Source organism: Halichoerus grypus, chromosome 4 (genome assembly GCF_964656455.1).
Source record: "Halichoerus grypus chromosome 4, mHalGry1.hap1.1, whole genome shotgun sequence".
Lineage (NCBI taxonomy): Eukaryota > Metazoa > Chordata > Mammalia > Carnivora > Phocidae > Halichoerus > Halichoerus grypus.
Window position 1 is genome coordinate 190,054,593 of NC_135715.1, and position 71,415 is coordinate 190,126,007.

The following is a 71,415-nucleotide window of genomic DNA, read 5'->3' on the forward strand; positions in this document are numbered from 1 at the left end:
GAGACACCATTCAACCCAGTTCTGCAAGTATAGACATAGTTTGGCTCTGTTGAGTGGTGATGCCCTCCACGGAGCTGCACCTTGTTACTCTCCCCAGCAGTATGTGGAAGCACCCGCTGCCCCCCAACCACAAACACAGTGTGTCCTCGGGCTTTGGGGTTTCCGCCAGCCTGGTACGTGGGGGACAGTATCTCAGTGTTCTATTTTTCATAGGGACAAAGTGAGCGTGTTTTCTTGTGTGTCTACTTGTTCATTTTTTGGTCAGTTCAAATCTTTACCCACTTTCCCAAAGGATTGTGATCTTATTCCCTTCATTTTTCGTAGAGAACTCAACTGGGATTTTTCCCTGTCCTTTTCTGTTGTCCGTTTCTATGTGATGTGGCTCTCGTGGCCATTCAGAAGGAATCATTGCTCGCACGCTTTCCTCATCCACAGAGCCCTCTCGGCTGTTATTTCTGTGAAGTGTTTCAAAAACGAGGCAGCTCAGCTTCTGAGACGTCCTGGCTACGTGGCCCTTCCCCAGGGGCATCTACACACTTTCCTTTTCTCAGTTGTCCTTTGCCTGCAAAATATTTTTTCCATTCTCAACAGCCTGCCCGGGAAGAAAACCCTGGGGGATCCATTTTGCGAGTCAGCAGGGTCTAGACGGCTCCAACCCCTTCCGTGTCCAGCAGGGACGCCTGCAGTCAGCCGCTGCTGAGGTGGGCCCCACCCCTCCCGGCTCCACCTGCTGCTCACAAATCATCCTCTGTGCTCGACAGTGAAAACCCAGGGCGACTTTTCACTTTTCCTCTTCTTGGGTCCATCAGAAGCCCCGTTACTTCCTCTGCTTTTTCTTACACAGACACAAAAACACACAAGTCTTCGAACTGTTAATGGATTATCCCCATCTGCCTGTATTTTGAAGTTCTAAGAACACCTTATGACCTAGTTTGATTGTAAATGTTACCCATGGCCCTCTGTTTCTCCATGTAGCTGCTCTGGCTACTCTTATGGGGGAATTCAGAGAGATTGAAAACCTAGAATACAGAGTACAGCCAACGTGGCCATCTCCACCCGTCTTGGTTCAATCCTTAAGAATTCTTCAGACAGGGCGCCTGGGTGGCCCAGTCAGTTAAGCATCTGCCTTCAGCTCAAGTCATGATCTCTGGGTCCTGGGATGGAGCCCTGCATTGGGCTCCCTGCTCAGCGGGAAGTCTCCTTCTCTCTCCCCCTCTGCCTTTGCCCCTGCCCCTCTCATTGTGTGTGCTCTCTCTTTCTCTCAAATAAATAAATAAAATCTTAAAAAAAAAAAAAAAAGAATTCTTCATACATTACGGAAATTGGCCCTGTGTCTCCAACATATATTGCAAAGATCTTCTACCAGGTTGTGTGGTTTTTCTTTTTAAGAATGCATATGGTACTTTTTGGTGTGCATAGGGTTTTTGGTTGTTGTTTTTTTTTTTATTTTTATGAGTTCAACTTTATTCACCTTGTCTTTCATGCCATCTGGATTTAGGGTCATAATGAAAAAGCCTTTCCCCACAGAAAAATTCACTGATGTTGTCTTCTAGAGCTTGTATAATTTCATTTTTTACATGTATATTTCTAATTCATTTGGAGTGTATTGGTATGTATGGTGTGAGGTATGGTTATCTAACTGTCTCCACATCATTTATTAAAAAACCAGTCACTTTTCCAGCATTTGAAATATCACATTTATCATATAACTAAACTTTCATATGCACTTAGGTTATTTCTGGACTTTTATTCTGTTCCATTATCTGTCTGTCCATTTATGTACCAAAGAAATTTTCTTTTTACAACATTTATTATGTAGTATCAAAGACACATAAAAAAACTTGAAGAGTGTTACCATGATTGCCTGTGTCCTTATCACCCAGCTGAAGAAAGAATTGATCACCATCAGTTAGACCAGCAGGAGACAGACTAAGGAAACTACTTAGTTGCAAACAATTTCTACCTTTCCTGAGTAGAGGAAGGATGACAGAGTCAGGCCCCCGGGGCAGAGCCCAGAGACATGGAAAACTGTTCTCAGGGCTTGAGACTGAATCCAGGAACTTTCAACATTTCCCTGGCTGAATTTCAGAATTGCTATGGACTGGGGACTCCCTTATTCCCCTCACTCCCTTCTCCTGAGCAGGGTTATCTATAGCGGTGGTCCTATGCGTGTCCCACCTGTTAGGAGCTATGGGACGGAACGTGTGTCTCTAGTTTAACAGACCTACACACAGAGAGGAACTGTACATAAAGAAGCACACCCAGATCTAATTCAGATGGTAAGACTGAACTTGGAGCTGATGCATTAGCAGCGTGAAGCCTTGGGGGAATCTTGGGAAGAGGGTGAGTGTGTTTTGCTTGGGAGAGGAATGTGACTCTTTGAGAGTCAGAGGGCAGACTGTCACAGGCGGGCTGTACCTACCAGGACCCCCCACAAGCCCCATCTTCAGGTCGTCACGGAGCTCCCATTAAGTGTGGGCTGGGCCTAATGGCTTGTTTCTGAAGAATACAAAACAGCCAAAGTAATAGGATGTCACTTCCAATATCTGGTTACAAAAAGACTGTGGCTTTCCTCCTAGGCGCCGTCTCTTGCTCTCACTCGATGGCCGTGAACGACGCCTGCTGGCCTGCTCTGAGCCGATCTATGCAGAGGCCCGCCTGGCAAGGAGCCGAGGGAGCCTCCAGGCAACAGCCCCAGGACCTGCATCCTGCCAGCCTCCATATGAGACAGTGTGGACGAGGATCCTTCCCACGTCAGCCTCGAGAAGAGCCCACGGCCTCGGTCAACCCCTCTAAGGCGGCCCAGCCCGTGAGACCCTGCGAGAAGCCAGCAGGGCTCACCCAGAGTCCTGCCCCATGAATATTGTAAGATGACGGACGTCTATCATGTTAACCTGCTGAGGTTTAGGATCGCTTGTTATGCAACATAGACAACATGATCATAGACAACACAGAAATGGACCACTAAGTTCTAGAAAGCACAGACCCAAGAAAACTAGAGGAATTCCTTAGGGAGTGGGTGGCTTGAGGGCAGAGGCTGAATCTCTTGCCGGCTGAGCCCCAGCTCCTGGCACAGTGCCCGGCACAGAGTAGGTGCTCAGCAGAACCGTTCCAGGAAGGATAAGAGCTGACGTGAGGGCGGGGGGTCAAGTAGATCTCGGGAATGGGCAGTAGGCAGACAGGATCCAGGTGTGAGGAAATTTGGAATTGAAAGGAGTACCAGGAAGGGTATGGAGTCATAATGTAGCCTTGGAAATTCAGCGGTGACCTGGACCCAAACTTGTTTCCAGGCCGCACCGATCCCCAGGAGTCACGCAGGAGTCTGGACGTAGCTGGAGTGAGCGCTCATTGGTGTGTGGGGTCCCCTCAGTCTCTGTGTGCTGCTGCTGAGAACGGGCCTTGCAGGGAGGCAGCCCAAGTTCATGTCTCTGTTGCTTGCTAGCTGTGTGACTTTGGGACAGTTCCCCAACCTCTCTGAGCCACAGTTCTTCATCTGGTGGTTGTGAAGTTCGCAGGATGGTGCAGATAAGGTAGCTTCACAATCCACTTAAATCCAATTTAAAAATCATCCTCAATTCTATCAGACTCCGTCCCAGACTCCCCAGAACAGCCTTCAGGTCTTCACGCTGGCCCCTCCGCCAGCCTGTCAGCTCCCCAGGACGGGGACGAGCACCCGGGGGCTCCCACTCCGTGAGAAGGCGGGCACCTGAATCCCGCAAGCTGATGGTGACCTTCACCCCGAGCCTCGCACGGTCCAAGGTCCAAGGTCCACTCCCTTGGACCGTGCAGCTCAGGATGAAGCCAAGCCTGAAGAAGCCCCGAAAAATTGAGACAGATATGGGGCACGTGGAAACGTACACCTCAAAAGCACAGTGCCCCTCCTCCTTTTGAGGAGGAGCAATTAACTGCCCTGAGCTGAAAGATAAAAAGCAGATGAAATAAAGCAGGTATCCACGTGCTGAGCCCCAGGCCCGGCTCGGGTCCGCCAGTCCGGCGCGAGGTCAAAGATCCTCCGCGGTGCAACAGCGCCCCCTGGTGGCACATCCTGAGCTCGCACCCACGAGGTCTCCAGAGCCTGCCCTCCTAGCTGGCCCTCCCCCTTCTCCTTCTGAAGGGAGAAAACTGAATTTACTTCCCCAGGACTGCATTCCCTCCAGAAAACTTAAGTGCAATGTTTGCTTCCTACTGTGAAAGGTTAAAACAGATGTGTCTTAAAACCCTGTGCGAATAAGGGTATGGGACGTCCCAACCTAGAGGTGGTCTGGTTGCTCTCATGTGATTAATAATAATCTCCATACAGGAGCCCAGTCACTGGACTAAGACTAAGCTAATTCAATCCTCAAAGCGGCTTTGCAGGCAGCCCAGCTGTTACCTCAGTTTTGCAGGTGCAGAAGTAAACCTGAAGGGGCGGAGGGCCCGAGGCTACGAGGTCAGTGCCAGGAACCTAAGGCTGGGCTCTCAAGCATTCTACTATAAAGGGAGTGGGAAACGCATGATGGTTTCTGCTTCGGTTTCTCCAAAACACACGACGCATTCTGATCGGGTTTTCGAAATTCCTACACTTCTTTCCCCGCCAAAGACTGACTTTCTATTAAGCAACTCCAGATCCCCGTCTATTTCTAGGAAAGTATGAATCACCCCTTTGAGAAAGGTTATTGACCACAGGCTTATTTGCAAGGGAGCTGGGATAGGTGCTGTGGGGGAAGTCAGCCAGCGGGAGGCTCACGTTCTGGGCTGGTGGTTCTCACAGTGCAATGGATGTAGGATCTCCCGGGTGACTGACTGTGACCCCAGGGCAAGGCTGTGGGGAGACAGTGGGTGAAGAGATCAAATAACCCCCACCTCTCATCACCAGGCACGCGCTGTTGCTCTAAGGCCTGGGTTGGGCTTGGGGGTCGCCATGACTCAGACGGGCACAGTTTGCTGGGACCTGTGGAGCCCCGAGCATGCAGAAGGCAGGAGAGAAGAACTGTTTGAGGAGGAATGACAATCTGGATCCCACCTCTGAAAATGCTCAAGATCGGGGCCCTGGTCAAGCACGTGGGACATGGCAATTGCAAGAAACCGGGCACACAGACTGGCGGTGCCCCTCCGTCCTGACACAAGGGTGCCGACAAGTGTCACTGTTCCGTCGGTAGGGCCCGGCTGACGTTCTCAGTCGAGGAGGATTCTGAGACCGTGCCCAGTCTCCACGGGAAAGAAGACTGTGATTGATTAGTCATCTTGGCCATGGTCTCCTCCTGGGGCAGCTGCACCTCCCGTGCCATGAATTCTGCCTCTTTTGATTCCATGAAATCTCTCTAATTGAAAGGGTGCATATGGAGGAGGTGACCTAACGCACGGGGAGAAAATTCGAGAGGATTAGACAGAATCCTGGAGTTCCAACCGAGTGGGGGTGGATTGGGGTTCTGGGCGGCACTACAGTCCTGGAGGTGATAAGAGGACGGAGGCAACCAGCATAAGCAACCAGGAAGTGTTGCAGGTCCGAAGTCAGATGTCATAGGCAGAGGTACTGGGTACTGGTGGGGAGGGTGATTCGGGAGGGTGACCAGCACGGCCCTCCATCCTCGGCTCTCTGAAGACAAGAGCAGTTCCAGCCACATCCCATACTGAAGTCTGGGAGCACACAGTGAGCCAAATCCCTCTCAGTGTGGAGAGGAGAGCAGGACCCTTTTGTCAGAACTGACACTGGTTCTGAAGGCATCAGAGCGCCCCGGAGGGTTGTAGGGGGCAAGGAAATGAAGCAAGGATTGATGGACGAAGGGAAAGAGAAGGCAAGGTCCTGTTCTCGGGGAATGGAGGAAGAAAATGGGTTCATTTAGCCGGTGTTCATTCCAGACATTAACTGAGCACCTGCTAGGTCCGTGCTCACAATACGGGTGTGAGACGCTGCCCCGTGGAACTCACAGCATTAAATAAAACTAGCAATGGAAAGTGTGATGAGCAGCTCTGCATCCCCGCTCCTGTCGTTGTCCAAGAGACACATAAATGAGAAGAGCTTCCACGTGACACTTCTGTAAGCCCGCCCCCATACCCACCCACCACCGCTCTCCCTTCCTCCCTGCTTTATTTATAATCCCTTTGCTTCCCCCACTGACATCCTTCCTTACCGCTTTTCTTTATCCCGCTGAACGTCCCCTAACACGTATCTGCCCTTAGCTCCAGGGCCTTTCTGAAGTTTTGCAAAAATGTTCTCTTCTATTATTCACCTGTGAACATGAGCATCAGGAAAAAGGGGGTGGGGGAAGAAAGATGTGTCCTATTTTTTTTTTTTATTTTGGATTGTTAAAGTTGTGTAAGATTTGGGGCAAAAAATCATCACTAAAATAATTTCACAATATTAAAAGAATTCTTTTTTTTTTTAAGATTTTATTTATTTATTTGACAGAGAGAGATACAACGAGAGAGGGAACACAAGCAGGGGGAGTGGGAGAGGGAGAAGCAGGCTTCCTGCCGAGCAGGGAGCCCGATGCAGGGCTCAATCCCAGGACCCTGGGATCATGACCTGAGCCGAAGGCAGACGCTTAACGACTGAGCCACCCAGGCACCCCTAAAAGAATTCTTAAAAGAAAATATTTCTCACCTATAATCTAGCCCCTTAGTCTTACAAGAGCTTCCAGTTCTACGTCCCTTCCAACATGTCCCCGTAAATCTGGTCTGAAACATAGTAATACAAACTGCATTATTTCCTGTTTTTCCTTAACATTATTTCAGAAAGGCTCCTTTTACATAGACTTTATGAGTTTAATGACTTCAAAACATCCCCTTGCCTGACCATGCCATGGTTGACCTTTCACCTATTAGACACAGAGGTCATTTTAAGGGCTTTGGCTTTTGTATTTTACATTACTGCGCCATTTCTCACCATGATTGATACCCTCTTTTGCAATGTCTTCCTCTGGATAATTTCCGGGGGCCAGACTCTACGTGGAAGGTGAAGACTGTGTCGCAGCTCCCACATGTGTTGCTACCTTGCTTTCCAAAATGGTGGCCCCCCACCAGCAGTGCCATCTGCAGGGGATGACTTTGCCAAGAACTCTATCTGAGATTTTACCAAGCACAGACACAAATGTCCCTGTAAGTCAGTGGTCCAATGACAGTCCATGAGAACCTCCTTTCCCATTCTCGGCCACATCAGGACCCCGAAATCCCAGTTCTTCCAGAGGACCATCCACCAGAATTAATATACTTCCCTACTCTGCTGAGTTTGTTGTCTCAGGAATTAAAAATGCATCCCCTTCCCTCCCTATCTGTTCTTATCCAGCCAACAGAGGCAGCTGGTCCTGCTCTGATGTTAGCTTCTGCCTCAAGTGGGAAGCTCAGGCCCTCCCACGGAGGACGGCTGGCTCCGGGGTGAGTGGCCCATTCCTGCAGCTGCTTCCCTGCAAGTCTAGGCAGAGCTGTCCATAAACTCCAGCCACAGCCCCAGTCCTCCGTGGCCCATCCCCTCGCCCCAGGTCCTGCTACCTCCTGCCAGTTACTGTCTGCCTCTATGGAATAGCCACTTCTGGATATTTCATGTAAATAAAATCATACAATATTTGGTCATTTGCAACTGGTTTATTTCACTCAACACAACGTTTGCAAGATTCATCCATGTTGTAGCAGGTGTCACTACATCATTTGTTTTTATTACTAAATAATATTCTACTATATTGGATATACCGTGTTTTACTATCTATTTGTCTGTTATCTAGACGTTTGGATTATTTCCACTTCTTGGCTATTAAGAATAATGCTGCCATGAACATCATGCACGAGGTTTTATATGGACGTGTTTTCATTTCTCTTGGGTACAGACCTAGGAGTAGAATTGCTGGGTCACATGCTGACTGTTTACACTTCGGAGGAACCGCCAGCCTGTTTTCCAAGGGCAGCCGAAGCATATTGCGTTCCCATCCACGGCGTATAAAGGCTCTAACTTCTCCACATCCTCACCAACACTTAGTATGATCTGTCTTGTTTGTTATAACTACCCTAGCGGATGGGATGTGGGGTTTGATCTGCCTTTCCCTAATAGGTAATGTTCTTGAGCATCTTTTCATGTGCTTTTTGGCCATTTGCATGTCTTCTTGGGAGAATTGACTGAATAAATCCTTTGCCCCTTTTTAAATTGGATTATTTGCCTTTCTATTTTTGAGTTGTAAGAGTTATTTATTGATCATGAGTCCAAGTTTCTTATCAAGTATATGATTTGCAAAATGCTCTCCCATTCTGTGGTTGTCCTTTCACTTTCTTGATGGCGTCCTTTAAAGCACAAAAATGTTTAATTTGATAACGTCCACTTTATCTGTTCTTTCTTTTGTTGCTTGTGCTTTTGGTGTCATATTTATGAAGTCGGCGCCTAACCCTGGGTCAGGAAGACTTACTGTGTTTTCTTCTAACCATTTTAATTCTTACATTGATGTCTTTGACCTAGTCCCAGTTAATTATTATACGTGGTATGAAATGGGGCTCTCAGCATGGGAGCCCACACTTCCTTGGCATGCTGACCCACCCCTTGCCCCACGCTCGGGGAGAAACGCAACCCTTTCCACCCCCGAGTCGGCGTCTCCAGGATGCAGAACTTCTTTCCCATGTCCTCTCCTCTTGCCTACTTCTGCCAAGTCCTGATCTCTTTTCTGAGTTCTACCTCCTGAAATGATTGCCTTTTACACCAGCCTGCCCTCTTTCCTACGCCTCCATTCCCCCTGCCTATTATTGAAAGTTTGGAGGTAAAGACAGGTGCAGCACTCACAGTAACAACCTAAAACTGGATGCCAGCATCACAGCCCTGGAAACCCATCAGCCCTTCACTGCACTCTGAGTTCCCTGTTTCCAGGCCAACATCTCCCCTTGGGCCCCGACTGCTCTTCCCCCTGCCCCACCCCCAGCCCTCTTTCCCTTTCCCAAGACTCTCTTTCTCTCCCAACTCCCAGCTTCCAATACCCAAATGCCTGTACCTGTCTTTAGAGAACAGTTTGGTCCTACAAATGACACCCCAAATTGTACCTGTAACCTGTACTCATATTTCCAAAGGCTCACTGGGATTTTCTGTTCAGCAAAGAACCATCTATTAGATCTTCACCTTTTGGCAGCCGAGAGTACCTGCCAAAGCTTTCAATCACAGTTTTCTTTTTAAATGATCAAATTGTTATGGAACCTGGACTGGATCGCCCGACGGAAGAACCAAGCAGCACCCAGAGATCTTGGAGGATAGGAGGTTTATTTAACACCGGCGGGCTCAGAGGAGAGTGGTCTCCAAAGGTCTGAGCCCTGAGCACAAACAAAGGGGGTAATTTATACACTTCTACTTCTGCATACTTGACACTCTTGGTGCATGTGCGAAGTGGGGCAGGGAGAAGAGCCCGGACTGGTGCTCGCGGGAAGCAGAGCAGGGAGAAGAACCTGGAAGAGCCCCGCTGGGGCAAGGACTGGAACTCTCTTGCTGGCTCGGTCAGCCATCTTAGGACACAGATTTTCCTTATCATTCCCCCCTTTGATGCCCCTTTAAACACCTAGTTTAGAGGGCATCATCTTCATCTTCTAAGGGGCGATAGTGAGTAAGGAGTAACTGGAGTCTGATTTTAGCAATTTGAGTAGTGATAAACCTAGTAAGGGCATTAAGAATACAAGGACCAAATGCTACTATGAGGAGAAGCAATAGGAGGGGGCCGACGAGGGGGGCGAACCAAGGGAACCACTGTGAGAGGGAATCCCACCAAGTTGTCCACTGGAGTGTTTCCTACCGGCGATGTACTCGTTCCTGTTATTGGGTCAGAGTTTCTTGGACCACCCCCGACTCAGTAGCATAGAAACAACAGTCCTTCTATAGGAAGAAGCAGAGCCCCCCTCCCCCGTGCGGCCGTGAGCAGGTCGAGCCCGCTCCTGTTTTGGAGGACCACTGAGGCCAGTGAATCGAGTTGGCGCTGCAGGACCAGGGCCAACTGGGTGAGGGCGGAAAAATCCGCCGTGAGTTGTTGAGTTAACCCCTGGTACTGCACCTGAGACATCCCAACGCCCGTGGTGCCAGGGCAACGCCTGATGCAGCCGGCAGGCTCACAGTAAGAGGGACGGCTGTGGGAGAGCATCGAAGGCAGTTAGGGGGTCTCCATATGAGCGGGGCATCGCCCCCAGGGAGGACTGAAAGATTGGGTAAGAGACTGACAAGCGTGCATGATTGATAGCGCGGGGTGATGCAGATGTATACACCTTGATCACAAGCCAGAAAAGTGTTGTTAGGCGCACAGACCCGACTGTGGCCCGTGATGGGAGAGGAAGAGTTGCCATACAGTGGGACCGGAGTCAGAAAGGGATAATCTGAGGTCCCCGGTGCTGAGGTGGAGGTGACATGGTAGACCGGTTGAGGATGATACCTAGGTATTGGACGGGACCAGGCTTCATACAGATCCAGCAGTCAGACGCTAGGGGTGGATTCAAGTGGTTAAGCATTTAGTGGGAGGAGTTAATCACCCCTAACAGTTGTGTTATAGATGCTTGCTGCGTATGAATGGGGGACCCAGGGATGCGCCAGGGTGAGTTATTTTCTGTCAGACTCTGGGGGTTGACTATAAGGCTTGGAGTGAACATGGACTTAATCATAAATTTAGCCATGGAGTCGGTCCCCATAGGGTGATATTGGCCCAACAGGAGAATGATTCCTGTAGCCCATAATGTGGCCTTGGGTTCTAAGACTGAGAGGGTGAGCGGTATACAGTGATTGTTAGGGCAAGAGGATGGGGTGGCGTTGCGTGACAAGGAAATCTGGATGTCACTGTGCTGTTTGAGGTGCCACCACCTGATGGACCATCATTCCATTCTGGGCCAAGTCGCCACCCATGACTCACATCCCCAGGCTCGCGAGCAGAACTGAGGGCAGGTGTTGGGCTGTTGAGGCGTAGGGCCCCCACAGATGTAGATATCTACCAGGTGGTAACCTGAGTGAGGGCCATGGTAGGAACACCGTCTGTGAGGTTCCCAGGAGGTGTCAAGAAGCTGGCATCCATCAGGATGGAGGTCAACCTTTGGTGTGTGCCCATCCCAGGTGGAAGAAGCCAGTGGGGGTGCTGGTGCGGGATTGAGGGGGATAAGCTGGAAAGTCCACTTGCCAGTAATGGTGATACAAGAGTTTGCCCCCCTTGCCTGGCCGGGCAGCTAGAGGCAGTGCGGAGGAACAGCACACCAGGTAGCAGAAGACCGGGACTGACTGGGGCCAGGAAAACCATGGTGACATGCGCTCAGGAGTAGACAGCAGAGGGCCAGTAAAAGTGGGGTCTATGACCTTAGGTAGAGGGAGCCATCATGGTTAACCTGTCAGCAGATGAAACCCGTGGACAAGTAAGTGCAGTAATACACCCTAGGGACACCCAATAAGCAATGACAATAGTAAGCCTGTGGGGGAAAGTCCAGTCAGGAGGGGCAACAGTGTAGAGTCTGATTCCCAAGATGAGGGAAGTCATGCCAATGAGAGCCAGGGACCACAGTGTGAGCAGATGTCCATCAGTTGGTGGGATCTCGTTGAAGGTGAAGCCGGAGTGGGTTCGTGAAGTCTGGATGGACTCTCCACTGGCACGGCTTCTCATCTGAATGATGAGCTTTCTTCACTCTGGAGTGGTGGACCCACGAGGTGACACCTGAGACCTTGAGGGCAGAAGGGGTGGTTAGAACAACAGTGTGGGGTGAGTTTCCTGGAAGGCTTCCCAAGCACGGGGGAAGCCGTCCATATATTAATTCGAATGGGGAGAAATCTGATGTCCCGGGCGTGCAGTGAGCACGCAGGAGAGCTAGGGGGTAGCAGATCCGGCCATGGGAGGTTAGTCTCCTGACAAAACTTTGCTAAGGTTCCCTTGAGGTGCGATTCTTTCGCTCTACTTTCCCTGAACTTTGGGGCCGGTAAGCGGTGTGGTCTCCAGGTGATGTTGAGAGATTTGGTCAAGACCTGTGCAATGTCTGTCACAAATACGGGTCCACTGTCACTATGGATTGTTAATGGCAGGCCGAACCGGGGCATGATCTCCCACAAGAGGACTTTAGCTACTTCCCGGCTTTGCTCCGTCCTGGTTGGGAAGGCTTCGACCCACCCAGAGTATGTGCATCTATTACTAGGAGATATCTGAACCCCCTGCTCGGCTGCACATCTGTGAAGTCTACCTCTAGATCTTTGAAGGTGGTTGCTCCCATCCTCTGGGCACCTGGCGGGGGCTGTGGTGCAGACCGAGCATTATGTTTAGCACATGTTATGCATCATTCACTCGTTGCTCAGCATAGTGCCGGCAGCTGACTGATGTAGTAGTGCTTCTTGAGAAGGACCTCTAATGCAGTTTTCCCAGATGAATGAGTCGGTGGTGTTCCTTGACTAGATGCCCTCCAGTTGCTGTTGGAACAAAGATGCCACCATCTGGCATCATCCACCGACCCTTTTCAGTCAGGGTGGCTCCCTCAGCCATGGCCCATTCTTTTTCCTTTTTAGTGTAACTGGGCGGAGGGACTTCTTCTGGGGGTGTCAGGGCCATGGTGAGGGAAGGGACTCTGTCCATGTCCTCACTGGCTGTGGTCTTGGCTGCCTTATCTGCGGGACAATTTCCCCGTGCTATGGGGTCGTCTCCTTCCTGGCATCCCTTACAGTGCAGGATTGCTACTTCCTTTGGAAGCCAGACAGCTTCGAGGAGTCTCAGTATCTCCTCCTTGTTCTTGATAGTTTTTCCTGCGGCGGGTAGGAGGCCCATTTCCTTGTAGATGGCTCCATGTATATGTACAGTAGCGAAGATGTACCAAGAGTCAGTATAGATGTTGACTCGCTTGCCTTCACCAAGGGTGAGGGCTCAAACTAAGGCATATAATTCAGCCCGTTGAGCTGACCATCCAGCTGGTAATGCCTTAGCTTCTAGGACTTCAGTGGTTGTGGTTACTGCATAACCCGCTTTCCGGGCACCCTCTTGTAGGTAACTGCTGCCATCACTGAACAGCGTGAGCTCTGGATTCTTTATGGCTTGATCCCGCAGATCTGGACGGCTCGTGTAGACTTCATCAGTCACCTCGGAGCAGTCATGGTCTGGTTCCCCCTCTTCCATGGGGAGAAAGGTTGCTGGGTTTAACGTCCTTACTGTTTCGAGGGTGACCCGTGGGTTTTCACAGAGGAGCCCTTGGTATTGTGCTAGCCGAGAGTTGGAAAGGAAGCGGTGTCCCTGTGCGTTCATGAGGGACACAACTGCATGAGGGACCTTGATGTTAAGTTCTTGCCCCAGGGTAAGTTTGTCCGCCTCCTTGATGAGTAAGACTGTGGCTGCCAGCACCCTGAGGCATGGTGGTCATCCTGCTGCCACGGGGTCCAGCTTCTTTGATAGGTAAGCAACTGGCCGTTGCCAGGGTCCAACAGTCTGGGTGAGTACCCCAAGTGCTATTTTTTTCCTTTTCATGCACAAAGAGATTGAAGGGTTTTTCTACATCTGGTAGGCCTAGGGCTGGAGCCCACCCCAGGGCAGTCTTTATCTCTGCGAAAGCGGCTTCTGCCTCCTCAGTCCAGGTAGGGGATTCTCGATCTGGTCCCCCTAAGAGATCATAAAGGGGTCTTGCTATTGCCAAGAGCCCAGGGATCCAGATGCAGCAGAATCCTGCAGCCCCCAGGAATTCTCGTAGCCCTTTTTTGTCTAGGGCTGTGGCAGGGAGATAATGACCCTTTTGCTCTCTGACCCTACTTCTCTTTTCCCTTGGGTGAGAAGGAAACCAAGGTATCAGACCTGTTGTTGGCAGATTTGTGCCTTCTTCCATGAGGCTCGGTATCCTGAGTCTGACAGGAGCTGTAGGAGGGCCTTTGTGCCTTTTGTGCAGACTTCTTATGTGTCACTGGCGAGGAGGAGGTCGTCCACATACTGGAGGAGGGTGCATCGTGTGGCCTCTCTTGGGAAGCTGGCCAGGTCCGCAGCCAGTGCTTCCACAAAGAGGGTTGGTGAGTTTTTAAGCCCCTGCGGGAGGCGCGTCCAAGTCAGTTGCATCTGGCCTCCTGTATCAGGTTCAGACCATTCAAAGGCAAACAGTGGCTGGCTCTGGGGAGCTAAGTGGAGGCAGAAGAAGGCATCCTTCAAATCTAGGCAAGTGAACCATCTGGCCGACCCTGGGATTTGGCCAAGGAGGGTGTATGGATTCGGGATCACTGGGTGCAGAGAGATGGTCACCTTGTTGATGGCCCGGAGGTCTTGAACTGGTCGGTAACCCCCTCCTGGCTTCTTGACTGGCAGGAGTGGGGTATTCCAGGTCGACTGGCATTTGACTAGAATACCTGCCTCTTTGAGTTTGGTCAGATGTTCTTGGATGCCAATCTTAGCTGCTTGTGGAAGGGGGTATTGCCTTGGCCTCTGAGGTTGGGCTCCTGGGATCAGTTCAACAATGACAGGAGCCTGATTTCGGGCTAGTCCAGGCGGGTTGTCTTCAGCCCATACTGAAGGGAAGGCGAGTCTGAACTCCAGCAGGCTACTTGGTTGGGCCTGGGCACAGAATAGCTCCATTCTTCTTCCCTTGGCGTGGTAACTGCTAGTACCAGAGACCCCGTCTCCTCTTGCCTTGGGTTCGGTTGGAGGCTAGTGTGTCCGGTGGGCTCAAAGGTTATCTGAGCCCTAAGCTTGGAGAGTATGTCTCGGCCCAGGAGAGGGATGGAGCAATCAGGCAGATAAAGGAATTCGTGTCAGACCGTGTGCACGTCCCTGAGTTCACACTGGTGAGCCTGGCAGAAGGGCTGTTGTATCGCCCGTGTCCCAGTGGCCCCAAGGATGGTCGCAGTCCTTCTGCTGAAAGGTGCCACTGGGGGGTGAGGGGTGACAACAGAATGCTCGGCCCCAGTATCAACCATAAAAGTCACTGGTTGGCCCCCCACCTTCATTCTGACCATGGGCTCATGGGGGCCAAGGAGGAAAGAGCCCGGTCCCCCTCAGTCTGAGTCCATTCCTGCAAGGCCTGTGAGGTCCTCCTCTCGGGGTTCTTCCTTGTAGCAGCTGGGCTTCTGAGCCTTTCCCCAGTTGGGACATTCGTTTTTTCCAGTGCCCTTTCTCTTTACAGTAGGCACATTGATCCTTTGCCAAGGGGGTTCTGGGCTTCCCCCCTTTCGGTGGTTGTGGTCTCCCCACCTTTGTGTTGTCCTTTTCTTTCAGGGCGGCGGTGAGGAGGCTGACTTTCTTTTTCATCTTTTTGTCGGCTTCCCGTTTGGCTGCGACCTCCCTGTTCATGTAGACCTTATTGGCAATCTCTGTTAGTTGGGTGATGTTCATCCCGGCAAAACCCTCTAGTTTCTGAAGTTTTATTTTCTGATGTCTGGGGTGGCCTGAGCCATGAAGGAGGTGTTTACCATCTGTTGGCTTTCCTGTGCCTTGGGGTCAAATGGAGTGTATATCCTGTAGGCTTCACATAGTCTTTCGTAGTAGTCCCCAGGGGACGCCCCTGGTTGTTAAGTGACCTTAGTCATTTTCATGGGTTTCTTAGCTCCTGCCCGGATTCCCTGGAGGAGGGCCTCCTGGTACCAGTGGATGTGGGCTTGTCCCTCAGTTGTGGTGAAGTCCCATGCTGCGTGATCTTTGGGTGCGGCTGTATTAGCCCAGGCAGCAGAGCTGATGACTCCCACTGGTGCGTGCTCTTCCAGGTATAGCCGTGCACCTTTCATTATTCTCCTCCTTTCCTCTGTGTTAAACAGGGTGCGGAGTAACTGTTGGCAGTCTTCCCAAGTTGGCCGATGAGTCTAGAAGAGGGATTCTATGAGGTCTACCATAGCCTGTGGTTTCTCAGAGTAGGATGGGGTGTTTTGTTTCCAGATGAGGAGGTTGGTGGTGGAGAAGGGCTGATAATACATCATGGAACGGCTGGGTTGGACTGTCCCATCTTCATCGTGCCTCTTGGGTTCCCGTGTCTCTTGTACCGGCATTTGGAGAGTGCTTGCAACTGGCCTGGGGCTCAGCCTGGCTGCTGGTCCTGGAGACAGTGGATCTTTGGGGCCTGGGGGCACTGGGGCATCTTCTGGGCCTGGGGGCGCCGGTAAGACTGATGGCGGCAGAGTGTCTGGAGCTGAAGGGCCAGGTGTAGGTGGTCTTGGGGGTGCGTACAGTGGGGGCAGGATCGGTTCGTCCTTGGGAGCTCTGGCTAGGATTTGTGGAGACCGGGGCTTTTGCAGATTTTCTTTAGGTCGCTTGGATGAGGCAATTAAGACCCTGGCCTGTCCCTGCCTATTGTAAGCAAATCACACCCAGGGGGAAGGGTCTGAGCAATTCCTAGCCAGGAGTCAATGTACGGAAACTGGTCAGGGTGTCCTGGTTCTCCTGTTATGACTCGCCATACTCGACGAGTCGTTGGGACATCCAGTGTCCTTTCTGAAGGCCACCTGACATCAAAGTTGGGCCATTCCAATTCACATAGGGTTCTCAGCTTGCCGGGGATCATCCTGACTCCATAGTCTCCCGAAAACCCCTTCTTGAAATTTTTGATCATGGTCTCTAGAACCATAGGTTTACTCTGCCCTGACCCCATGGTGATGTCCCTGTGTGCGGTGGCGCAGAGACAGACAAGGGGGGGGTGCCTCCTGGGGTGAGGAGACCAATCAGATGCCCATCTGGCCGTGTTCCGAAGGAGCTTAGGTGAGGCTTAGCCGTAGCGGTCTCAGTGTTGTGACTTATAATCAGAAACTATTCCGATGCTGCCAAAGACAGTAGGCCATTCACCATGGAATTGCAGACAGGTCCACTCAGACTCCGCAGGCTTCTGGGGACTTTAAGGGTGCCCGCCCGTGGAGTCATAGAATCAGTCTGCTTGAGCAAGCCAGGCCAGACTGCACATTCACTCACACAGTCACACTCCAGAAGGTATTACATTCCCTCCCTGGGAATCCCTACCTGTGAGACCTCTAAGAGGTCTCTGGGAGGTGATCAAGCTCCCCTTCCACCACAATGGGGGTGGGCCTGTCTGAGTCCTGGGGCCCCAGGCCTTACCGGAATCCAACGTCAGGACCAGGTCCTCACCTGCTAAGTCTCCTCGAGTCCGGTGGGGACAGCGGAGCACGGTCGGCTGAAGGCGACCAGGGCAGGAGACTGCCGAAAATTAGGCAGGGCGCTCCTTCTCCCTTACAATCCCTCATTCCGTCACCGCCCTGCTGTTGCCCCAAAACCGGTGGCAACAATGGGCCAGCGCGGTTGGGTTTCCCGGTCAGGGAACCAAATGTTACAGAACCTGGACAGGATCGCCCAACCTAAGAACCAAGCGGCACCCGGAGATCTTGGAGGATAGGAGGTTTATTTAACACCGGCGGGCTCAGAGGAGAGTGGTCTCCAAAGGTCTGAGCCCAAAGCACAAACAAAGGGGGCAATTTATACATTTCTACTTCTGCATACTTGGCACTTTTGGCACGTGCGCTAAGCAGGGCAGGGAGAAGAACCCAGATTGGTGCGCACGGGAAGCAGAGCAGGGAGAAGAACCCAGAAGAGCGCTGGGGCAAGGACTGGGACTCTCCCGCCAGCTCGGTCGGCCATCTTAGGACACAGATTTTCCTTATCAAAATCATTGGGAAGTTGATCCCACTGAATCTTACTTTGCCCCAAATACGTTGGCAGCCGTTATTACACGTTAAAAATTTTAAATCCTGTTCGTTGAATTTATGTCAAATGGTCTTAGAATCACTTTGCCTCTCGGTGCTCCTCTTCTTCGTCTGATTGATGAAATTTGGTTGCTTTATTTCTCCAAAATATCTCCAGTTATGCCAGCTATTTCTGTACCTCCCCCCCTTTTTTTGGAGAGAGAGAGAAAGCGGGGTGGGGGGGACAGAAGGAGAGAGAGAAACTCAAGCAGACCCCTCCCCCCCCCAGAGCACAGAGCCCCAGACCCCAACTCAGGGCTGGATCTCACGACCCTGAGACCATGTCCTGAGCCAAAATCAAGAGCCGGATGCTTGACCAACTGAGCCACCCACACGCCCCTGTGTATCTTCCTATTCAATGTTGCCAATTCTTTGAGTTTTGTAGTGGTTTATCTTTGTATTCCATCCGGAGCATTATTACACAGTCCTTTCCCCATGGAAACAGTGTTGATTCAGCAAAAATAATCAGTGATGCTGTCACTGTCTTGAAATTCTTAGTAATTTTACCTTTGAGCATGTTTGGCAAGTGAAGCCCATAGGGACGACGGAGCATTTACACGTGAGCCAAGAGGTAGGAGCGATATGTGTGTTCCCTGCCCTTCCACAGTGCTCCCAATACTACATGAATCCCCAGCTGGACCCCCAATGGTGGGAGTTCAGTGAGCCCCAAAGTGTGTTCACAAGGTAAGCGCACTGTGTCTACAACTGAGTTAGCTGCATGCAGATAGCCCTCCGAAGCCACATTTTCACTTGGAACCTGAACTTTCTTCAAAGATATAATGAAGGCAACAGTGTCCTAAGGAACATGAACATCCAAGGAACGCTCTTGACCGTTCTTTCTTACTTACATTACTTATGTTACTTCCTTGCAATCCTGCTGAAATATTCCTTTGTGCTGAAAATGGTAACATAGCATCAAAGGGAATGGTCCTATTCCTCTCAGCCCTTCCTTACCCATCAGTACACAGAGGGTAGAAAGTGTATTTCATGTGCATGAAATGAAGTGCATGAAAAAGTTGTCACTTTTGTGCATTTCCATGGCTTTAGTAAGAACAACATACGTGTGCATCTATGAGCTATGAAATACGAATTGCGTGATTTCTGTGATTCCACGTAAGAGTTAAACGCACTTATATATGAATTTAAAACTGGCAGTACACCATACAAAGACGGATGTTAAGATTCATGCTAATAATTTAAAATTTTAATTTTTCTTTACTTAGAATTATATTAAATAGCAAAAAGCACATGAAAAATTGAGGTACAGTGCAGTCAAAGGAGAAAGCTTTACATTATATTACCCTTAAGTCCCCCCTCCCATTTTTTGAACGAGGGTCCTGCACTTCCGATTTGCTCTGGGCCCACAAATTGTGCGTCCAACCCTGCAGCAGCACACAAACCGAAGCCTCTTCGCGGGCGGTCTCGTGAAGGGCAACACGGCAGTAAGTCCATGCAACTGCACATTAGAGCGCCCGCGGGCGAAAAGCACTAGGGGGCACCCACGCAGGCCGGGGGGCGGCGGCGGCCGGGGCGATCCGGGGCCTGATCTCCAAGCCCGGTGAGCGGTCCAGCCACGCTGGCTCCGGGGCTGAAGCCCACACCTGACCAGTTTCAGAGAACATGAGTCTGGGAGTGCAGGAGGGGCGCAAGCCAGGCCCGCGAGCATCCCTGGGACCAGCAGGAAAAGCTTGCTCCTCGAAGTGCGCATGCGTGTCAGGCCGCAAAGCGGAGACGCCGAGCTGTCCTGGAATCCGCGCACACCCCTCCCTTCAGTTCTGGCCTCGCGCTCCGGAAGCCGCTTCCCGCGAGGCCGGGCGAGTCCTCCAGAGCACCGAGAGCGCCGGCCAGAGCGGCAGCGACCCTTCCCCGAGAGTAGTGGCGTCCCACTATGCGCCGGAACCAACGGCACACCTGCGCCGGGGCGCTCCGCGGCGACGGCGGCCTGGTACGTCATTGCGGGCGCGACGGCCCGAGGGACGGTCTGGGTCTGCTTTCGTGGGGTTGCCGCGGCGGGACCGGCCGGGAAGATGCCAGTGGCGGTGATGGCGGAAAGTGCCTTTAGTTTCAAAAAGTTGCTGGATCAGTGCGAGAACCAGGAGCTCGAGGTAGCCGTTCGCGTCGCGCTGGGAGAAACCGCGGGGTCTTCTGCGGTCCCGGGGCGGTGCCGGTTTCCGGGGTAACAGGGCCCGCGGGGCTCGCGACGGGCGCGGGAGCTGGGCTTGGGGAGCTCGGGACGCCGGGGTCCGCTCCGAAGGCTACGGGTCTGGACCCCGTCTCCCCAGGCTCGCTGGGAGCTTTTTGTTGTTGATTTTCAGCTAGTCAGTGCGAAAACCCGGGGCATCTTTGCTCCTGACATCCTCCAGTATGTTTCTTGTGTTAATTAGACTGGGCATCTCTCCTCCCCGTGTGGTGGAAGGCGGGAGAATGTGGATTTTATTAAAGGCGTTTGTGCAGGCATGCACACAGACTAAAGAAGGAATAACCTTTTTTCAACTAGGAAAGTCCTTAGTCTCAGAATGTCACCACCTAAGCTTACCGTTCGGTCTTGTATTACAAGACTGGTCAAAGTTGTATCATGCAGCTGTTAAAGTTAATTGAGGTTTTTTTTCCTTAGAAAGGCACTGGAAAACCATGTATAACATTGGTATGAAAAGTTAATTAACCAAAGGAGACAACAGCCAGAAGCAGCAGCTCACTAATAAACACTTAATAGATCTTTTTTGAATGAATCAAATTTGAATGAAGAGAGAAATGTCTTTGTAGCACTCGGCTGTATTTTGTTTTTTTTTTTTTCCTATTCATCACTCATTACTTAGCTATTCAACATACTTGATAAGAATGGGCAGAATCATAGTGCTTTAGGAATCTGTTGGAAATGTTTGTTTCTTTTAATAGTAAGACCGTTTAAGAATTTGAGAACTGGGAAAGGAATCCCGTTTAAATATTCTCGTGCATATAAAGACACAGAGCTTTGGAGAGAGAGAAAATCACAGCTGATGGCAGATCTAAACTTAACACTGTGATTTTTAGTGTTTGGTACTTCTCTGAGCTCTTTCTACATCTGTAGTACTAAATATTATAAAATAGGCTTATTTTTTAGATTAGTTTTAATAAAATCTTTTTTTTTTCTTTTTTAAGTGTAAATATAAATAAGGTTTCTCGTTTTTGGCCTTATAGGCTCCTGGAGGAATTGCTACTCCCCCAGTGTATGGTCAGCTGTTAGCTTTATATCTGCTTCACAATGACATGTAAGTACCTTCTACCTAAAGCCAAGAGCAGCAGCTTCGTCAGGATTGTACAGAAATTACTCTTGCATTGAAGAGAGATCATTAAAACATAAGAAGGTGCAAGGAGCTTTATCTTCTATTGTAATACTTAATACACCTGTTTCATATATTGAATCGTGACTCAAACTGATTAGGCTGAGTTGTTTTAAGATACACTTGTTTTACATATATTCTCTAAAAACACATTCTAATTTGTTATGCGAAACTACAGTGTCAATAAATTCCTTTAATTCTGTTGACCTTTTTTGTCTTTAGAAAACTTCGTATGACCTCTATACTTAATTTCATATGTAATCAGTAGATCAAGAGAAACAGAAAGGGAAGATTGAGAAAGTTAAGAGAAATTTAAGTAACAACACCTATGAGATTTTTTGAAAGGTGTTGTTTTTTAGTTATTCCTAATTCGTGTTCATTGACGAAAAGTCAGAAAGCATAAGCATACAGGAGTCCCTCGTGCTATGAATCGTCAATGATTACCGTTAAATGTTGTTGGCAAATTCTATTCAACCTTTTTGTTTCATGCCTTTTAAAAAAACTAACCTGCGATTTCTATTAGACATATATCATAAGAGCTGTCGGTTTCATTTTTGTAATCCTCTCATCGTATGTTTGTTGTAGTTCAAGTTTTCAAACTCTTAAAAACTGCCTTGAAGTTTTGGTGACTCTGCACTCATTGGTCAGAGGAGGGCTCATGATACGGAGAAAAGCATTGTGTATCACATACATTGTCAGGGAATTCCAGAGCCTTGAATAGAAATTTGTTTATATATGAATAAATTACCTACTTAAGTGTTTGTGTTTTTAGTGTACCGTTGCCTTAATTTAAGATCTAGATCGTTAATTAAAAATCCACTAAAAATGGCAAAATATTACTTTGGTGAAAGTATTTTATGTTTTTTTATCTGGAAAGCTACTTTACTTCCCATGGACAAATTCATATAAAATTAAATTTCGGGGCGCCTGGGTGGCTCGGTCGGTTAAGCGGCTGCCTTCGGCTCAGGTCATATCCCTGGGTCCTGGGATCGAGCCCCACGTCCGGCTCCCTGCTCAGCGGGAAGCCTGCTTCTCCCTCTCTCTCTGCCTACTTGTGCTTTCTCTCTCTGTGTCAAATAAATAAAATCTTTAAAAAAAAAGCAACTAAATTTCACTCTATAAAATACAGAGTATTTTAAAATATACTTCTGTGTGTTTGCAGTGAGATCTAGAATTTTAAACATTTACTGAGATGATTTTTTTTTAATTGCTTATTCTTTCTTGGGGGGATGTAAATTAGGAATAATGCAAGATATCTTTGGAAACGGATACCACCTGCTATAAAATCTGTAAGTATTCTTCGATGTATCCTACTACTTGAATGTAGTAACAGCATTCATTTAAATGGCAACCTTCTAAAGTTTTTAAAGTTTCTCTTTTCTTTCCCCTGTAGTTCACAGAAATAGTTACTAAACTGGTATTAAAGTTTAAGAACAGATCTACAAATTCCTCTGATCAGAAATTTAATTTCCCTTGGATGGTATAGAAATCTGTGCTCAGCTTCTACTGATCATGTTTATTAAGACGCTTCTTGTAAGTGTCACTTTGCCTGGCAACCAACTGAGACCTTTTAATAAAGGTTTGGTTTGTGTTTTTTTTTGCTTTTTTAACTAATTTATGCAGTAATGGTATTTACTTTGAAATTGATATTATTTCCAAGAATATCCTAAAAATGATTTTCACGGTATTAAGATTATTTTTGCTAATTAGGATTTTAGATTTCTTAGTTTGGATGGGAGATTAGATGAAATAATGTCTTAAAAGTTTCTTCCAAAGTGGAATGAAATATATTTTTAATTTCATGGGATTCCCTGTTTCTAGTATAAATGCGAAGTGAATTTTTTAAACATTCACCAAATATTACCAAGAATTCACTTGAATTCTTCTGTTCATTATTGATACTCAGCAGCAGTTCATTTTAGTATTTTTATTCTTTCTTCTCCAGACATTCTATTAAGTAAGATTGGAATGTTCTTCCAGCTTCATTGACTTAAAATAAAGAACTGTAAATTACACTCATCGTTTCAGTGATGTTAGCGGGAATTCTTTCCTGGGAGAGGCTACAGTGTATGACATCTTAGATTGACAATCTTTATTATTAGTCATTTTGCTATTACTTTTGCCCAAGAAATATGTGTATGTATTTTACATGCACATATATATGAATATTCTACATAACGTTGATCACATATATGTACAGATGAAATACAAATACAACATTCTGAAAAAACAGTGTTTAAGAAAATTAATTTCCAGACTTAATTCTGAAATATTTTTGGACAACTGTTTTATGCTTTAATTTTCTGTTATAATAAAAATGTATATAAACCATACAAATAAATTTTGCATTACTGTCCACAGCATCTAAAAACCTTTTTGATAGTGATTGGGCTGAAGAAGTAATTATACGTCTTAAGAGAAATGTTGAATTATGTTTTAAGATACAGTTGTTGGTAAATCTGCAGAGTGACTATCCTCAAAGGCAGTGATATTTATTGCAGGCAAATTCTGAACTTGGGGGAATTTGGTCAGTAGGACAAAGAATCTGGCAGAGAGATTTCCCTGGGATCTATACGACCATCAACGCACACCAGTGGTCTGAGACGGTCCAGCCAATCATGGAAGCACTTAGAGGTAGTGTTTCTTCGTGGTTAAGAATTAAATTAGACCTGTTCTCTAAGTGCTGCGATATTGAAGTAAGTCAGTGATGTGTTTTAAAAAATAGATATTTTCTGCTAGGTGAATAGGGCAGCTTTCAAAATTCTTTTGTAAGGATTTGCTGTAATCATGCTTCTTCATTTCACATGTGAGGATTTGCTGTAACCATACTTCTTCATTTCGTCTTGCTTGAGGTCATATCGGTAGCTAAGGGGCTCACTGTCTCTTAGTTCCAGATTGAAATTGCTCGTCAGTAAAAGGATTTTTTTGCTACTAAAACGAAATCTTGTGATACTGTAATAAGCTCAAGGTATGGGGTGGTTAAGATTTTAAACCCCATGTATTTGAAAGTAGAGACTGTGCTTTGGAGTCTGTTGACCTTGGGCTTTGATAGGGGTTGTCTCCAGCTTCTGGATTTGTAACTAGTCAGTTCAGTACACAGATGCTCAGATGTTTTTTCATTGCTCTGAAAGATCACAAGCCTGTGTGACATAGCACTGATCTCATGATGAAACTGGACCCTGCCTCTCTCTCTCTGTTTTCCTGCCCCTGACATTTGCTGGTTCACTCTTTTATAAATTCATATAGTAACCTCTTTTCATGTTGTTCAATCCTTATTTCTTATTGTTACCTCATTGCTGTCGTTAATACCTGCCTTGACTGTCTGCCTTCCTGCTCTGGAGGAGTCAGTGGGCAGGAATGTTTGAATAACCACTCATTATTCCGGCAAGGGATATCCTCTTTTCAGGGGAGCGGAAGGTGAAGGTTGCTTCTCAGATGTACCTCATTTTTCTTGTGATGGTAAAGCTCTGGCAGCATAAAACAGAACAATGTAAGGGACAAAACAGGAGGCACTTACTTTAAATATGAAGGAAGTGAGCAGGAGTGCAGGGCCAGCCGGTGGGTGGGAAGGGAGGAGTGTGGTATAACGTTGCTCAGGCACAGTAGGGGCAGTTTGGGATTTTCCCACAGGAAACCGCCTTCACCTCTTCACATAAGTCCAGAGGAGAAAAGAGTGTGGTGGTGGATTTTTGTAGTATCTGGTTCAGTCTTAGGATTGTCGTGTGAGGGCACAGGCTGCGGGCCATTTCCCAGCAGCCTACAGCAGCGTCATTGGCAGGACTAAGGCTCAGATCTCCTGACCCACGCAGCAGATATTCCCTGTGTGCCTTCAGTGGGTGCAGCGGTGTTTCCTCCCAGGACCGCCTCTGCCTCCAGCCCCGTTAGATGCAGTACTTCTTTGAAGTCAGTGCTGCGGGCCCCTGGGAGGCTGTGGAGCACAACGTGGGAGAGCCATACTTCTGGAGTTCACATCCTGGTTCTGCCACTTGAGTGACCCTTCTGTACTTTTCTCATTTGTAAAGTGCGATCAGAAGTAGTATTTTCCTTGGGTGGTTAGAAATGAATTAATATGTATAAGCACTTACATATGCTTAATTAATTAATACATATAAGCACTCATCTGTTCACTTGCAATATCTGTGAATATACCTGAGAATTTTACAAATCCCCAGATTCACGAATGGTACTGTATTTTCCTCCATAAGATGAAGCCTGGTGAAGGAAGTCTTATAACAGATTTGAATTACTGCTAAATTTGACATTTTGCTTTTTACTGTATTACAAATTTTCGGTTTCCTAGATTGTTTTAAGAACACTCACATTCTCAGGTTTTTTCCTTTTCTGTTCTGAATTAGTCACAGTCCTACCAGAAAATTGAAAGTGGCTCCAGTGAAGAGAGGCTAGGGAAAGAGCGGTCTCTAAAGGCAGCCGGCAGGGACTGACAAAGCACCCAGGGGCCGGGTGTGGACAGTAGCCGTTTTTACTCTAGGCCCAAAGGGAGGCGGCGAGGGACCCACACTGCTGAGGTCACAGAAAGGGGCTGCCCCCCGGAGCTGAGGAGCAGCTGGAGCAAGGCAGGGAGGGCGCAGAGGAAGTGCGTTCCCGTGACCCGTGGACCCGCTCCCCAGGCGGGAACATGCAGGTGCCGTGCGCGGTGGTGCCCTCTGCCGCAGCACTGGCACCTGGCGGACTCCCTGGAACAGAAGGGCAGAGGTGGGTCAGGAAGCGCGGGACCCCGGCTCATCTGCCCTCTGCCGCAGCACTGGCACCTGGCGGTTGCTGGTATATGGTGAGCGTGTTGAGGTGTTTTTACACGACAGAGTGAGCATTCTTTTAGGGTCTCCCCAGGACTTTGTCCCGTGGTGAACTGCCACAGATGCTAGGTGCTGGCTCAGTGGATTCCCCTTTCCAGCTTGTCATTCTAATGCACGCCCTCATGAGGTGACACATTTCACAAATCCTAAGGGTCACACAGTGACTAGAATGTCCCTGAGCGGTTACAAGCAGCCCCAGTTGTGTAGCCTCTCACTGACCCCGTGGAACACTCCAAGCCTGTATTTTTGCTCCCTCTGCCCACCAGCTTCCGTCTCCCCGTGTGCTTGCTTCTCTGCCGTGTGCCAGGCCTGCCTCTTTGTGTCTCTTGTTCTACTCCCCATCTCCTCTCAATTCTAAAAATCTGACCAGAGTGCTTGAACTCAGGTTAATATTTTTAAAATACGGTAGGCTTTCCAAGTGGGTATGGTTGTTGGTGCTCACTTGGATTTCCCGTTTCCATTGTTGCTCTTGGTTCTTTTTCACTGAGTGCCCATGGCCTTCAGTAAGGGAAAGTTCCCTTACGCTAAGATGTTTTCAAGTCCAGCGTGAGGTCATGTGCTGAGTGGTCGGTAGGAAGAAGGAAGGAGTTGACTGAAGGCATGGAAGGAGGGGCAGTACGGCTGAGCAGAAGCTGGCGAGGACATCAGCCTCAGTGAGCAGTGAAGAAACGCAATGGAACGTCCACGATCTTTAAGAAATATGAGGGAACAAAGCCAAAGGCTTCGTCCTGGTGATATTGTCAACAAGCACGTCTTCAGCACGTACTTCGTTAGAGAGGCTGGGCTCTTTGGGGGGCGGGGGTATAAAGATATAAAGACAGCCCTCCTCCCATAGAGAAGTTTAGGGATCATTGAGGTGATGGGAGTGGGGAGGGGTGGGGCAGTGTGTTGTAGGTGGTGAAAGCATGCTTGCTAAACAGGTAGTATAAACAGTGCTGTGGATTCAGAGAAGGACAGAGATGGCAGTGAACTTCAGTGCTGCAGGAGTTTGTAAACTGACCTAGGAGTCGTAGAGAGCAGACATCACACAACAGCATAAACCCAAAGCCTGGAGATGAGAAGGTGTGAGACTTTCTGAGAGCCGGGGGCCTAACTGGGAGCCAAGGGTGCCTGGGGAGCTTGGTGCGCTTGTCAGGCAATGTCCCAGGAGTGGAGAGAGGGTTTTCAGTATGGGACTCTACTGCACATATATACTGGCCTCTTAATTGTGGAAAGTAAAATCCAGAGTATTTTTAAGCATGTTGACAGCCAGATGGAGGAGTCCTTATGTTCCTGGAAGAGCAGTGGGCAGGAAGACAGGCTAGCTGGACCTCAGTTCCTACCATTGACTTTTTGTCTCTGCCTCATTTCTGGAATAGTCAGTGTGGGAATGTAAGCCTGGGGAAATCCCACATGTCATCTCTAGGGAGGTTTTGTTGCTGGAATTGTTTGCAGCCCCACCCCCCCCACCCCCCAATTAGGTTTAGTCATTCAGGATTTGACCTTAGGATTTGAACCCAAATAAAGTCAATAGTTTAGAGCAGACTCAAAAGTTAGTGTTAACAAAAATTCAACTGAGTAAACTTGGAGATCTAATTGGCTTTATTAAGCAGTCCATGAATTGGGCAGCATACCATCCAGCAAGTAGAGGGGAGCTCTGAGGAGCTGTGCATAATGGCGGGTTTTCATGGGAAGGAACTTGGGGCAGGGACGTTACTAGCAAAAGAAAAGGAAGGAATGTTTCAGGCCAGGTCACCTTCCCTTAAGGGTAGAGTGGGGAGTCTTCTCCTTTTGGGGGATGGAGGGGGAGTCTATGTGACAGACTACCTGTTCCACAGGCTCGGGAAATTCCCAACTGACCTCTTACGACTGTGTTCCTAGGGGAGGTTGAAACTGTGTTCGGTGTGAAGTCCCAGTTTGCTGACTCGGCATTTGGGGCTTATGGTTTTCTTGTTAACAGAAGAGTGCTCTAGTTACAGGGCTTGTTCTGCAGTTCCTAGGTGTGATCCTAGATCAGAGACCCTCGTCAGAAAGGACAACTAATTACCGAAGTAGGTCATTTCTGCTCCATTCAGTCAGTGTTTGTAAGTGGGATTAAAAAAGAAATTTAAGGAAAATTATATACCAAGTGCATAATATATTTAAATGAAATTTTCTTAGATTTTGGTCTTATGTGTATTAACTTTTTTCCTTCTTTGTAAATTTCATTGTCCTCCAAGGGAGATTGGCTGTCTGAGAGGAAGTACAAGGCATTGGTTGTTTATTCGGCAGTGTCTGAGCACCTCTTTCATGCCAGGCACGTGTGTCCGCATCTGTAAGCGTAGAGACCTTGGGGTCGAGCTAGTCTCGCTTATAACATGTGGACAAGGCCGATCACATAACTGAATTATGTGTTAAAAACGCCAGCTCTTGGTTCACTGTCTGCCACCCGTCCATTCCCCCCACAGATGCAACGAGGAGAAGGGCGTTTGCCCTGGTCTCTCAAGCCTACACCTCCATCATTGCAGACGACTTCGCCGCCTTTGTCGGGCTCCCCGTGGAAGAGGCCGTGAAAGGTATTTGAGCTCGCTGTTTATGGGGAAGTGTGACTTGGTGGAGCAGGTTGGTTTTGGAATTCAGGCGGTGTTCGTTCCCTGGAAAGGGAAACCTGTGTGGCATCCCCCCCACCCCCACTGCCTCCAACCCCAACCCCCTCCCCCCACCCCCGGCAGGGCCAGGCCCAGAAGCAGGCTGTCGGCAGGCCCAGCAGTGGTGCTGGGGCGGCCGGTGTGAGTGTCCTGCTCAGCGGTGCGAGGAGATACCGTATCCAGACCTAACAGGGCCTCACAATCGCTTTTGCCACCAAATGAGTTCAGGAAAAACTTTTTGGATTTCTGGGTGTGGATAAGAAATTTCAGGTTCTTACTTACTTTTAAAGCACTTTTTGCCAGAGGCAGTTAATGATATCCTAGAACACGAGCTTTGCAAAGGAGTACTTTGCCATTTTGATGAAGTTACCATTCAGCTATGTCTGTGTGGTGTGCCCTTGTTGTATTTGATCATTCTGGCTCTTATTGGAACCTCTTTGATGTTCCTGTAGTCATTTTTTATCATGGTTCCCAGGGCCTGATCCCTGAGTACTTTCTACTTTTATTTCCAAGAACTTTGATGAAGACTTAAGTTAACAGTGGCCTGTGAAATGGTGGGGTGCCCTCCCAAGATGATGCCCAGGAAGGGGACTCAGAGCCGCTGTTGACTGGGAGTGGGTGGGGCAGGGAGGGATGTGGTGGGAACAGAGTTACTGAAAGGGACAACGAGGGGGCGGAGTAAGGCATTTGAGACAACTCCATGCAGCTCCGATTACACCCGGTCTTATAAGTGGTGCGAAATGCCAGATACAAGAAAGTAAAGGATGTACAAATTAGTTGCTTTTGTAAGTATGCCAGGCGAGTATTATTATATTCATGATTTGGAGCTTAAACTTTGTAACTTCTTTAAATTAGTTCTTTTCCTCTGAAAATCAACATGTTGATAAATGTATTTTTTTAAGAAAATCTTAATTGACCTCATGATTCACATGTAGAAATCCTCATTTCACCCGTACTTGGTAAAGGCAGTCTCCTCCCACGTCCCTTTTCAGCCCATTTTTTTTCCTCCATATTTCTCACCAGTAACTCCTCTTACCCACTGGTCTCCAGCTGTGCTTTTGCATTTTCATTTCTCAGGTGATGCCCAGACTAGCTCCTCCCCTCGGTAAATTGCTATAGAACATTGTCTGTGCCTCATAGCAGTGTCTTTGTCTTCCATGGTTGACATTTTTGATTCTCTGACTAAAATGGGAACTCTGTAAAGACCACACCTTGTTCCTCAGTTTCCAAAGCCTACCACAATTTTAGATGCATAGCAGGAGGTCAGTGAGAGTTCCTGGAGTAAATCAGGACTGTCGCTTACTCACAAACACTTGTTTTGATTCGTCTTGAAGTTGATCCGTAGTTTATTACATAATAAATAACATCCCCCCGAGCCGTACTCTTAACTGACTGCTGGGTGGGACTGCTGTACGCTCCCCCCATGCTAACTCATGATCTGGGACACATCCCTGGAGTTCTCCACATCAGTTAGGTGCTGGTCCTGTGTCCTTTTTAGAGTAGTGTGATGATGACCTGAGTGATCCTGTGGGACGGTGCCTGCCGGCCAGGACTCTGTGTGTGAGCTGGGGTTCTTGTCGCCAGACTCGCCTTGTCACTGCCGATGGAGCAGTCGCAGCTGGCGTCATGTGCGTCCCCCTCAGGACACGGTGTTGTCGTAGTCACACTGCCCAGATGAGTGCCGTAACGCGCACTTCACACAAGACCGCTCGTCTGCTGGGGGTTCTCTCGGCCTGACACAGTAGCATGGCTTTGATCCACGTTTCAGAAATGTTTCAAAAGTAAGTTCACCTGAGAAGGCTGTCTATAACCTCCTTTTCTAGAAAAAAAGACACATTGTAGGGTAACCTGCACTTGTCAGATCTTCCATACAAGTAGTATCATTGATAGACTGTGGATCTCGTAGATGAAAATTATAGGAGTTTTTTGGTTATTTCTCATTTGTGTGTCAAATACACATTTTTTAGGTATATTAGAACAAGGATGGCAAGCGGACTCCACCACAAGAATGGTTATGCCCAAAAAGCCAGGTAGGTGGAGCTCTTCATCCACGTGTGCAGCACGGACCTAAGCCCACGTCAGGTTCCGAGGCATTTGAGTCATTTGATAATAAGGTTCTTCTGTACTAGCAAATTGCAAGTAACTCAGGTGAAATATAGATGTGGAATGATAGACACGGTAGAAAGGATTTTAAAGATCACCTAGTTTTACCTTAATTTTTAAAAATGTATTTCTTGTATAGAAAACTATTTTATATGGGTTTTTCATAATCGTTCTTATGGTTTTTCCTTTATATGGGTTTTTCATCATCCTTGTATAAAAACCTATTTTTTATGGGTTTTTCATAATCCTTATTACGTCTTAATTTTTACTAAGTATTAGTCTCCCATCCTTTTATTTATTGGAGCCATTTCTAAGCATATTTATCCATAATATCTAAACTGTTGCCTTTTAAAAAAATATATCTTATTCAGATACCCCCTTTTCTCCTTGTACTACACACATGTACACTCTTCTCTGAAGTAAGATTTCAGTGGCTTTAACATGCACAAAATTAAGTGTTTTGGCTTAAATTATTTGACCTGCCCTCGTCGTGTCCGTCTGAATTCCCAGTCCCTCGGTACGCCTTCTGCAGGGAGCCGTGCTCATTCCTGCTTGGAGGCCTCTCCTCCTGCTTGGCAGGAATGTCCTTTTCTGCCAGGTCTTTGGAGCTGAGCTTAAGGCCCACATCTGTGAGCCCTCCTCCTTCAACCCAAAGTTCCTTCCACCTGCCCTGAATTCCTGTTGTTTAGACATTGTTGGCGCCACAGTAAAGAATTACTCAAATTTCAATGGGCTCTACCCTGTGAAGGTACAGGAAGTGGTTAGACATGGTCCCGGCGAGTCTAGCTGCGGAGAGAAAACTGCTGTGGTGAGAAGACTCATGTAATCATACAGAGCATAATTGTTAACTCTGTTTGAGAAGTAGCAAATGGTCGTAAATGCCATTGTGTTAAAAACGACATGTTCTGTGTGAAAGTTCTTTATGATGACTCCTATAAATTGTGCTGTTAATTTTACTTAGTTGCAGGGGCCCTGGATGTGTCCTTTAACCGGTTTATTCCTTTATCAGGTATGTATTTTTATATGCTCATTTAAAACTTGTTTCATTATTCTTTATTTCTTTTTTGTCGTGTGTCTCTTTTTTTCTTAGCTCTAACCTTATAAATGAAGAGGTTAAATTCTATACTTGCTGTTTATGATAACATATTTGGTTACAAGAGAGAACGTGTGGGTTCTCCTCTGGAGCTTACCTCGACGCCGGGGCACCTTCTGACCCGGCCACAGAGCCGCGTTGGTGTTGTGTAGGGAAGCCGTGATAGAGCTGCTCACCAGCACTTACTCAGATGGCATCCCTAGGCTGACATGTGCGAACTTAAAAGCTAGAACTGAATTCCTGGATGATGGGGTTCTTTGTGGGGCTTTTTTTGTTCACTGACAGTTTAATAGAGCAGTGCCTGGCACACGGTCAATACTGGGTAATTCTTCATTGAATTCTGTGTCACATGGGTAGGTGTCCTTCCAACAAGAGCTGTGCTCTCTTAAGAGGGTTGTTTCATGTTAACATGAAAACTTCAGCAAAGCCAGACACGCCTTTACTCCCAGTTTAGAAAAACTACTCATCAAAGTTGAGACTTCTTTGCTTGTTTTTCAAAAATGTCCAAAATCAATAAGAAAGTTTCCTTACCGTTAAATTAACAGGCATTGGAGGGTGTGGGTGGCAGGGCTCACGCGCCGTGACACGGGGATCTAACTTCAGTCTCTCTCTGTATTTCACACGCAGAGCCTGCCCCAGTGCCCCCGATCCCCAATGAACAGCAGTTAGCCAGACTGACCGATTATGTGGCTTTCCTCGAAAACTGATGTATCATTCTGAGTTCAAGATCCACCTTCAGAATCCTGTATACTGACAGATAGAGAAATGTAAAATTTTTATTTTCAATTTATTGGATGGATAAAGCACCTCAGCATTCCTTACTGAGTATGTGATAAAATACATATATAAAGTATATTATATATATTTTGTCCTTAAACATTATGCTGAATAGTTGTTGAAACAATTCTCATTTTGTAATATTTGACAATTTGGATGGAGCCCGTCAGTATTATGCAGTTTATATTTCCTAGTGACTTCTAAAGTACAGCTCTCCTGCTTCATGGCGGTCAGTGGCTGTCAGCTGTTTGTCCCTGCCCCAGCGCCCAGCACACTCCCATCTGCACCGATTGTTGATACTTAGAGCGATTCATTTGGGGTTTGAGGAGGACCGTCCCCAGAGCCAGTATCTGAGCTGCCGGGGCTTCTGATGCACCCCCTTCAGAGAATATGCTCTCCTTCCTCCTCACCTCCTGAACATCACTCCTACAGAATGCTGAAACGCAGCTGAGGAACCAAAGACCATTTCCTCAGTAAACCAGTTTGTGAACTTCAGATTTTTTCCTGATAGTGTGAGTACATCCATTGCTGGCAGTGGAGGGCTTGCCATGAAAATGCAACTATTTAAGACCTTCAGGAGAAGTATTAGATGTAATGTTCCTTTCGGAAGAAGGGAAACTTAGGGTGGAATGCATTCTATCGGCAAAGAAGCTATTAAGATAAGTGATCCACTTTGTACAACTATCCTGCAACCTACTGGTTGCTTATATTTATCCTTTGGTTCAAGGTCTGCCTTTTGGAGAAACACTGAACAAGTCTTTCAGTTTTTGTGTGATGCCCTCTAAATATTTGGAGGTGTTTATTGTATCTTCAGGTTAGAAGCCCCCCTGCTTCATTTATTCTGCATTTGTTCAATAAATATTTAATTGCATCAACTGTTTCATCTGAGATAGTTTCTAGACATTTCACTCTCCTGGTCTTTCTGTGGATACATTCTAGTTTGTCATTGTCTCTCAAGATATGAATTTCCTAATTAAATAGAAATGACGTATATAGTGGTGATTACATGATTCATGTTTTCACTCATTTTAAACACATTTTTCAGTTATTGTTAACATTTATGGAAATACCTTTTAAATTAACATTTTATTGAACTCTGATGTATTAGTCATGTTGTTAAAACTCCCTTGTTTTACAGTTGAGGAAATGGAAATTCGAGAAGCAAGAGGATCAGTAGCTAGAAAGTGATGATGCCAGTTGTTGAACTTCCAGGTATTAAGTACAAATTGTATCCATGGGCCTGATTTTTAGTAGGTTGGAATCAATCCAAATGTTCCTTAACAGGGGACGAGGTGACTAAACGGTGTGCAGCGCCGTGCAGCTCCTGGAGGCATGAGTACGAGAGAGAAGGTCTCTGGACGGAGTCAAGGTGATCTCCACGGGGAACCAGACAGAGTAGGAGGAGGTCAGACTGTGGCTCCGAGGGTGAGGAAGGCTGTGTGGGCACACGCGCAGCTGTCATGCTGGGGTTTCAGAAGAACAGTCGAAGGACAGCCAAAAACTAGTAGAAATGATTCTCTGCAGGGAGAGAGGAGGAGGTCAGTGAACTCCACACAGTGAAACAGTGATTACTTCAAGTGACTCGATCACAGTATTTTGATTCTTCATTGTCACTGGGATATATACTGAGGACACAAAGATCTCAGCCTACTGAATATGGTTTCATGGTTAATTTCAAAAAACTACCTTGATATCATCACTATTATTAAAAGTATATTTTAGGATAAAACAGTTTAGAAATGAGGTAATCTTGTTAGAACCTAGTAATCTTAAATATCACATAGAAACTTTAAATGATTGAGCACCTGGGTGGCTCAGTTGGTTAAGCGTCTGCCTTCGGCTCAGGTCATGATCCTGGAGTCCCTGGATCGAGTCCTGCATCGGGCTCCCTGCTCAGCAGGGAGTCTGCTTCTCCCTCTGACCCTCCCCCCTCTCATGTACTCGCTCTCTCTCATTCTCTCTCTCTCAAATAAATAAAATCTTCAAAAAAAAAAAAAAAAACCTTAAATGATTTATTTTTCTTTCTAAATAATAAATCGTTCCTGGCTCTGTCCAACTAAAAAGGTCTAGAGTAATTACAACCCAGCACCACTGAGAACCAATAGTGCCCAGATTGTGGTCTCTAAACTTGTTTCAACTAAGCGGAATCAGAACTTATTTTCAAAGTAGGTACAAATTGGGGCGCCCAGTGACTCAATCGTTATGCGTCTGCCGTCGGCTAAGGTCATGATCTCAGGGTCCTGGGATCAAGCCGTGTGTTGAGCTCCCTGCTCAGTAGGCCTGCTTCTCCCTCTCCCACTCCCCCTGCTTGTGTTCCCTCTCTCGCTGTGTCTCTCTCTGTCAAATAAATCTTTAAAAAAAAAAAAAAGTAGGGACAAGTCTGGGGAAATAATTGTACAGGTTGATCCCCAGTACAAGATGTCCCAGGTTCAGGAATGTTTCAGAGTCTCATAGGGTTCTTTCAGAAGTTCATAGAAGCTGACTTGAAGGAGCTCCCATCGGTCAAACATGAGACAAATTGAGCATGAAAAATCTGTGTGTCTATATTTTTAATCCCAAGTTCATAATTACAATACTAAGATAACCTCATCATTGTACAAGAAATTCGGGATGTGCTTGATTCCATCTTCCCCGTATTTATTTATCAGTCTTAAGAATAAATGAATTGATGCCCTAGTGATGTCCAAAGTAACAAAATTGAACCTGCGAAGTAATCAAACAACTGGTGGTAGAAAATTCTTTCTAGAAGGATTCCACCTAGTGCAGATAGAAGTAGAAAATCTGTACTTTGTAGTACTTTGCCTCAAGGATCTAGGAAGGAAGCATCAGTGGCTCCTTGGACCACAGGCTGAGAAAACGAGAGCATATAGCCAGCCCATCCCTGTGCCCTGACACCTGCTGAGACTCCCACCTGCATGCAGGTCTAGCCCGACGGCAGCCTGCGTTTGATGCACTGACTGCAACTGCCGTGTTTGCTCTGGGGCTTACCCTGACAACGCCACAGGGGTTGCCCACACAAACCTGGGTAAGGGGGAGCTAGCCCCTGAGCAGCCCTTCAGCAGATGGAGGCCTGATCCAGGGAATAACACTGCCTTCCATGTCTTGAGAAGACAGTTTCAGGTCTGGAATTCTAGGCCTGGTTCCTGAAAAAAGACCACAGCCAGACTGAGCTGTGGTTGCCCATTGTGACCAGTGTGCAGTGGCGTGGATTGCTAGCTCCCCCTTCCTGTTTATCTCTACCCAGTGCCCCTCTGTGTTTCCTGGGATCGAGAGACTTGGCCCATCTGCACGTAAGTTGAAAGCACCTGAATCCATGTGTCCTTAACCTCACTCACGGGGGGACAAGTGAGCTTGCCAGGAGGGCACGGTAAGCATACAGCCTCCACCAGGAAGCTTTTTGTCAAACTCCCCTTCCCCAAAATGAATGTGAATCTAACCAAGGTTGTAGACTTAACTGCCCATTTCCATTAAATGTGGGTATTAGGTGAACAAGTTAAACACCCCACTAAGAAGCAATCAGCCTGATCTAGAATGTGGGGGATTTAACAGGACAAAAAAGTGAGTTTCCTTCAAAAATGAATGACCTGAGAAGAATCAGAGGGTGGTAGAGTTGGCAGTGAGCACCGGAAGATCTCTGCTCCTGGGTGGAAGAACTTTGAGGCCGACTCCAGTCGTCAAGAGCTACAAACAGGTGGCTGCGTGGGAAGAAACATGCTTACGGGCATCAAGGAGCTCCTCAAGAGACAAGGCCCGAGGGGTGCGTGTTGAAGGGAGCAGAGAACACAGGGGGCCTTATGGCGTGGCCTTCGGGGGGTGGCTGTGGGTCGGAGCCAGGTCCCTTGCTGGGGGCCTACCACCTGGGGGACTTGGGCATTTGAAAGGGCTAAACCACACAGCTGCTTACCCCTCAAGGCATCTGGTGAACTTTTAGTCTGCTTTGGGTAGGAAGAAATGAGGCCAAGTCCAAAAAAAACCTTTGGAAACAGCTTAGTTTTCCTCCGGTCTTGCTGTGCTGGGCTCCAGTTAACAGGTGGGGTGGCGGGGAGCGGGGTGCCTATCAGCAGAGAGCAGTTGAACAGTTAGTTAAGCTGCTGGAGGACAGGTCAGCGGAACATGTTCTAATGGAAACCGAAAGTAAACAACGGAACTTACTGGAAGCAGTGTTGGAGACACTGAGTCACAGCAAAGAGGTCTACGATGTGTGCAGTGGAAATCCAAGGAATAGAAAATAAAGCAGGAAGACAATCCTTGGAAGGACTGGCCAAGAACTTCCCGAGACTGATGAAAGAAATGAAGCCACAGGTTCAGAAATCTCAGAAAACCCCGCACAGGATGAATACAAAACAAAAACCCCTCACACCCTGACACCTGCTAGGAAAATACCAAAAGTGAAAGCAAACATATTAAAAGCATGGAGGGGGGTAACCGGGGAGGGGGGAGTAGCGGGGAATTTCTCTTCAGAAAAGCAACCGCAAAGCCAGAGGATAATAAAACGGCTTTTTTTTTTTTTTTTAAGTGTTGAAAGAAAAAAGTCCTGACTGCCATTAATGAGACACGCTCTTACTTTCGGCCCTCCTGTGTTAAGTTTAAAAGTTGGAGAAGGTACATCGGTGCAAACACCATCGAAAAGCAAGCAGGTGCCGCTTTGGTGATGGCACAGTCGGCCTGAAGGCGAGAAGCGCTCTCCGAGGTGGAGAAGCACGTTTTGTGGACAAGGTGTCCCATTGCTGCCCTGGGTTACCACAAACCTGATGGCTTCCAACAACACTGACAGCTGGTAGTTGAGGAGTGTGAGCTGGGTCTGTCTGGGCCAGCGGCAGGTGTCAACAGGACTGCTGCCTTCCCATCCGGAGGCCCCGGGGACAGTCTGTTTCCTCGCCCCGTCCAGCTTCCACAGGCCGCCCGCACACCTTGGCTCCTGGCCTTGCTTCCATTTTCACAACCAGCAGTGCTGGGCCAGGTCCTTTTCACGCTGCCACCCTCCGGGGCTCACCTCTGCCTCCCCCTTGCACAAAAGACCCCTGTGATTATGTTGGTCCCACCTGGCAATCCAGGACAAGCTCCCTATTTTAAGATAGGCTGATGAGTGACCTTTCTTCTGTCTGCTCTCTTAATTTCCCTTTCATGTGACTGAACGTATTCACGGGTTCCAGGGATTCGGACATCTGCATCTTTGGGGACCATTAATCTTCCCAGTACAGTAGACAACAGGACTATGTGATTCTAAATCTATAAAAAATGAAATATAATAAAAGTTAACAACTGAGAGTCATCTACAGTTGGGGCATTGGGGTGGGAGGCACCCTACCAGACATTAACACATAATCTAAAGCCCCTTATTAAAGCATCATGGCACGAGCATGAACAGTAGCTAGAGGAATAAACTAGAGAGATGAGAAATAGACTCGAATACATACAGGAATGTACCTACCGTATGATTCAGATGGCATCTCAGGTCACTGAGGTTAAGGTGGACTTTTAAAGATTTTATTTATTTAAGAGAGAGAATGAGATAGAGCATGAAAGGGGGGAGGGTCAGAGGGAGAGGCAGACTCCTTGCTGAGCAGGGAGCCCGATGCGGGACTTGATCCCGGGACTCCAGGATCATGACCTGAGCCGAAGGCAGTCGCCCAACCAACTGAGCCACCCAGGCGCCCTAAGGTGGACTTTTAAACAAATGGCTCTGGGAAAATTGATTAGCCTTTGGAAAAATAAATCCATTAGAATAAAATCCAGATAGATCAGGGATCTTAATGTGAAAGAATGAAACCATGCCAGTCCTAGAACTTGGGCAAAGGAAAGGCTTCTGTGTCTCAGAATTCTAGCTGTTGAAGAGTCCAATTTGACTACTTACAAATGTTGCAAATTATAAAGATACTCAAACAGCAACAGAGACAGAAACCGAAGGTAAATATAGAGAACAAACTGGGGTTGCCAGAAGAGAAGGGTTTGGGGACAGGGAGTGGGTGGGATAGCTGAAGGGGATTGAAAAGTCCAGACTTCCAGGGACGCCTGGCGGGCTCAGTCAGGTAAGCGTCTGATTCTTGATTTCGGCTCAGGTCATGATCTCGGGGTTGTGAGATCGAGCCCCGTGTCAGGCTCTGTGCTGGGTGTGGAGCCTGCTTGTGATTCTCCCTCTCCCTCCCCCGCTCGCTCTCAAAAAAGTACAAACTTCCAGTTATAAGTAAGTCCTGGAGATGAAGAGTACAGCATAGGTAATACAGTCAGTAATATTGCAATAATGTGTGGGGACAGGTGGGGCCGTGCTCATCCTGGTGAGCACCATGTAGTGTACGGAACTGCTGAGTCCCTGTGTTGTGCACCTGAAACATACAACACCGCACGTCATCTGTACCTCAATTAAAAAATTTTAAAAAGACATCTGAGAACTGACAAAATATTTACAACATAAAGGGCTGGTAATATTCCTCATATATAAAGAATTCTTAAAAATTGAGGGAATTACGGGCACCTGGGTGGCTCAGTCAGTTAAGTGTCTGCCCTTCGGCTGGGGTCGTGATCTCAGGGTCCTGGGATCGGGCCCCACATCAGGCTCTCTGTTCAGTGGGGAGTCAGCTTCTCCCTCTCCCTCTGTTCCTCTCCCCAGCTTGTGCTCATTCTCTCTCTCTCAAAATACCTTTTTTTTAAATTTTTTAAATTTTATTATGTTATGTTAGTCACCATACAATACATCATTAGTTTTTGATGTGGTGATCCACGATCCATTGTTTTCGTATAACACCCAGTGCTCCATGCAGTACGTGCCCTCCTTAATACCCATCACCAGGCTAACCAATTCCCCTCCCTCCTCCCCTCTAAAACCCTGTTTGTTTCTCAGGTCCATAGTCCCTCATGGTTCGTCTCCCTCTGATTCCCCCCCCGCTTCATTTTTCCCTTCCTTCTCCTAATGTCCTCCATGCTATTCCTTATGTTCCACAAATAAGTGAAACCATATAATTGACTTTCTCTGCTTGACTTATTTCACTTAGCATAATCTCCTCCAGTCCCATCCATGTTGATGTAAAAGTGGGGTATTCATCCTTTCTGATGGCTAAGTAATATTCCATTGTATTTATGGACCACATCTTCTTTATCCATTCATCTGTTGAAGGACATCTTGGCTCTTTCCACAGTTTGGCTATTGCAGACATTGCTGCTATGAACATTGGGGTGCATATGGCCCTCTTTTCTTTTCACTACATCTGTGTCTTTGGGGTAAATACCCAGGAGTACAATTGCTGGGTCATAGGGTAGCTCTATTTTTAATTTTTTGAGGCAGCTCCACACTGTTTTCCAAAGTGGCTGTACCAACTTGCATTCCCACCAACAGTGTAAGAGGGTTCCCCTTTCTCCACAACCTCTCCAACATTTGTTGTTTCTTGCCTTGTCAATTTTTGCCATTCTAACTGGTGTAAGGTGGTATCTCATTGTGGTTTTGATTTGGATTTCCCTGATGGCTAATGATGATGAACATTTTTTCATGTGTCTGTTAGCCATTTGTACGTCTTCTTTAGAGAAGTGTCTGTTCATGTCTTCTGCCCATTTTTGGACTTGATTATTTGTTTTTTGGGTGTTGAGTTTGAGAAGTTCTTTATAGATCTTGGATACCAGCCCTTTATCTGTAGTGTCATTTGCAAATATCTTCTCCCATCCTGTGGGTTGCCTCTTTGTTTTGTTGACTCTTTCCTTTGCTGTGCAGAAGCTTTTTATCTTGATGAAGTCCCAAAAGTTCATTTTTGCTTTTGTTTCACTAGCTTTTAGAGATGTATCTTGAAAGAAGTTGCTGTGGGCGATGTCAAAGAGGTTACTGCCTATGTTCTCCTCTAGGATTTTGATGGATTCCTGTCTCACGTTGAAGTCTTTCATCCATTTTGAGTTTATCTTTGTGTATGGTGTTAGAGAATGGTTGAGTTTCATTCTTCTGCATGTGGCTGTCCAATTTTCCCAGCACCATTTATTGAAGAGACTGTCTTTTTTCCATTGCATGTTTTTTCCTGCTTTGTCGAAGATTATTTGAAAATATCTTAAAAAATAATTGAGGGAATTAAAAAAAAAAAACAATAGAAAAAAATGACAAAAGACATGAACAGATAGTTCACAAAAATTTACAAAGTGGCTTTTAAACATGAAAAGATGTTCAACTTCATTTATAATAGGAGAAATGGGAGTTTAAAATAACACTGAATTTGTATTTGTGAGCCTTGGGAGTGGCAGAACCTCAAGAGTGTAACAATGTTTTCTGTCATCAAACTCAGGAAATTGATTCTCCTATGCTCTTTGTTGGTGGGAGTGCAAGTTGGGACGTCCATGTAGAGAGGAGTTTGGCGATATCTAAGAACAACATATACATATGCTTTGTATCCCCCACAATCCAGCTGTTAGGAGTTTATCCTGAAGATTCAACCCCACAATTTAAAAAATGCATATATACAAGGTTATTTATTGCAGCATTATTCCTGATAGGCAAATACTGGGAATAATCCAAACACTTATACACAAGGGAATGAGTAAATGATGCTACGTCCAGGCTACTGGCTGTTTTTGAAAAGAGGGTTTTATTGGGATACAGCCATGTCCGTGTATTTATGTATTGTCTGTAGCTGCTTTCACACCACAAAGCAAAATTGAGTAGTTGTGACCGCTGTCCTGCAAAGGGTAAAATACTCTGTCTGACCCTTTACAGAAAATTTCCCAACTTTTATATTAGATAACTTTGTTTCGACATTAATCTCCTTGATTTTGTTGATTTTACTGTGGTTATGGAAGAGGACGTCCTTGTTTTCAGAAAATAAGCTTACTTAGAAAATAAAATATATGTAAGCATTATTTATATCTACGTATGTATGTACTTGTCACTAGTATTAGAGTGATTTTTATAAGATGGAAACCTCTCCAACATTTGTTGTTTCTTGCCTTGTCAATTTTTGCCATTCTAACTGGTGTAAGGTGGTATCTCATTGTGGTTTTGATTTGGATTTCCCTGATGGCTAATGATGATGAACATTTTTTCTCCTTTCTCCACATCCTCACTAACATCTGCCGTGCCCTGACTTGTTAATTTTAGCCATTCTGACTGGTGTGAGGTGGTATTTCATTGAGGTTTTGATTTGGATTTCCCTGATGCCAGCGATGTTGAGCACTTTATCATGTGTCTGTTGGCCATTTGGATGTCTTCTTTGGAAAAATGTCTGTTCAGTGAGAGCACCAAATTCTCAAAATTGTTTTGCCCCCATACTGTATACTATGGAATACATTCATTACATAATTTTTTCAAATTTTCTTTGTCTTTCATGAATTTGGTATTCCTGAGGGCCAGCCAGTTATTTTTTTAGATGTCCCTCTTTTGGGGTTTGTCTGTTGCTTCTTTGTTATTAGATTCAAGATATACATTTTTTTAAAAAGATTTTATTTATTTTAGAGAGAGAGAATGTGCGAATGGGGGCAGGGGTAGAGGGAGAGGGAGAGAATCTCAAGCAGACTCCCCACTGATGGAGCCCAATGTGGGGCTCTATCTCATGACGCTGAGATCATGACCTGAGCAGAAACCAAGAGTCAGACACTTAACCAACTGAGCCATCCAGGCGCCCCAGTATATACATTTTTGACATGAATACCACAGAAGTGATGTTGTGCTCTCTTCGGTTTTGTATCAGGCACATGACAGTGGAAGTCCCTACATCCTTTAGTGGAGAATGCTTCTAGAAACAATGATGAGGGCTGGTTGTGCACTTTGCTGGGGGGGTGTCCTTGCTCCATGCTATCTCAGTGGCTGGAACTAGGAGATATATCTGTGTGTGCAATTAATTATGTGTGTATTAGTGGTTCTTGAAAAGTCTCCTGAAGATTCTGATGCTCCCTGTCTCTAATTGGGAATTGTTAAGTTAGAGCCATCTAAAAACAAAATGCCTCCAAACTTATGAACTATTATTGCCCACTATGAAAATCCTAAATCACTGAAGTGTTCAAAAAGGAAGAAAGTTACAGATTGATCGTGGACTTTAAAAGTGCATGTTAAAATCTAGGGTGAGCCATCTGTTTCCACCAACATGCTTAACTAAATAGAGAAAACCTCTCAGTCTAGAACAACTAAAATGCTGTTTCGAGTATTACAATTTTTTTTTTCTGCTGAAATACATTTCAGGTTTCTTTTTTTTAATTTTATTTTATTAGGTTATGTTAATCACCATACATTACATCATTAGTTTTTGATGTAGTGTTCTATGATTCATTGTTTGCATGTAACACCCAGTGCTCCATTCAATAGGTACCCTCTTTAATACCCATCACCGGGCTAACACATCCTCCCACCCCCCTCCCCTCTAGAACCCTCAGTTTGTTTCTCAGAGTCCATAGTCTCTCATGGTTCATCTCCCCTCCAATTCCCCCCCCTTTATTTTTTCCTTCCTACTATCTTCTTCTTCTTTTTTTTTTTTTAAAACCTATAATGTATTATTTGTTTCAGGGATACAGGTCTGTGATTCATCCATCTTACACAATTCACAGTGCTCACCATAGCACATACCCTCCCCAATGTCTATCGCCCAGCCACCCCATCCCTCCCACCCCCACCACTCCAGCAACCTTCAGTTTGCTTCCTGAGATTAAGAATTCCTCATATCAGTGAGATCATATGATACATGTCTTTCTCTGATTGACTTATTTCGCTTAGCATAATACCCTCCAGTTCCATCCATGTCATTGCAAATGGCAAGATTTTGGGTTTTTTGATGGCTGCATAATATTCCATTGTATATATATACTGCATCTTCTTTATCCATTCATCTGTTGATGGACATCTAGGCTCTTTCCATAGTTTGGCTATTGTGGATATTGCTGCTATAAACATTGGGGTGCAGGTGCCCCTTCGGATCCCTACATTTGTATCTTTGGGGTAAATACCCAGTAGTGCAATTGCTGGGTCATACGGTAGCTCTAGTTTCAACTTTTTGAAGAACCTCCGTACTGTTTTCCAGAGTGGCTGCATCAGCTTGCATTCCCACCAACAGTGTAGGAGAGTTCTCCTTTCTCCACATCCTCACTAACATCTGCCGTGCCCTGACTTGTTAATTTTAGCCATTCTGACTGGTGTGAGGTGGTATTTCATTGAGGTTTTGATTTGGATTTCCCTGATGCCAGCGATGTTGAGCACTTTATCATGTGTCTGTTGGCCATTTGGATGTCTTCTTTGGAAAAATGTCTGTTCATGTCTTCTGCCCGTTTCTTGATTGGATTATTTGTTCTTTGGGTGTTGAGTTTGATAAGTTCTTTATAGATTTTGGATACTAGCCCTTTATCTGATATGTCATTTACAAATATCTTCTCCCATTCTGTTTTTGGTTTTGTTTACTGTTTCCTTTGCTGTGCAAAAGCTTTTTATCTTGATGAAGTCCCAATAGTTCATTTTTGCCCTTGCTTCCCTTGCCTTTGATGATGTTTCTAGGAAGAAGTTGCTGTGGCTGAGGTCGAAGAGATTGCTGCCTGTGTTCTCCTCTAGGATTTTGATGGACTCCTGTCTCACATTTAAGTCTTTCAACCATTTGGAGTCTATTTTTGTGTATGGTGTAAGGAAATGGTCCAGTTTCATTCCTCTGCATGTGGCTGTCCAATTTTCCCAACACCATTTGTTGAAGAGACTTTTTTTTTTTTGCTTTGTCAAAGATTAGTTGGCCATAGAGTTGAGGGTCCATTTCTGGGCTCTCTATTCTGTTCCATTGATCTATGTGTCTGTTTTTGTGCCCGTACCATACTGTCTTGATGATTACAGCTTTGTAATTATAAGAACGTATTATAAGCAACTATATGCCAGCAAATTAGATAATCTGGAAGAAATGGATGCATTCCTAGAGATGTATAAACTACCAAAACTGAACCAGGAAGAAATAGAAAATCTGAACAGACCCATAACCAGTAAGGAAATTGAAGCAATAATCAAAAATCTCCCAACAAACAAGAGCCCAGGGCCAGATGGCTTCCCAGGGGAATTCTACCAAACATTTAAAGAAGAATTAATACCTATTCTTCTGAAACTGTTCCAAAAAATAGAAATGGAAGGAAAACTTCCAAACTCATTCTATGAGGCCAGCATTACCTTGATCCCCAAATCAGATAAAGACCCCATCAAAAAGGAGAATTACAGACCAATATCCCTGATGAACATGGATGCAAAAATTCTCACCAAAATACTAGCCAATAGGATCCAACAGTACATTAAAAGGATTATTCACCACGACCAAGTGGGATTTATCCCTGGGCTGCAAGGTTAGTTCAACACCCACAAATCAATCAATGTGATACAATACATTAATAAAAGAAAGAACAAGAACCATATGATCCTCTCAATAGATGCAGAAAAAGCATTTGACAAAGTATAGCATCCTGTCTTGATTATAACTCTTCAGAGTGTAAGGATAGAGGGTACATACCTCAATATCATAAAAGCCATCTATGAAAAACCCACAGTGAATATCATTCTCAATGGGGAAAAACTGAGAGCTTTCCCCCTAAGTTCAGGAACATGGCAGGGATGTCCACTATCACCACTGCTATTCAACATAGTATAGAAGTCCTAGCCACAGCAGTCAGACAACAAATAGAAATAAAAGGCATCTGAATTGGCAAAGCAGAAGTCAAACTCTCACTCTTTGCAGATGATATGATACCTTATGTGGAAAACCCAAAAGGCTCCCCCCAAAACTGCTAGAACTCATACAGGAATTCAGTAAAGTGGCAGGATATAAAATCAATGCACAGAAATCAGTTGCATTTATATACACCAACAACAAGACAGAAGAAAGAGAAATCAAGGAGTGGATCCCATTTACAATTGCACCCAAAACCATAAGATACTAGGAATAAATCTAACCAAAGAGGCAAAGAATCTGTACTCAGAAAACTATAAAATACTCATGAAAGAAATTGAGGAAGACACAAAGAAATGGAAAACCTTTCCATGCTCATGGATTGGAAGAATAAATATTGTGAAGATGTCAATGCTACCTAGAGCAATCTACACATTTAAGGCAATCCCTATCAAAATACAATCAACTTTTCAGATGAATGGATAAAGAAGATGTGGTATATATATACAATGGAATATTATGCAGCCATCAAAAGGAATAAGATCTTGCCATTTGCAACGACACGGATAGAACTGGAGGGTATTATGCTGAGCGAAATAAGTCAAGCAGAGAAAGACATGTATCATATGACCTCACTGATATGAGGAATTCTTAATCTCAGGAAACAAACTGAGGGTTGCTGGAGTGGGGGGTGGGGTGGGAGGGATGGGGTGACTGGATGATGGACACTGGGGAGGGTATGTGTTCTGGTAAGCGCTGTGAATTGTGCAAGACTGTTGAATCTCAGATCTGTACCTCTGAAACAAATAATGCAATATATGTTAAGAAAGAAAAAAAGAAGAAGAAGAATGTAGCAGGAGGGGAAGAATGAAGGGGGGGAAATCAGAGGGGGAGAAGAACCATGAGAGACAATGGACTCTGAAAAACAAACTGAGGGTTCTAGAGGGGAGGGGGGTGGGAGGATGGGTTAGCCTGGTGATGGGTATTGAGGAGGGCACGTTCTGCATGGAGCACTGGGTGTTATGCACAAACAATGAATCATGGAACACTATATCTAAAACTAATGATGTAATGTATGGGGATTAACATAACAATAAAAAAATTAAAAAAAAAATACAATCAACTTTTTTCAAAGAAATGGAACAAATAATCCTAAAATCTGTATGGAACCAGAAAAGACCCCAAATAGCCAGAGGAGTGTTGAAAAAGAAAAGCAAAGCTGGAGGCATCAAAATTCCAGAATTCAAGCTCTATTACAATTATTTTTTTAATATACAGTGTTGAGCTGGCAGAAAATAAGGGACATCACCAAAGGCCAGAAACAACTAATCTCCTGCTCTGGAAACTTCATTTGTTCTGGGGGCATCTGCCAATCCTGATGGCCTAGAAGCCAAATTACTTTGTGCCACTGATGTGAAGGAAGCAGGAGACAAAATGTAATGTTCGATTAGATGAGCAAGAACAGCAAACACACATAAAGTAGAACACCTTAAAGACAGCACCCTCAAAGGACTGACTAGAGAAAAATCCTATCACAGAAGGAGCTGCTGCCAGGGAGCAGGTAAGAATGGGGGTTGTGAGTGCCCAAGTCTGTCTAAAGGGCATTTGATAGTTCCTCCCAGAAGCTGGCAGAAGAAATAGCAAATATCGGCAGGAATAAATTTAGCTCAAGGCCTGAATGAATTGCCACAGATGAGGTTCTGAGAAAGATGAATTCACAATCAAAAACTAAAATGCATACCATAAATATGCCATTATGAACAAGAATCAGCATAAACTAAAAACTAGGGGACTAAACCCCCAAAGACATTAGGTATCTAAATTATCATAAAATTTTAAATGTTTTATATGTTAAACTATGTTTAATATGTTAAGATGTGGTTATTTTATTAAACAATTTAAATTTATTAAATACTGTTTTTAAAATATTTTAAGGAAATCAAGGTATTGAAAGTATGAAGAATGAACAAGAGACATAAAAAAAATACCTGGCATATATGAAAAAGAACAAGAATCTCTCAAAAAGAAAAACATAATTATTAAAATTACAATCTCAGCAGATGGTCTATAGCTCAGTTCTGTCAGATCAGAAGACTTGTGGGTACAACAGTGAGTTGTCCCTCAATGAAAATGGGAAATTTGATATCAGGTCCAGGCAGGTCCAAGGGGTACAGAGAAATTACACAGGTGACCCAGACTTACGTAGCTCCTACCTCTATTGTACCAACTCAACTCATGGGTATAGTTTTATGGGAGGCTCCTTCTGACCGGCTGATGGAGGAGGCAAAAACCCAAGCCTGCCTCACAAATAGGTCACCTTGCTATGTTGATGCCAGCCAGAACTGCAGGGCTGCCACATTTCAAACCCCTTAGTGATGATCATAAAAGACAGCCGTGAGGGGAAATTCTCCCAGTGGGCACATTTTTGAGCAGTGCATTTGGCCACGCACTTGGAAAGAAGAAGAAGCCTGCAGTAAAGACTTTACAACAGCGACACATGGCTAGGCTGGTTGGTCTGGGGCCCGAAAGGAGCAAAATTGGAAAATTGGAGATGAAGAAATCTGAGAAAGAGATACAAGGCTGGATTTAAGGGAATGAACGCATAGCAAATACATCTCTGGGTTTCACGTTAATGTCCACCAGAGAGCACCCAACAGAGAGGACAGGACAATCCTTACTACCAAGTGGACAAGATCATTTTTCTTTGGATATCAGCCAGGCTCTCTTCAGTCACCCCAGTGCTGGCACACTGGGCCCATAAATGGAGTGGCCTTAGTGGCTGGGATGGAGGACATGCTTGGGCTGGGCGGCATGGGTTCCCTGCCACCGACGTTGATCCCACTGTTTGCTGTCCTGGCATTGGCAGAATGTGATATGGAAGCATTACTAATGGCACCATTCCTGAAAGAAATCAGATAACCAGATGGTAGCAAGCTGATTACCTTGGCCCCTTCCACCCTGGAAAGGCCAGTGTTGCATCCTTCCTGGGAATGACATCTACTCAGGTATGCATTTGCCTTCCATCTGCATGACGTTTCTCCAGCACCACCTTCAAAGAACACATAAAATATCTACTGACCACGAATCCTACAGAACTTTGCCTAGTCTAAGGGACCCATTGTATGAAAAAGGAGAAGATGTGACAACAGGTACGTGACCATGTGATCCATTGATTTTAAGTTATTTCATTGATTCTAAATCCTTACCCAAAGTATCTAACAAATAGAACAGTGGCATGTCCTGTTCAAGGCTCAGTGGACATGCCAGCTTCATGACGGCTACTTGGTGACTAGGATGCTTCCTACCAAGATGCAGAATATTCACCGGACCAAACCACAGCTAATATGAGGTTGTGTCCCCAGGAGCTGGGGGGCAGGGGCCTGAGGACAAAGCATGGTCAGATGTCCTCACCCCGACTCCAAGAGATCTATTTATGGAATTTCTGCTCTTTACCTAAGGTTATAAAGAACATTATTTGGCAGGTTAAACTCTGAGTAATGACCCACCACTGATAAGTGGACAGATATCTTACAGCCCTGTAAAATCAAAGTTGTATTCCCTGGGAGAGCCCAGTGAGGTCACCCGGGCTTATGAGAGAAATTGTCCAGCAACACAGCTGCAATCCCTTTGTCATGCTTTGGATAAGTAATCTCTGACATGTTCTAGAAGGAATGCTATCCAGCATGAGGAGAAAAGATGGGGTGGGGATGGTATCTTCAGATACTGGACGGTCATGTGGATGGGTGTTGTTTATTGCTTCCAAATCAGGAGAAGGTTAGAAAAGGCTAGATTTGACTCAACACAAAGAAGAGCTTTCTAACTGTCCAGACCAGCACTGTCCAATAGAAGTAGAAGGTGAGTCACATATATGACTTTAAATTTTTCCAGTAGCCACAATAAAAAAGTGAAAAAGGAAAACAGATGACGCTAATTTTAACAACACAGCTTATTCAGCCCAGTCCAAAGTATTATCAGCTCAATGTCTCATCAGTATCAAAAGTACGAATGAGATATTTTGCATTCTTCCACGCTAAGTCTTGAAACCCCATGTGGATTTTACACTTAGAGCACAGTTCCATTTGGACTAGGCCCCTTCCAAGCGCTCACTGGCCATGTGCGACTGGAGAGTATTGGACAGCAGGGGTCGGGATTGTCTCAGAGACAGAGAGAGTCCTATCAGTCAGATATGATGGAAACCAAGTTAAATAACCCCCATCAAGGATACGTGGAGGAATGCCCATACACTGATTATGTTAGGAACGGTTTCCTGGTCTCCCCTCCCCCTTACCTCATCTCCACCTGACAGCATCCATCCACTCCACTCCCATCCACCCAGATGAGAGCAGTCAGGACTCCTATGCTCTCCGGGAGAGATTAACAGTTTTCCTGGAACCCCCTCGCTTTCTGTGTGTTTGGGGATTCTTTAAAACAACCTGCAGTTAAACTCTGCATGGAGAAGCAGGGGGAGCAAAGGCATCTATGGACTCTTGGCTGGAGGAGCTCATGCGCTGGAGTAGGTACGTCCTTGCTAGCAAGTGCTATGCTTAGCTTCCTCTTCCTTGAGGACCACTGATAACAGTGCACTGCGAGGAAGACGAAGTTTGCCTTTTTGATGGAGTTAGTAACCCTGATTATTACTAATCTGATCCTTTTTTTTTTTTTTTTACCATTAAGCAAAGTTAATAACTTTCCTCTGATTTTGTCGCTTCTCAAAGTAAAGGAAGCTTTCAGACTGTAGTGAAAAAGACATGGCAGTTTTATCTAACTATCAAAAGACAAGCTAAAACCAACGTGGAAATTTCCTTGGTTTGAATGACTGACAGAGTCTCCTGGATCAGTTGAGACAGTGAGAAATGTGGAGTTCTTCGGACATATTTTCAAGAAACAAATGAACTTTAATGATCACATTGTGTGCACACACCTGATGAGAGTCTGTGCATCCTGGATATGAATCATGATTTTTCTCCTGGGTGGAGCTGTCGGAAAAGGTTTCATTCTGAATAAAAGGGGAACCAGGCCATTTTCCACTTGTGAGTCACATGACGGGGGGAATCGCCAAAAAACCATTTTGATTTAATAATATTCTCCTGATTATCTCCCTGTGTCTAGTCTCTAAGAAGAGCAACTCAGGACAGCCAGCAAAATGCTCTGTGGGTAATAATCCATACAGTGATAAAAACCTATTTGCAGGTATCCCCTGTGAATTAAATAACATAATTTAAAAACTGGATTATGTTGGTTGTGAGGTTGGCACTGAATGATGTCAAAGGAGAATGGTCCAAGAAATTCCAAATCCATCTGGTAGCCTTAAGCCTGTTGGATGCCTTCCGTTAAAATCTAGATTTCTAGCAGACTGCTACACAGGATTTTGAGCCCATTGCCCCATAAACAAAGAATGTGGATGGAAATATGGGGATGTGTCCTCAGCTGCCTTAGTTTTGCTGAGGCACTTTAATATGGACCTATTTCAAAAGATGAGGAGGCTTTAGTTTTAACCATTGTCTTACATTATCAACACTATCTCGGCTAAACGTTTGTTTTTATGCTGTGTCTGATGTCTTTCATGTGACCAGAGGTGCTGGATGTGGGAATCTGTGCTGGGTAGCTCTTCCCTCCCTCAAGCTAGCAAAGGCTCTGACAAGGAGAACCAAACATGCAGGCTTAACCCTGGGTTTTGGAACCCTCCTGAGTTGGGCAATCTATAGCAAATGGTTTAGCCAGACACCTGCTTGATTCTTACTCTCCCCTGTCACTTGGTTTTCTATTTGTTTGAAATATGCTACTTGCTATTGGGTCATTCTTACCACTCCATTCTTTGAATATCAGGTCACTATCACTGCTGGCTAATGACACAGTCCCCACAGAGAAATATGTCTTCTTAAAGGCTGGGGAAAGTGCCACTGGTTATTAGATATTTTGCAAGAGAAGTTTTGTTTTCTTGGTTTTTATTTTTATTTTTTGATTGGTCCTTGAGATGCCAGTCCTTTTGTCATAAGAGGAATGGATGAGGGTTTTTTATTGTTATGTTAATCACCATACATTACATCATTAGTTTTAGATGTAGTGTTCCATGATTCATTGTTTGTACATAACACCCAGCGCTCCATGCAGAACGTGCCTTCTTTAATACCCATCACCAGGCTAACCCATCCTCCCACCCCCCTCCCGTCTAGAACCCTCAGTTTGTTTTTCAGAGTCCATCGTCTCTCATGGTTCTTCTCCCCCTCCGATTTCCCCCCCTTCATTCTTCCCCTCCTGCTATCTTCTTCTTCTTTTTTTCTTAACATATATTGCATTATTTGTTTCAGAGGTACAGATCTGTGATTCAACAGTCTTGCACAATTCACAGCGCTCACCATAGCACATACCCTCCCTAATGTCTATCACCCAGCCACCCCATCCCTCCCACCCCACCCCCCACTCCAGCAACCCTCAGTTTGTTTCCTGAGATTAAGAATTCCTCATATCAGTGAGGTCATATGATACATGTCTTTCTCTGATTGACTTATTTCGCTCAGCATAACACCCTCCAGTTCCATCCACATCATTGCAAATGGCAAGATCTCATTCCTTTTGATGGCTGCATAATATTCCATTGTATATATATACCACATCTTCTTTATCCATTCATCTGTCAATGGACATCTTGGCTCTTTCCACAGTTTGGCTATTGTGGACATTGCTGCTATAAACATTGGGGTGCATGTACCCCTTCGGATCCCTACATTTGTATCTTTGGGGTAAATACCCAGTAGTGCAATTCCTGGATCGTATGGTAGCTCTATTTTCAACTTCAACTTTTTGAGGAACCTCCATACTGTTTTCCTGGTTGCACCAGCTTGCATTCCCACCAACAGTGTAGGAGGGTTCCCCTTTCTCCGCATCCCTGCCAACATCTGTCATTTCCTGACTTGTTAATTTTAGCCATTCTGACTGGTGTGAGGTGGTATCTCATTGAGGTTTTGATTTGGATTTCCCTGATGCCAAGCGATATTGAACACTTTTTCATGTGTCTGTTGGCCGTTTGGATGTCTTCTCTAGAAAAATGTCTGTTCATGTCTTCTGCCCATTTCTTGATTGGATTCTTTTTCTTTGGGTGTTGAGTTTGATAAGTTCTTTGTAGATTTTGGATACTAGCCCTTTATCTGATATGTCATTTGCAAATATCTTCTCCCATTCTGTCGGTTGTCTTTTGGTTTTGTTGACCGTTTCTTTTGCTGTGCAAAAGCTTTTTATCTTGATGAAGTCCCAATAGTTCATTTTTGCCCTTGCTTCCCTTGCCTTTGGTGATGTTTCTAGGAAGAAGTTGCTGCGGCTGAGGTCGAAGAGGTTGCTGCCTGTGTTCTCCTTTAGGATTTTGATGGACTCCTGTCTCACATTTAGGTCTTTCAACCATTTGGAGTCTATTTTTGTGTATGGTGTAAGGAAATGGTCCAGTTTCATTCTTCTGCATGTGGCTGTCCAATTTTCCCAACACCATTTGTTGAAGAGACTGTCTTTTTTCCATTGGACATTCTTTCCTGCTTTGTCAAAGATTAGTTGGCCATGGAGTTGAGGGTCCATTTCTGGGCTCTCTATTCTGTTCCATTGATCTATGTGTCTGTTTTTGTGCCAGTACCATACTGTCTTGATGATGACAGCTTTGTAATAGAGCTGGAAGTCCGGAATTGTGATGCCACCAGCTTTGCTTTTCTTTTTCAACATTCCTCTGGCTATTCGGGGTCTTTTCTGGTTCCATACAAAGTTTAGGATTATTTGTTCGAATGGATGAGTTTACTAAGACTTGCAAGATAGAAAAATCTGTGGTGAATTTGGAGCTGAATTCTTAATAATTGGAGAAAGAAATTAAAAGGTCCAGCCAAGGTGTAATTTTTTTGGGCGTGGGTGTTGTCACACCCTTGTAATTCATCAGTTTAGAAGATCAAATCCAAATGTATGCTAAATTTAAAAAAATGAAATAGACAAAATCTAATCAAATTATCCTGGCCATTTGCTGAGAATGAGAGAACCTGCAGAGTCAGCATCCAGGAACTCCAGCTGGAGGCTGATTAATGGCATAGCCCCTCTGTGGAGATGATGATGGTCTTAGCTCCTGTCCTGGGCAGCATCATCAGGGACAGGCTACGTGGCCTTGCCCATTCAAAGTGTGTGGCCCTGCCTTTGATTACAACACAGAATATAAAGACACCCAGCTCTCATCAGAAAATTAACTCTGAGTGCTCTGCTATCCAGGTTTTATCAGAGGCTCAGTTATGGAAAATAATATTCATGGAGAGTTTGCTAAAGCCCTTATTCTCAAAGTGTGTTCCCTGGGCCACACGGTGGGCATCGCCTGGGTGCTCCAGTCCCATGCAGTGTGCTTGTTCTGGGCTTTGCCCCTAGAAGACGTTCTGAGAAGGAGTCTTAGGACTGCCCCTGCGTGCTTGCTGCCTAAATATGGAGAAGGCTGCACCCCCCTATCACTGAATACCATCCCTACATGAGACCCCACCAGTGAGAAATTCCTCTCAGGTCTCCATGTCAGAGAGTGACTTGTGGACCCATATGACCATTGTCTCTGCCATTTTGCCTTGGCCTTTAGGGAGCTCAGAGCAGGATGCCAGCCCGCAGCTGGACTCGTGCTCTATTTACTCTCCACACACCCTGGGGGATTTACTATCCCCTCTATTTACTGTCCACACACCCTGCTTTTTTTTTTTTTAAACCTAATTGTCTTTATTCTGAATGAATTTCTGTAAATACCCTCCATATTTTTTTTCTAGAACAAGTGGGAAAATGCATTAATAAGTTCATGTCAATGAAAATTAATAGTCTTTTCTGATGGTGACATTTCCTCAGTTGATAAAGGAAGCCTTCATGATATTTTTTTTGAAGAACTGTTTACCAGATTTCTTGACCCCAGCATCTGGCCTTCATGTCCCCCTTGGCAGGAGCCAGCAGTAAAAGTGCTTGTGATAATGCGCCCTTCTGTTTTCAGCAGGGGAAGACAGACTCCAACTCTCAGAATTCATTTCGGTTTTTGCCTGTGTATTTCGTGTTTGTTTTCTTAGTTTATCACACCACCCTGCTCTCAATAATACATTGTTTCATCCCTACAAAACTATGGAGTTGACCTCTGTGTCTCCATTTTGTAAACAAGAAAAGTATGGCTTCAGCTCCCCCAAGTCCACACAGCGGTGTGATGGAGCCAGCAAGCCAGGGCCATCATCTTACCTACCACACCGACCTGACACAGAGGAAAGAGATAAAAGAATTTACCAGAGTCCTTCTGAGGTGCAAGATAATGATGATGGATTAGACAGGAAGTTCCCAGAGAAAACCGAGACATCTTGCAATCCTAAGTATCAAACGTCCAGATAAAGGAGCACATGCAAATACCTCAAAAATCTCTTATCTGCTTGACCCGGCCATGTTTCTCCTCATCATTTTTTTCTAAAGAAGTCATCTGAGATGTGTCTAAAGATTTTGGAGCGAGAATATTAGTTAGAAAATGAAAGTGATTTTGCAAGGGAAGAAATATATCGGTAGGCAGTGCTTAAGCAAAAACCTCCATCCTGACACTTGTTCTGAGGTTTGGCTGAGTGGTGCTGGACATGGCAGGGTCTTCTTCCTTCGGAGCTGGGCTTTGGGGTGAGCACGATGAGCAAGGACTGAAAGGAGCTCACGGTCCCAGAGTTCCAAAAGGTACTTCTGTGCTAAGTGGTTGGCGGCCATTCCTGCAGGAGAGCTCCCGGGTGTGGAAGAAACTCCCCGTCATGCCCAGCGCTGGCTGCAACTGTGAAGGGTTGCTTGGCTTTCAGGTGTGGGGACCCCGGGTCTCTCAGCGATCAAGCATGACCCTGTCAGACCTGAAAATCGGTGTTCTCCTCCCCTGTGTGTGAGATGATGCAGAAGGATCTCAGCGTTTTCTAGTCCCCGAAACATGGCTTCTAACAGCCATGGCTGGTTTTTACTCCCACTTCCAAAACCAGCTTTGGGAACACAGGGTTTCAGGGTTTCAGAAAAACAGCCTCGGAACCCAATGACTCCTCCGTGTGCTTTCCTGTTTGCAACTCCCCCGGACTCCTGATCACCCAGCAAGTTCCAGACGTCTGAAACGAGGCAAGCACATTTTGATGGTGGACCTCTCTAATTGAATTCATTCTTTGGCATTTACGAATCTGCTTGGAGTGGCAGAAAAGATGATTAGGGAAGACACCCGTTGCCTTAAACACCTTAAAAAGCAGAAGCACTTCTGCTTCAGTGCTACCTTCACTGCTCCAAGTTCGCCTGCCTCGGCGCCCCCCAGCCAGGACCAAGAGGCCTCCCCAGGCGTCCTCACACACCCCTGCTGCCCCGGCCTCCCGACCCTGGAACCCTGCTCTGCTGGGAAGCTGTCTTCCCTCGGGGACGTTGCTGCTGCTGTCACCCTGGCCTTGGCAGAGGGCCCTGGTCTACCCCTTCTCCCTCCTCCCTGGTCCCCCACGGCTCGGCGGAGACCCATCTACACGTCCTAGTAACATTTTGTTAAGAGTTCAAGGACAACAGCAGAAAAATGCCTACCAGAGCATGCCTTACGCTGCAGTGAGCGACCTGTTCTTGAAATCCCCGAAAGGCCTCCTGGCTGCCTACGTGTACTTCACAAGGTCTGGGAGACTGGAGTTTAAACGGCAGCCCATCCAGCAGTGCCGGGCCCAGCCCCACCTGCTCTGTTCACCCTCTCACCAGTATGTCCGAAGGGTGGGGCTCCAGCCCCGCTCAGACCACTCTGCACCCTCACAGGCCATCTCGTGCACAGGAAACTGGAACGTTCTTGCCACCCTCCCCCCACGCCCCCAGAGGTGCATCAGGAACCCAGGGCTGGGAGAGCATTGGGAAGCCACTGGTGACTTGCACAATCTACCTTCTCTCTCAGGGGCAGCTGTGGTTTGCTTTAATGCTTTCAGCCGAAAAACTGAATTTGGGGAGAACCTCTCTTCTGCTGAGAGAGGCCCCCAAGCTGCTGTTCCACATGTTGAAGGCCCTCTTGGGGCTGTTCTGTCATCTCTCCCCCAGGTGAGCCTGCAGATGAGTGGCAGCCTGGGCCCCCTTGTCTGAGCCCAGAACAGCTTCCTGTCCCAGAACACAGGAGAGACAGGGGGGCGCCCGCTCTTGTCCCAGAGCACGCGGGGGAGGGGGGCGCCCGCTCTTGTCCCAGAGCACGTGGGGAGGGGGGCGCCCGCTCTTGTCTCAGAGCACGCAGGGAGGGGGGCGCCCACTCTTATCCCAGAGCACGCGGGGGAGGGGGGCGCCCGCTCTTGTCCCGGAGCACATGAGAGACGGGGGGCCTGCTTGGAGCAAGAGCAGATACTTTTCCACCTAATTCAGAGGGTTTCAGATGCATGTTTGTTTGCGGATACAGCACTGCAAAATAGAGCTGGTGCACTGGAAGGATTTTTGAGGGAGTCGTGAACCCGCTTCCCTGTCTCCAGCAGGGCCTCCTCCCATGGAGCTTGGCTAAAACCAACCTTGATGTTATTCACTCCTGCTCTGCGCCCTCCCTCTCTTTGTCTCTATGGCCCACTGATCCTTCATTTATCAGAGCAGCCAGAAACCGGGACAGTGAGGACAAGGACCATTCGCGGACACCAGTGACTGTCACCACCGAGGTCCTCACCCTCCCTGTGCCTCTCTCCTGCCCGGACAGAAAACGCCTTCTCAGAGAGAATGATCATTCAGTTAACTTCAAAATAGATTTAGAAGCTTTGGCATTTACAAACCCACTCTGTAATTAGAAGCACAAATAATTGAAGGCTTTCCATTGTTCCATAGCATTGGAAAAATTAATTCAATTATTTTGTTGCCATTTTCTGTGTCTAGTGAACTAGTCTAGACAAAGATTGGGAGGGGCACTAAATGCTTTGTCTGTTTTCTAACATCGTAATAAGACTGTGAATTTTAACACACTAAAAACCCTTCATGTCAACCCGTGAAAAGGAATTTGAAGCACTTCAAAAATTGAGAATTGAAAATGCCCAAGCTCAGAAATGTACTTTCTCAGCATTTCAAGAAAAAGATAGAACTTGTTTTTTTTTTTTTTTCTAATTGACTAAAGTTTTCTACCAGTAAGAGGATTTTGTTTCCCTCAGGTTTGGTATGAACCTAGAGCTTCTCTGGTATTGTCCAAATTCAAGACGTGCTCCTACTCCAGATAAATACATTAACACACTGGTACCTGCCCACACGTACGGGGCACATCCATACATGCACAAGATTACCCACCGAATGCATGGCGGAAATACCAAAATTCCTTTCTCTCCCGGTCTTCCTCTCCCAACAGATTCTCTTCCTTTCCTGTGTACTCCTGCGTCTGCCCTCATCTGGGGGAGGGGCAGGGATGCAGCTGTGGATGGCCCGGGCGGCGGAGGGGTGGCTAGGGTGGGGGTGCAGCTGTGGATCTGCACCGGGGGACGGCTGGAGCCCGGCCTCAGGGTCTTAGCCCAGACCAGCGCACTCGGTTTCCCTCCTAGCCCCACCCGAGAGCTCCGGGCCTCAACTTCACTTTTAGGTGGATAAAGTGTTCCTGTGTGGACTTGGACTTTGAACCAGGGTCTACACACGGGCTGCAGGGGCTATGAAGGCCACACGGTTGTGTGCAATGATGGGAGCAGGACACGAGACTTCCCTCCACGCCTTAAGGGGACACAGGTGTGGATCTGCACCGGGGGACACCATTGCCAGCACCATCCCTCGGACCCCCCTTCCCTTCTTTCCCTTTCTGTCCCCACTCCCCCTCTTTTTTTTTTTAAGATTTTATTTATTTGAGATAGAGAGCAGGGAGGGGAGGCAGAGGAAGAGGGAGAATCTCCAGCAGACTCCCTGCTGAGTGTGGAGCCCGACGTGGGGCTCAATCCCATGACCCTGAGATCATGACCTGAGCTGAAACTAAGAGTCGGACGCCCAACCGACTGAGCCACCCAGGCGCCCCTCCGCTCCCCCTCTTTATGTCCCTGTCCCTCTCTTTGAAACTCGATTTCTGGCTTCAACCTCATCCTTCCTCTCCATTCCTGTTCTTTTTCTTTTGCTCTTGAACTGAAACCAAATATCGTAGAATTCGGTCTAAAAGACACTTTTCCTTAAACCATAGTCTCCAGCCACCGATAAAGGGGAAGCAGAGGTGTCCACATGAGTGGCCCTCACTTCCTTGGACAGCCCGTTGTCCCTGGGTCAGTGACCAGAGCTCAGGCGCGACCAGCCGGTGTCACATTCAAGTGAGTGGAGCCGCAGGCTGGGTTGCTCTTCTGTGGACTCCCACTTCTGACCAGCTGAAGGTTTTGTTTGTGGCTTCTGGAAGAAGAGTAAGGATGTGCAGTGGGTTACTGTATTCCCTGGGACGGCCTTGTCCCCTTGGACCTGTGCCCCCTGCGGGTCAGCACAAGGACGAGCGATGCCCGCCAAATTCATCCAGAATGCCTCAAAGTGGGGGGCAGCACCCTGCTTGGAAGTGGGAGACAGTGAGTGGCATCAGGGCGTGTGCAAATCAGTGGCTGCCAGCCCCTTTGAGACGCAGGTAAAACAAATCTAATTTCCTGCACATGTGGCAGCTAACACACTCTGCTTTCCTCTTGGCCTTACAAAAACACCGACACGCACCCGGAGAAGCAAATATGAAAAGCAGTGCTGTTACTGAGCCACTCCCTCTGGCCCTTATCCACGCCGCCTCAGATAGAGGCCCTCCAGAAGTTTTGGGAGGCCTCCTGATTTGCTAGTATCCTGTTTCCTGGGCTTTGGTGAAGTCCGCAGGAGCTGAAAACAGAACATTTCTGCAGCCCTCTGGGTTCTGAGCTCGGGACTGGGGGGTCGAGAGGCGGTGGGGGGCCCTTGGCAGCATCCGCTGCGGGCTGGGGGCGCCCTGACTCTAGGGGCCTCCGCATCCTGGGGCAGGGGATACCCGGCGGCTGCAGGCAAGCAGGTCACGCTGGTTTCCAGAGGGAGTCCCCCCCCCCCACCCCGGGCCGCATGCCCGCCTCCTCCTGAGTCTCTGCGCTAGGGTGCTCCTGCCCGGCTTTCCCAGCGCCTCGTGTCCCCACTGCCCAAGAAAACACCTGGCAGAAACCCAGCTTCTTGAAGTGGTCAAATAAACAAGAGGCCTGTGAGTCATCGCTGACGAGGCGGCTGGGAGATGGGGGGACCCGCTGCCAGAACCATGATGTGGCGCAGTCTTCCTTCTGGGAACCCTGAGTCATCGAGGGCCGCAGGAGATGGCACGGCCCTGGGGGTGACAACCGGGGCCTGCGTGACTGCGTGTGCGTGCGAGCTCGTGTGTAAGTGTGTGCATAGGTGTGAGCCTGCGGGGGAGATCTGCGCATGGGCACACGAGCTTTCCTTTACTCCCTCCTCCCCTTTTTCTTCCCCCCAAATGCCTTCCGGGGACCAGGCCTTGGAAGGGCACTTGACGCAGGTAGGTGGGCTCTACAGGATGGGTGGTCCCCGCGGCCCCCGCCCCCCTGCCTCCCCCCCTGCGTCCTCCCCCAGCCCCCGCAGGGCGGGGCCTGAGACTCGACAAAGCCTTCTTTTGCAGCGCACCACACCTATGTGTTTATGTGGGGGTCATTCCGTGTCAGTTCAGGAGATGTTTACAAAAGCCTCAAGTTCTATTTTCAGTTGTTTATGCCGGGTTCACGGGGACAGCCAAGGCTGCACGCAGCGACAGGGGACGCTCCGGTCGCTCGCTGATGCTCCTGGTCCAGCAGGGTAAGGCGGAGAATCAGCCGGCAGGGGAAGTGCGGCCAACTGGAAACCCAGCCAGCCTCAGACAGGAAAAGAGCGCTGGGTGCATGCTTTCCCAGTGTGCTCTCACTCATTTACCCCCTGATACCCACTTACCCCACGGGGCAGGGATAATGTTACAAGTCTGAGGACACTGCCCCCCACCCCCGGGGGAAACCTGACCCTGCAAGGGGCGGGGAATGGTGCCACCAGGACTCAAATGTCCCTCTTCGATTCTAGCGCATTCTGCTTTCTTGATACCAAGGCATCTCAAATATTTGTAAAGGTATTAGAAAACATAAGCTTCATGTTTTTCAAGTATTTTACAGGAGCTGGGGAAGGGCCCAAGGTTGTCGGGAAAGCGGCGGACAATGGCGGCAGTATGTTTGACCTGGAACCCTACCCTTGGCTGCGTCAGCTGCTCAGCAGGAATTCTGCAACTGTTGGAACTCAGATTTATTTTTTCAAACCCTTGGGATGATACCCTAAATCATCCTGGTCCTCAGCCAAGAGCAGTTGTGTCCCTCAAGGTTCATTTGGCAACATCTGGAGATTTTTTTGGTGGTCACAGTTAGTGGTGGAGGGTGCGGAGGCCAGGGATACTGATGAACTGCCTACAGCTGCGGGACAGCCGCCACTACGAAGAATAACTTGCTTCAAAATGTTTTTAGAGCCATACCTTTCTTTGCTTGCTGGTCCAGTGGCTGAGGAGTCCAACATGGTGGTGGCCTCAACTTCAGTGGGACCCTTGCAGTGCCCTCTAGTGGAAGCACCTCTAGGTGCCTAAAGTTGCAGGTCTGGGTAATAATGGGCACTGCAAATTCCCCTCGGGGATGATGTGCACTGCTGCTGAGGACAGGACCCGATTTCAGCTGTAGGCTGAGCCCACATGTGGTGGCCCGGGAGACAGGGCCCTGCGCTTTTCACTGTCCCTTTGTTAAACCCTCCTACACGACCCTGCCTGAGAGCACCATCTGTTTCCCTCTGGGGCCCCGACTGGTATGACACCAATCTTCTTAAAGAGTGGCTCACAGGGCACAGAGCCCAGAAGCTAGTGAACAACAGGAAGAGCCCAGATCTGTGGCTCCAGATCCCTGATCCGAGGGTTTCTGTCCGACTCATGGAGTTGTCCCAAGCAATTGTACCAATTTGCACTCCCCTGAGCTGTGTATGAAAGTACGGTTGTTCTGCATTCTTGCCAACACTTAGTATTGTTTGTTTTTAAACATGTATTTTGGTCATTCCGATGTGTGTGGTTTTAATTTGTACTCCAATGACCCGAGAAGCCGAGCAGCTGTTCATAGGTTTATTGGTTGTTGGATTTCATTTTTGCAAAGTCTTTTGCTCATTTTACTGTTGGATTGGTTTTACTATTTTACTATGATTGATTTTTAGGAGCTCTACACGTGTTCTAGAGATGAGCCTTTTGTCAGATAGATGCATGTCAGTCTCTTCTCACATTCTGTGGGTTCCCTTTTCACTCCCCATAGGCCATCTGTCCTAATGTTAGTATCCTGATGTTCCTTTTCATTGCACTTCTGGTTTATTTCCATTGATTTTTGAATCTCGTTTCATTTTCCTTAGATTCCTCTTTATTTTGCTGAATCTTATTCCTGAGTGCATTTTCCTGTTCCCTGAAAGGACATAAAAGAAGACAATGTTCTCATTTCTTCACTGTTAATAGGACTTTGTTTTGCCTTCATCCTTTATTGGTAGTTTAGCTGGGTCCATGATACTTTGAGAATTCTCTCTTTTTCTCACATTGTACCAGCAAAACAGTCATAACGAAAGAATATCTCCTCAAATCTCATTTAGAATATATATGTCAAATCTCTTAACTTTAACTTTGGCTTCTTTTCGTCTCTTAAGTTGTTGTTTTTTTTTTTTTTCTGTTTTTCTTAAAATACTTCCCCTGTTTTATAGAGGTCCAAGTTCCCCGAACAGGCTAACTGGTCTCCATCTTTTCACCCACAGAAACTGGTGAGTTGTCAGTGCTTTTTTAGCCTTCAGAAGGAAATCTATCCCAGATTAAAAAAAAAAAAAGAATGGAAAATTTGGGAACTCCTGACCTTTTTGGTGGATTTAATGTAATTTGATGTGCAAGGTAGGAACTGCAATTAGCAGGAGGTGGCTGGGACCTGGGCAGATCTTGTGGTGGAACATCTCGTCTCCCTGGACCATCTGCTGTGTCAGTCTGCAGCCAGCTGGGGGCGCTGAGCCCTTGTTTCCAGTGGCCAGGTGACCAACTTCCCCGGGGAACTGACACAGAAGGTTACCCTGCTCTGTGCCCTCCGCACCACTCTCTAGGCAGTTATTGTGGGGCAGGGTTGGCCCCAGTGTGGGTCTGCAGCAGGACTGACATCCATTCCCTATCAACTGAACCACCATGATCTGCAGCCCACTCTGGAAGACATAAGTGGTGGGATGGTCCACCTTCCCTTACCCCATTTTTTTCTGGTACCATTTCTTACTGTAAATCATTGGGAAATTAGGAATTTGGATGGTGCCTTTTCCTAGTTCCCAATGATTACGGAGAATAATCTTCTATTACTTTGTTAGGTCATTTTAGTGGAGATTTGAGAGGGTAAAGAATATAAAAGCTACAAAAGGTTGGCATGTCATCCTGAATGAGAACTTTAAAGGAAGCTCTGTGATGGAAATCATCTGTAGTTTTAAATGCATGCCAAATAGTAAATTCAGAGATTAGGGATCAAATGTCGTTAAAATCCAACTTGATATCTGGACTTTTGACTATTTCTTCATTTTCTAGTAAAACCCATAGCCAGTTAGAGGGCCTCCTTTATTAGCTCATCCTGAAATTGTCAGTAATTTACATCTTACTCAAGATTCAACAGCCTTGGCTTAATTATCCATGAAACTAGAGCTGGCCTTCAGCTGGAAGAGCTAATTGACCTGCTTCTTAATTCAGCAGCAGGGACTTCAAGGTGTGTCTCTGGAAATGCCTTGATTACATACATACTTTTGTGAGACTCTCCATCTCCGCTAAGTGCTATAAATGCTAGTTTGAGTTCTTTCTTAATCAAGACAGCATGTCAAAGATTTGTATAATTAGTTCAACTTGAACTCTTAGCAGTCAACACTGTTGATTTTGGATGGGTGTTAGCTCTACAGCTCACCATAAAATACAGTCCCTTTCCTAGCTAATTTTACTTTCAAGATTTTTAAATAAACTCTATGTTGTTAGTTTGTTCGTTTTTAAAGAAGAGATCAAGCCATGTGACCTAAAGAACGGTTCAATATTGCTCAAATATCGACTTTTCTCTGCATGATTAATAAATAAAATTCCCAATGAGAAATTTTGAAGCCCTACAAAATCATGCCATCACTTTTTTGCTTTTCTTTATTTTGAAATAATTTCAAACTTAACAATAAACTGCAAAAATAATACAGAAATTCTACTGTCTCTTCTTCCAATTTCTCCAAACGTTACCATCTAATATAACCAATAGTATGATTATCAACACCAGGAGATTAATGTTGACACAACACTACTAACTAATCTACAAACTGTATTCTCATCTGCCTTTTATGACCTCAGTGTGAGTGAGGAATGCCCGCCATTATTTTACAGGCGGTCTTTTAATTTGTATTTGGTATTCTCTCATGACAAGACTGAGGTTATGCGTTTTTAGGCAGGGACACCCCAGGGGCAATGCCGAATCCTCAGTGCCTCATAGCAGGGGGTACCTTAGATCCATATGTCCGATTACTAGTAATGGTCACTTTGATGATTTGGTAAAAGTCGTGTCTGCCAGGTTTCTCCACTGTCAAGTTAGCATATTTCCCTTTGCAATTAATAAATATCTAGTGGGGAGATACTTTGAGGTTATGTAAATATTCCATTTCTCATCAGACTTTTACTCACTAACTTTACCATCCATGACTGATTTTTGCTTACAACAATTATGATTATGTGTTAGCCAAATAATTACCTTCTATTTCCATCATTTCTATATGTACTAACCGGAATTTTACTCTAAGTAAGAGCTGTGCTTTCTCTCCTATTTATTTATTCAATTATGGATTAGTATTAGTATGGACTTGTGGGTATTTAGCTTATTCTAGGCATTATAATCCATTACTAGCATCATATATTTGTTGCTCAACTTGTCCCAGATGTAGTCATTGGGAGAGCCTTCAAGTTGGCTCCCGTTTTGGCATGATCCCATCATTTTTGGATCACCGTCTTATTTTCTGGCACCACAAAATGTTCCTGGCTGATCCTGTACATTCCCTGGGCCAGCCCTGGTGTCAGCTGCTCCCCCAGGGAGCCCTGCTCCCTTTTGAAAGTGGAGAATATTGCTTAGAAACCAAGATCTGGACACGAAGGGTGCTCACTGCTACCTGGCTGTCACTGCTTCTCGGCGTTCTCATTTGTCATTTAGGTTCATTTGTTTCAGTGTTCCATTTTGGATTCCCCTCACATTCTGTGTGTGGGAAAAAGTAAGATCGTCTCCATTTCCTTTACTGGAGGTATGTTTTGCCGCAAGCCGTTGGAAGCGAGAGTTCGGTACTTCTAACTACCTCCCTTACCTCTCTGTTCTCCCTTCTTGCATGTTCAGAGTACACAATATGTTTGACAAGTCCGATACAGTTCCTAAGCAAGCTGGGGGCAGGGCGGGGGGGACCTTCAGTCCTCCAGGCTGGTGGAGAGGCAGGTTGGCTGGCACTCCCCTCTGACGTCAGGTTCAGGGTCTGAGAGCCTGGCAGACCCATCCAGCCCTGTGCTTTGTAGTTCAGCTCCATCTCTCAGACACACCTCTCAGCAAGAGAAAGGATGCGTCACGTGAGCTGAGGGAAAACTTTTCATCAGTAGGATTTTGGATAGCTCAAATACTAGTTCAACCTCAGCTGAAAAATACTTCCCAGAACTGAATGTATCCACTGAGTGGGTTTGAAGTTACGACAAAAGTAATGCATGTTCCTTGGAAACTTTTTCAACAGAACCTTAGTTTTTTGGGTTTTGTTTTTCTCAATTTGTTTTTCTCTATTTGCTTCAGTTCCCCGGGTTGGAATACTATAAGCCTCTGGTTTGGAAAGGAGATTTCCTGTTGCAATATGTGGCGGATATTCCTACCCACAGTGTGCATCCTGTCCTGGGTGGATTGTTTTTAAAATAGCAAGTTGTTGCTGTTTTTCCCCTGTGCTTCCCATTGCCCAATGTCAGAGAAGATGTGTGAAAATAGGTACTTTAATTCACTGTTGGAGGGAAAATAAATTATTTCAAAAATTTTTTGAAATGAATTTTACAACACATTTTATAAGATGAAAAATGTTGATATTCTTTTACTTCTTAATTTCCTCTCTGGGAATCTACTCTGAGGACTGAACCAAAATATTAAAAAAAAGAAAAAGGCAGAGATTCATTTCAGCATTTTCACAGTAATAAACTTGAGAAAAAAAACTTGAAATATTCAATCATAAGAAAGGTAAAAAATGATTATAAATTCACTTCATAGACTATTATGGAGTAGTGAGTGGCTTTCCCAATAGTATTAGTAACGTGGACAAGACTTATGACATAATATTAAGCTTAAAAAGGAAGATACTGGGTTAGTTGCACGTTTGGACAGCACACACACACACATACATTGTTACTTATGAATATTTAAAAGACCAAGAGGAAATGTACCAAAGTCAAATAGTGATTATGCTGTGGTACTTTGTGTATTTTTCTTTCTTTCTACTTTTTTGTATTTTGTAAATATTCTTGAATAAGCAAAATTTACTTTGATACCAGGGTGGAGAAAATAAGGTTTTTCATTTCTAGTGAGGATAAGTGGATAGGCTCAGCTCGTAGATTTAGTTCTAGTGATATTGAAGATTATTTCTAATGATAAAAATAATCAATCTCAACCAGGAGGGGTTGTGGCCAGCAGAATCATCTGGAAAGTCTTTCCAAAATACATGTATTCATATTCAGCTCTTATGCCCATCCAGTACACTTGCACACATACACTCACACGCTCACACACACACACACACACACGCACAAATGCACACAGTCACTGGGACTAAGAACGATGGTTTTCATCCTCCACCATGAAGATGCATCACCACGGGGTTGGAGAAATCTCCACTGAGAAGGCGGTGGGCCCTCCCTGGGCAGGGGGACACAGACGCAGACTGCAGGTCATACAGGCCTTTACTAATAACTCCACCAAATTTGTTTAAAAATATATAAAGGAATATTTGGGAAACCAAAGAAGAAGAAGAAGAAGAAGAAGAAGAAGAAGAAGTTACATAGTTCTCCATCTCTAGCCAGTTTGCATTTTTGTGTATCTTATACCTGTGTTTTGGAAAAACATATCATAGCTCTCAAAAAGAAACCCCTCCCTAGCCCTTCCTTGCTTGCAAAGGCAGGTGGTTTGGGCGTGAGCTCTGGGGGCTGATACTCTCTGGGTGTGTGACCTTGGGCACACTCCTCCACCTTTTAGAGGTTGTCTCTGTTTATCTGAATAAAACCGGAGGATGATGGTAGTTCCTGCCTCGCAAAACTGTAGTGAGGACGAAGGAAAATGTCCACGTAAGACCCTAGGAATAACACCTGGCGTGTGGTGAGCACTCAGTACTTTTTACCATCAGTGCTGTTATCGGTGGCATCATTAAAGAAATAGCTTTATTCGTAACAGAGCCGTTGTCCCTCAGCTGTGTCTGGTCAGCAGGCACGCTTGGCTTGGACCTCACAGTGTTTTAAAACACTAATGAGTTAACATCTGAAAAGTGGGAGATTTCATATAAACATTCAGATTTCTCACTTTTCTTGAGAAAAATCTGAGCATCTGGCAAGCCTGGGCCAACAGTCCTGTGTGGAATCGGCACGAGTGCGGGTGCCCCTGCTCTCTTCAGGGACAAGGTCAGAGCCCTGGAGGTCAGGGCCTGCTTCAGTCGTTGCTGCCAGAGGCCCAGTCCGGGCAGACAGTGGGGCTTGTGACCCCCCACTGAGAAACGCTTACCCTCCTCCTTCCCCCAAACGATACCGTCCGGTTTGTAAAAAGCAGGGAAGATCCAGCTGGAGAGGCCAGGCAGACGCACACGGTGAAATTCCTGCTGATCGTGGACAACCAAGGACACCATGAGAAGTGGGCCTTGGACTGGGGGCTGGGCATAAGGGAACAGAGGTGGCACCGGGCCTCAGGCCAAGGTTGGAGCAGGTCTAAGGTCTGGGATGCCAATCCGAGTAGACTGGGAGGAGCCGGTCGTGCAGGGTCTGGCACCCAACAGAGGTCCTGCCAGAGGGACCCCAGCCTCCAGGATCCCCTGCACAGGCTCTAGGATTCCAAGTTCTGAGAGCAGGGCCAGGGAGCACGGGGCTCAGCTTCAAGGCCTGCAGACCAGCCACTTGGTCATAGCAAGACCTGCGGTGAGCCTGACTGTGCCTTGAGCCAAAGAGCTACGGAGGCCAGACCCCCCACGCCCCCTCTGAGCTGGCCCTGGTCACTCTGGGGCCTCCTGCTGTGGTTGAGGAGACCGGGGAAGGAGAAGCCCCAGACGTTTAGAACAGTAGGGCATGGCCATTGGTCAGGACGCAGCCTGGGGGCATAGGGTAGAGAGGATTGGCTGGTGTAGGATTGAGACTGGGACCCTGGTCTCATTCTCACTGGAACCTCTCCAAGTAGACCATGGCTCCCCACGATGCCACTCTCGTTCTTTAGTCCATCTCTGGGGACCCTTTGCTCCCCAGACCAACTGCAGAAGGGAAGCAGACCCCGGCCTTGAACAACAAATGTGCGAGTCCCCTTTGTAGCGAGGTTTGGTTTTCAGTCACAGTGTATGTCATGAGGCGGTGGCTGTGGGCTGCCTGACAGATGGGGTGCTGGCTCTCAGGTGCCCAGGTCCACAGGCTGTAGCTCGGTCCCCGGGAAGCAGGCGGCGAGGCCCCCATCCTCCTGCCCCGAGGCTGCAAGCTCGTCTGTGCTGATCAGGTGTGTGAGCCCAGCCAGCTGGCTCCTGCCACGCGGGGCCTCCTGGGTCAGGCGGGAGATCCCTTTCCTGCACCCCACCCCCTTTCTTCTGTAGCAGCCCCCACGTCTCCTTCGAGGAGCTCCCCTCCAACGTATCACTTTGTGCCACCCGACCTTCCGACCACATCACCCCACACCCAGAACCCAGTCGGACTCTCCTTCCTGAGGGTTTGCCTCTTGAGCAAGTGACGCGGGGTGGAGGCGTAGAGCGGCGTCCGGAGAAGCGCCCCTGGGCTCCGGCCAGGCCACTTTCCCCGCCCCATTGTTAGTATCTGATAATCAGTTAAGGGGAGTGGCCAGCTGGCATCAGTGGAAGGTTCCAGAATGACTAAAAATGAGATAAGTGAGACAGTTCCCACTCTCCTGGGGCATCCTCCACTCGGACCTTCTCATGGACAGGTCATCTGCCCCTGAGCGCTGTAGAGGTGGAAACTGCTAGAACCATACAGGGAGACTCAAGTAGAACCTTGGGAGATGAATTCCCTAGGACTGCTAACTCCAGCTTCTTACTGGACAAAAGAAATCCAAAAGGGTGTTTCTTAACAGCTGACACTGACTTCTGGACAAGACTGATTTCAGCGGACAGAGCGCGGCCAGGAGCGGGGAGGCCGGGACTGTCCCCCACTCTCTTCTCGGAACATAAATGAGTGCCTTTTCCTTGCTGTTGAAAGAACAAGTCTTGTTAGGAGTGCACTGGAGAGGAAACAAGTTTGCCGCCGCATGTTTGCTGAAGCGAATGTGGAGATTCCCGAGGAGAGAGTGTGGGGCTCGGGGAAGGCTCCCCGGCAGCTGGGGCTGTGGCGTGGGGTATCTGAGTCCTGGACCACAGCGCGAATCTTGAATCTCTCTCGGGGCTGAGCGTGGGCATCCACCCTTCACAGGCATCCCTCAGAGGGTGTGTGTGTGTGTGTGTGTGTGTGTGTGTGTGTGTGTGTGTGTGTGTGTGTACAGAACCGAGAGGGCCCTCAGAGCGCTCCCCAGGGCTCAGATTACTAGATTTTTCGGTTTTTTTCCTTGAATGTGACTCCTGTCGCGACCCAACTCTATTTATGAAGCACTGACAGCGTTCTTATTCTCTGCCAACAACCTGTAGGCTCTAGGGCTGCAAGAGGATCCCCTATCCCAGGAAGCTTCTCCGCCAAGGCCACAGGTCCTGCCCATCCTCATCCTTCAGTGCCCACAGTCCGTCCAACCCCATTTCTCTATAATCCTCTCTCCTGAAAAACATTCTCTTTGCCTGCTCGGCCATATTGGTCCTGCCCTACACTCCAGCCTGATTGTGTCTGCCTTCTCCCCACACATCCGTCTTTTCAGTGAGATGCAATATGGCCTTGGGAAGAAGCCTCCTGGCTCTAGGGCCTGAGATGTCCCACCTCACCCCCACCCCTGCCCATCTTCCACAGACTCTGGGACCTGGGGCAAGTTGTCTGACCTTGGAGTGCCTCCATGTCCCCCTTTGTGGGACCACATGGCAGGACTGACCTCAGCTAGTTCTCATGTAAAGTACATCAGAAGCACTCCGTAAATACTGGTGTTGTGTTGGCCCCTAATTATCCTGAAGGACTTTGTGATCCAAAGGCTTTTAGGGAAGTAAGGCTCTCAATTCCACGTTGGCACCATTCCCGGGAGAGTGCCTGGCAGAATGGGCATCAGGTGCCCCTTTCCTGTCACCACTGATGAGTGACGGGAGGGAATGCAGAAAGACCGCGTCTCCAGCCTGCCAAGAACCCAGTTCTTCCAAGCCAGCACCCACACAGGGCCTGCCAACTGCCGTTTGGTGCCTCGCTCTTAAATACGGATGGCAAGAATCGAGGAGCAATTGAGGAAAATCATCTACAGGAAGCCCAGAGACCAAAATCAAATAGAAAAAAAAAGGAACCCAGAGAAAACCGAGATGTGGCCGGAAGCAGAAGACAAGAATTGTAACTGTAAACCTCAGAGAGATAAGAACACTTGGCACCTGAAAAATACGAATAAAAGCGACCTAAATAATGAAGCAGAATATGAAATAGCTTTTAAACATTGTAAATCTGATAGCAGAATAAAATGTTCATAAGAGAGCTGAAAGATAAAGTCAAGGAAATCTTTGGGATAGTAGAAGCAAAAGAGAGAAAGAAAGAAAAAATAAGAAACAGGGAGGTATGGTGTCAGAATGTGCTGGATAGTTTCTGTTTCCCCTCCACATCCTTGCTCCCACCTTCCCCTGCTCTGCACCTGGGAGCTGACCTCTAGGCCCTACCCACCCCAAGAGGACCCCAGCCCCCCGCTTCTAAGTAAATTGGCCAATGCACAGAGCTCCAGTAAGAGAGGTCTTACCCTCCTGGGGTAAGCTTACCTCCTGGCAGGCCCTTTCCTGGTCACTCTCTCCTCTGATTCTGGAAGCAGCTTCTTCCCCCTCCCTCTGGAGCTTCCATCCCAGAGTCCTAACTCATCAGCGCTTTAGACAAGGCACATAGGGAAAATGAGGAGGAAGAAAATTATCACTGAAATATCCTTAAGGCAGTTTCCCAGAATTTCTGATCTTGAGCCTCCAGCTTGAAGGGGCCCACTGGATACCAGGTACAACTAACAAAAAGGAAAGAAGATCACTCGAATGCATATTGGTTTGAGATGTCACAACAAAAAGAAGCCTCCAGAGGGAAGCAGCCACAGTCAGGATGGAGATTCTCAAACGGTATCAAACTCCTCTGGATCCATGTGGGGGGCTGGGAGATAATGAGGAAATGCCTTTAAAATTTTAAAGGAGCCAGAGTTCTGTAACCAGCCAAAACTGTCAGTCATTCTTCCTGAGAGCATTACTGAAGGGTTTGTCCAGCAAAACAGGGTCTAAACTGAGAGAGAGAGACCTGGGATTTGGGAAAGAGGGGATCCTAACACAAGCATGCTGCAGCCAGGAACATGGTAAATTCAGGCTGCAGGGGAAATAATGGGACGGTTAGATTCTTTCAAAATACTCAAGCATTTGAAAAAAACAGTATTGCTGAGCATTTGCCAGGTCAGAAAGATCATTTGCAAAAAGTCATGCTAGAAACATAGAAAACCAAGACAATAAAAAATGATCCAATTATTAACTCAAGGAAAAACAAAGAGTTGTACAAGACTCAACAGCGAACATGGTTTTATCAAATCCTAGGACTTAATCACATTGGGAAGATGAGAAAGGGAGCAGATTTGGAGTGCAAGATAACAGAACTAATCCTTAGCAATTCTGGATCCTTAACAGAGCAATAACGTCTACCGGTGGGCACCCAGATATGCCAGGGCAAACATACTGTTTAGAAGTACAGGAAGAAACAGAATTTTTTTTTATTATGTTAATCACCATACATTACATCATTAGCTTTTGGTGTAGTGTTCCATGATTCATTGTTTGCGTATAACACCCAGTGCTCCACGCAGTACGTGCCCTCTTTAATACCCGTCACCAGGCTAACACATCCCCCCACCCCCCTCCCCTCTAGAACCCTCAGTTTGTTTCTCAGAGTCCATAGTCTCTCATGGAGGAAGAAACAGAATTTTTAAAGGCCTGAAAATATGATCTGATGGTGGGAAGGTTTGCGTGATGCTGGGAAATGAGTATTTGTTCCATCCTTACAGTGCTGCTTGGTCTCCTTAAGCTATGTGTGTACTACCTTGACAAGAATTAAAATTAATTTTTTTAAAGTGTGTTGGAAGGGAAGAAGGAGGTTTGGAAGAAGGGTCTGGCCAGCCAAAGTCAGATGCTGCCCTGTGGGAACTCAGGCCTCATATAAACAAAGACAAGCCAGAAACTGATTTTCACATAAAACACCATGATTTTTAAATGGTGATAAATAATTCAGAAAAGACTTT

The 71,415-nt window shown here is 46.5% G+C and overlaps 1 protein-coding gene across 3 annotated transcripts; it reads left to right on the plus strand.

Annotated features, from left to right (window-relative positions):
• Positions 1-19,348: 19,348 nt before the first annotated feature.
• On the plus strand, positions 19,349-33,285 carry COPS8 (COP9 signalosome subunit 8). Of its 3 annotated transcripts, none has more exons than XM_078071503.1 (8): positions 19,349-19,526; positions 20,759-20,829; positions 22,142-22,190; positions 23,403-23,535; positions 28,142-28,249; positions 30,289-30,351; positions 31,386-31,433; positions 32,145-33,285. In XM_078071503.1, the coding sequence occupies exons 1-8, from the start codon at positions 19,470-19,472 to the stop codon at positions 32,222-32,224; spliced, it is 609 nt and encodes a 202-aa protein (XP_077927629.1). In that variant the 5' UTR covers positions 19,349-19,469; the 3' UTR covers positions 32,225-33,285. The 3 variants fall into 3 exon arrangements, with proteins under 3 accessions (XP_077927629.1, XP_035921357.1, XP_077927628.1); XM_036065464.2 differs by lacking the exon at positions 19,349-19,526 and adding an exon at positions 19,537-19,686; XM_078071502.1 differs by lacking the exon at positions 19,349-19,526 and adding an exon at positions 19,537-19,686 and having other exon boundaries at positions 31,392-31,433.
• Positions 33,286-71,415: the final 38,130 nt, after the last annotated feature.

Bases quoted from the DNA above. Each gene is read 5' to 3' on its own strand.
- COPS8 (XM_036065464.2), top strand. From the start codon at position 19,609: ATGCCAGTGGCGGTGATGGCGGAAAGTGCCTTTAGTTTCAAAAAGTTG. The intron at 20,830-22,141 runs GTAAGTACCTTC...GATGTAAATTAG, and splicing joins TATCTGCTTCACAATGACAT to GAATAATGCAAGATATCTTT. The intron at 28,250-30,288 runs GTATTTGAGCTC...CACATTTTTTAG, and splicing joins CGTGGAAGAGGCCGTGAAAG to GTATATTAGAACAAGGATGG.